Source organism: Eleginops maclovinus, chromosome 16 (assembly GCF_036324505.1).
Source record: "Eleginops maclovinus isolate JMC-PN-2008 ecotype Puerto Natales chromosome 16, JC_Emac_rtc_rv5, whole genome shotgun sequence".
Taxonomy (NCBI): domain Eukaryota; kingdom Metazoa; phylum Chordata; class Actinopteri; order Perciformes; family Eleginopidae; genus Eleginops; species Eleginops maclovinus.
In genome coordinates, this window is record NC_086364.1 from 20330253 (window position 1) to 20401529 (window position 71277).

Below are 71277 nucleotides of genomic sequence, written 5' to 3' on the forward strand. Positions count from 1 at the left end.
TGGTTGTCCAATGTTTGATACCCAAGCTATAAATGAGGAAGTGCCAAGTCTGTAAGTCAACTCAAATGTGTAAGGATCATCACACCAATAAGAGCTTGTAATAAGAACTACTTCTATGTCGGGTTGACATTTGATGAATGACATAAGATACTGGTCAAGAAAGCCATGTCGGGGCGTGGCATATACACTGTGTGTGTGTGTGTGGTTGTGTGTGTGTGTGCGTGTATGTTTTTAAGAAGTGGGGGTGGGAGTTAAGGATCCATTTGGGCCGTAAATGGGAAGCTAATCCAATTGGAGCACGAACAGGCCAGCTGGCAGGCACAGCACACACACACATACACACACACACACACACACACACACACACACACACACACACACACACACACACACACACAAACACACACACAGCTGGTAACTGGCCTGTGCCTTGGAGTCAGACGGTCACCACAGTGACCCACGGATCAATGACGCTGCAGACAACCAATCTATTGGCTGTATCACAAGAGGGGGGTAGACGGGAGGAAGAATGGAGGGAGGGAGGCAGGCAGGAAGGGGGTGAATAGGGCTTCCCTCTCTGAAACTATGACCAGTCACAGATGGCAAACAATCGGTCAGCCAGTCACTTTTCAACAGGCTGCAAAGACAAGAGAGAAAGAGTAGAGGATGGAAGTGCCTGCCTAGCAAGATTGGGGGATGGATGAGTAAAGAAAGAAAGACGGAAAGGGGGAGGACAGCGAAATGGTGTTGTTGACAGCCAAAACTTTGAGTCCCAGCATCAACAGCTAAGTACATTTAAGCAAAGGATGGGAAGTCTGCTTATTTGCAGTCTGGAGGAGAGTAATACGCAAGATAGCCGCCCTCTCATATCTGTTGGCTAAATATGAGGCTACTACCAGCAGGTGGTTAGTTTAGCCTAGCTTAGTCCAAAGAGTGGGAAGAGGAACAACAGCTATGTACAAAAGGAAACACCTATTAACATGTTCTATCACATTTGCTTACACACACAAAACCCAAAAGGCAAAGTGAAGAGCTACTTACTAAGGTCTATTTGCTGTCTGTTGCCAAGGAAATATAGCTAAATATGTAAGTTCAATTAGGGGTATTTACTGACATATTTTGCGTGGTAGAACTAAAGTGAATACCTATTTAGCTTGTGTTTACCACAAACCTAATTTCGGCAGCTCACCATAAACCCATTGACTAGACGAGATGAGCGAACCCTAAATATGCTAAATACTAACTCATTTAGGGGTTTTATGACTCAATCCTGCAGCATTTGGTCTAAGTAAGTTGAGCTAACTGGCTTTTTCCTGTGATCCTGTCAATTTGCAATTAAACTCCTCGCCAAAGAGTGAATCAAGGTTTTTTCAAATTGTCAAACTAGTCCTTTAAACATCTTAGCTGTAAGACAAAAGAGTAAAAATCCCAACATTGCTGCATTAATCTTTATGTCACGTGACTCAGACTTTTACATTTACACACACTCATGTACAAAGACGCAGTGAAGCAAGAGTCAAACTTCTGTAAGTGACAACCCAAGTACATTTCCAACATGACATAAGTCTCATCATCTTCCTCTTCTCTCTCTCGATCCACATCTTTACTCCACTTAGATCCCATTTGCTGGTTTTATCTCTGACTCTCATCTTGCCCTCAATGTTTCCCAGCCCTCGTCTGATGTCCACATTTCCAGGCCTTCGCTTTTAACCTCACTCAAGGCTAATTGCAGCTAATGTTTTTTGTATTGAGTTGCAGCCTAGCAGTCTATAGTAGCAATAAGACTAAAGGTCCAACCCTTCCTGGATATGTGTGTGTGTGTGTGTGTGTGTGTGTGTGTGTGTGTGTGTGTGTGTGTGTGTGTGTGTGTGTGTGTGTGTGTGTGTGTGTGTGTGTGTGTGTGTGTGTGTGTGTGTGTGTGTGTGTGTGTGTGTGTGGATAATAGGTAGAGTGTTCATGTCAACCCCCTTTGGCCGGCTTTAGGGTTAGCCATTGCAACAGGCCTTTCATGGTTCCTGTCCCCTCCCCCACGCCCAAAAAAGCCCTTGTTTTTAGTCATATATCCCGAATTTCATGGCCAGAAAATATCAGAATGATTAGAATGAATCAAGAAGAATGATAAGAGCTCTTATCAAAAGAATGATAAGAGCAACAGAAACCGAAATAAGATGGAATGACATAAATGTAGATATAGAAAGAGGATAGGAGGAGTTTGTGGTTGTGAATTAGTCAATGATGGCCTTCTTAGGTTAACAGAAACTTGTGGCATCTTTAGTCATTAAGAGGAACAGGAAGTCATGGTGGGAGGTAACGAGAGGGAGTGGCAACGCTGCAACACAGACTGTTTCTTTTGTGGTGCTGCAGGCGGGTGACTGGTTACCATATTTGAAGAGAGAAAACCCTGAGCTAATGACGTCACATGAGGGTGTCACAAGGGTTCCAATTCACTGGTAAACATTGAGGCTACACAAGTGTTTGAAAATCACAAAGTCAGACGGTCAGAAAACACACACATATGCACTCTCTCATATCATATCAGTATAAAGTTTACCACTGAGTTCTAAATCATAACCGAAAGCTATCTTTGTGCATGAGTAAACATGTCATCAAAGATAGCATTCGGTTATGATTAGCTTAATTTAGAGTTCTTTGACCCTCGAACCACAAATACACATTTAAACACACGTGCAACTGCGTTACTGATTGACTCGTCACCTGGCAATGCTAATGCCTGAATTCAGCAGGCAAAAGGCAAAAAGTCAATTGGGATCAACTGTCGTTTATTTGTGTGCGGCTGTGACTCAGGGAGGGAAATGGGCCTCTACCAATCGGAGGGTTAAAAAAAGTGTATGTAAGTCACTTTGGACATAAGTATCTGCTAAATGACATAAAATGTTTTGTAAAATAATCTTGTCAGAGTTAGACAAGAAGATTGATATCACATTTTGAGTCTGTATGCTAAATTTGAAGCTACAGTTAGCAGGCAATTAGCTTAGCTTAGCATTAAAGAAACAGGTAGCCCGGCTCTGTCCAAATGCCACAATATCCACCTATAAGCACCTCTAAACCTTAACACTGACTCACTGCAAACCTGTTAGTTCTCATTCTTGTCTCAGAACAACATGTAACAAGCTGCAACATGTTCATGTGTCACCTTTTGAATTTAAAGTCAGCTGTAGACTATTGGTTTTGGAGAGCTAAATTGCTTCTTTTGGGTTTTGTTTCTTAAAACAAGTTGGCAAACCAGTGCTATCAATCTTCTTGTCTAACTTTTGGCAAGAAAGTGACTCAACTTATTTCATTCAACTATTCTACTTTTTACTTTTGGGCAATTTTATGCATTTACTTGATAGTAATAGTGAAAAGAGACAGGAACTGTAAGGGAACATTGTGAAGCAAATCCAGCAAGCCTGACTTCTTGTCCCTAAAAGCTTTTTTTTAAAGACACTGGTCACAGAGTTATTACTTTAATAAAGGACAAATTATTTCAAAAAGTCGATAAACCATTAAATCCCAAACAGATAGATGTCGTTGGAAGGGAAGCCCAGATGCAGTGCTTTACCAAAAACAGCTGTTTGTTTGTGCAGAGGCCTAAGCTAGTCACAAATATAAGCATAAAGCTACATTTTTAAGGACAGTTAAACCACTGACATGATGTTATGTTACTGACTGACCCCTCGGCCTCCATACAAAAAAAAGATCAACAAGCATTGAAAAGCTAAACAATTCACCTGGCTGAAAACAGACCTTTGTACCCATTGACTCTGGCCCCACCAGTGGCTGCACACTCAAGCTGCGTAACATCACTTTTGCAGGGACATACATAAAGGTGTTTTTGCAAAAAGGGCACAGAGATTTTACAACTAAATTACAGTAATTTCCAGACGCTCCCTTAGCTCTCTGTGACTCTTAATGACAGCTTTAAACCCAGAGCTTCCACTTGTTGCTCCCGTTAAAGTGTCACTTAGTTTGATGAGTGGTCTATTTAGACAACCGGTACTCAATATACAAAAACACAGTGAGTATAAACGCCTGTCTTGATGGAAGATCCTCAGGAAAATTCATTAGGTGGCTCTTCTGCGTGAAGACCTTGGCAGTAAAGGTGCTGGTTCAGAGAGCGTGGATTTCACTGGCCAGCGAGGTGTAAACACACTCTGTTTTGACACATGAGAGGAGTCTTCCTGGGACAGTATTCCAAGCACTCGGATATAAATTCCCTCTGAAGAGTGTTGACAACACATCACTTAACCGGATACCTTTCACTTACTGGCAGTAAGCTGTACACATGTAAATAACATGACAAAGTCCTGCTTACCAAGGCTGACTGACAGCTGATTTAACACATTAGAAACACACATTTGATCTTCATTAGGACTGTCACAATATCAGATTTTTGTTAATAATATATCATTGTGTCATTTATAGATCATTTTTAATTTTGCTCTTTATTCAGGAGGGAAGGTGTATGGACATGTGTTTTCACCTAAGTCAAATTAGGCAGGGCTGAAACAATGACTCACTCAATGTGGAAACGTATAGAGACTTGTATTCTGTCAGTTTGAAAAACCCTGAGGCACTCCCTTTTTAGGCCAGATGAAATATTTCCCAGCCAATCCCTGTTTGTGCTACGTGGAAACAATCCTCTGGGCTTTTTTTCTGTTCAAATCTCTGTTGACACCTGTAGGACGCACCTTTAATTTAATTACCTCATCATAGATCTACAACTTTATAGCTATAAGGAAACACATATGCATAACTAGACAAGACAATGAGTCGGACAGGGATAAAGTAAGTTTGAGATTTGACCCTTAACAATGAGATTTAAAGCCTGTAAATCAATAAGTTGGCCCAGTAGACCGTTGAACACTTTAAACCTGCTTCTTTTAATCTATAAAACATTCAATGTTGCCTGCAAAAAACTCAACAGAAGGTCTTTTAAAGTAAGAAAATCGGACACATGGATGATTTGACAGGGGCATGATTGTTGCTTTTTATTAAATGTTTAAAAATGTTTGTAGAAAATGGTGTGAAATAGGCAAAATTAACCCTTGACAATCGGCACAGTTTATGGGGAAGTTACACAAGCCATCGTCACATTTCCACATTATTGCCTTTCCGCGTTTTGCTTCACACTGAGATCGCTGTGGCTGATTTAAAGGGGGACATATGAACCACGTGAAGGCGACAACAATGTCCATTTAAAGCCACCTCAACAGCATGAATGAGGAGGAGGAGGAGGAGGAGGAGGAGGAAGCGAATACGGAACAAAAAATAAAAAATAGGAGTTGTTGCAACTGAGAGAGGGGAAGGGGAAGTGGTACAGGAGGAAGAGAACAAGTTGCAGCTTTAAATGGCTGAAGCCCGGCCATTGTATTAACATGTACGATTGTCATTTAGGAGCACAAAATGAATAAATAAGTGTGCCAGATGTTATGTATTAAGGAGAAGATTGAGTGGGGGGAGAGAAATGATACAAGATAATTACAGCTGTAAAAAAAGGGGGAAATGAAAAGGCATAATTCATGATGATATGTTCCCATGGTGTTTGGATAATTAATAAATTGCACTAAATTAGGAATGGATATTTTACTAGCCTGCAGGCCAATGGCTAAAATCTGAGATTGTGTCACATGGGCCTCATTAGTCATGATGTGAATGGAGCAGAGGTTGAAATGTTTTAAAAGTCCACCCTTACGCTAATGCAGTAGAACAGGAAGTAGATAAAGCATGGGTGTCGGTCTCTGTTTTATTTGATAGAGGAAAATAAGAGCTGGTTAATATGATTGATTTAACTGGAGGACAGGAAGTACTAGTGGTCTTTAAAATGACATATAATGATTGAACAATGTTAAAAACAGCAATTGAGAACATCTACTTTAACTAGACATATGTATTTATTTGGTAATTTTCACATGATATTGTATCTTAATTATTTCACTCTATGTTTCACTTCTACTGCACTGCAAACTGCATTACAATCAGAGACTGCTAACACATCCCATCATTTCCTGACATGACACACCTTTTTACACGATTGAATACCAAGCAGAGAGCGAGAGCAGCCACTGGCAGGATATTAAGGAGGAGCCCTAGAACATTTAACGCCACAATGCACAAATACTTGATCAATAAGTGACTATTATCAGCAGCAGTATAGGGAAGGGGCTTACAAAGAGAGGTCTTTCCCCAGCAGTTCAGTGTGTCATGTGTTTGACCCGGTAATGCAGGGACTGTGACTCCCACACAGCATGGACAGCAACATCAGCAACCCCCTTACTCTTTGTATTGTATAAAATAATAATAAATATAAAATAGTTTTTAAAGACAGATAGGAAGAATGTGGCTGCACAGGGAGGAATCCTTGGAATTTTTTATTATCATATAACTTGGCCATATTCAAGACATATATTAAACCCTCCTGTCGTGATGGGGTCCAATCTGACCAATTTACTACTTTCATCAATCATATATATTGTGTCTTACATTTGGTTGCCTTAAGGCCTAATGATATCCCCCACTGCTGATTTAAATCAACTTTGTAACACCTATGGTGGCAAAAAAATGACCTCCATAGGAAATGAATCAGTAACCCTAAGATTATGTTCATCCTTCAGATAGTACACACCCACTAATCGACAACCATGTTCATTTTGGAATACTTTTTAGCTTCAGTTATTCAGACACTGTTTACAGCTCAAAAGGGTGTTAAACAAATGTTGGTAAGGATTCATGTTTTTGGTGTTAATGTTAGAGCAGTTAGAACAGACCGTTAAGATGTGTCACCACAGTAAGGGGGGAGAAGCGAACACGACAGGGGGATTAAGAAGATATTTCCACCCTTGTAAAAGTGTATGCATCATTTAACGTGTATATAAAACAATATATCAAGAGATTAGGGCTTTACTAGGCCTCACAGCATCAATCCCTTCCCTTTTTATTTCTCCAATCCTTTTGCTGTTATCGCCTCCCCTCTCTCTCCAGTGCACCACAGTGTGAGAGACGCGACGTGCCCTAGTGAGTGACGCTAGACCAATCAGAGGCGGCCATTCCGAAAGTTTACCTTATATGGCTTGAGCCGGGCAACTGACGCCGTATAAAGAACCCGCACCCACTGTTAACGGATTCACTCTGAGCGCCGTCACACACTTGTGCGGGATATCATTTGCCTGAAACCCGGTTCCCTTAAAGCGAAAAGCCCCCCCACCCAAAAAGGTAAGAGACAGAAACATAACTTGCATATTAATACTTTTTAAAACTTATATTTAAAGTAAGTGTGTTTGTTTTTAAAGCAAATGTTTGAAATGTCTCATTTTGAATGGGGAAAAAAATGGCAGGCACCACGAGGTCTTTGTCCTGTCATGCACCAACTGTACTGCTAATTAAACTTAAGGATTTAAAAAAGTAATATTAAAAGACATCTGTATATTGCATGGGTAAAAGTACGCAGTAGTGATCGCAACACACCGCAGAACTCGTGGTTCTCGCAGGTGCTTTATGGGTGAAGCCGGTTTTATGTTACCTTGGGAGTTAATTGGGGTTTCATTGTGTATTTGCATTTCTTTTGTATTCCTGTTGGCTGGCTTACTTTAAAATGTCCCAGCTTTGAAAAAGAGGGTTTTTGAGTTGCGGGTCGTCTGGATCCGGGCTGCTCCCTTTGTGCGCCTGATGCGGCGGGGTGTGACCTACTTTAGCATAGTAGCTTAGCCACATCATGCTATCACCGCCCTTCAGACTTACAACTGTTGCATTTTGTAAATTAAGATATAACATTTTTTCCATGGACACTTTGTCTCCACTTCCTGGGCGTGTTGCAATCCACTGATCCGTCGTAGTCATGAGGCTTACTCATAATGGAGGCCAAGAATATTGGGCCCTTCATAAAAGCATTAATTGATTAATTGATTGGTTTTATAGTCTTATTACGCAATTATTTTATGTCTTGCCAACTTGCACACGAGAAAGAGAGGAAATTGAGTGACAAATCATGCACTGTTAAAAAGGCGTGGCCTTCATGAAATGCAGTCATTCATGAGTCAACATATGAGTTCATTATTTAAACTTGAGATTTACTACCAGTTATAAAAGGTTGAGTGAAAAATGAAGACTTCACAGGACAGTCGTGTCAGATGGGCACTGAGTATGACGCAGTGACTCAAATATTTTCTGGTGGCCATTAAAACTACTTTAATTAAGCAACAATGGAAGGAGGGGGGGTGGGGGGATTTTAAACTGTAGTGAACTGGTAGGGAGTGGTCGCTCGGCCCCGGGTCTCATAATGTCGAATGTTCCTTTTTTCTTGCCGTACTCTCTGGCTCCGCGCCATGGCGCTGGTAGCCGCAAAGCTGCTCAAAACCGAGCCATGTCCTTATATGGTAATACCAGAATGCAGCGCCACTTCCTTTTGTCTGGCGCTCGGAATGTGGCGCACGGGCTCCACCTAGTGGTCAATATCGTGAACTGCAAGATAGTTGTTTGACAGGAAGTGAGTGTCAGGAAGCGGAAGTAAGACTTGTGACTGTTTTTTTCAGGAAAACTTAGGAACATTATTAATACACAAACGTTGCAATCACAGGTACACTTTTAGTTAGTTTTGGGTCTTAATACTACTGGTTTTAGTGCCATATTGCAATTCTTGATAAGTTTAGTTTTTGAGTCTTAACCGTTTTTTCTTTTTTCCTCAACAGTTCAGCCATGGAAGATGAAATCGCCGCACTGGTTGTTGACAACGGATCCGGTATGTGCAAAGCCGGATTCGCCGGAGACGACGCTCCTCGTGCTGTCTTCCCCTCCATCGTCGGTCGCCCCAGACATCAGGTGAGGCATTGAGGTCCAACAAAATAGAGGGAACATTTAGACTTTAAAGCAGTAGCACATGTGATTTATAACCAGCCAGATGACCAGTATACAAGATGATCCTTTATCAGTTCCTATAGGGGAAATTCATGAGTTGTAGTGGTAAAGACCTAAATAAGTATATAGAAGTAAACAGACATTATATTTTTTTAGATTAAATTGCATGTATTCAGTACGTGCCTTTAGTTAGACCTGTAAACTGTATGTTATCTATGTTTTAGTGCAGAATATACAATCTAACAATCTGTGATCTCTTGATTCCAGGGTGTGATGGTTGGTATGGGCCAGAAGGACAGCTATGTTGGTGATGAAGCCCAGAGCAAGAGGGGTATCCTGACCCTGAAGTACCCCATTGAGCACGGTATTGTGACCAACTGGGATGACATGGAGAAGATCTGGCATCACACCTTCTACAACGAGCTGAGAGTTGCCCCCGAGGAGCACCCCGTCCTGCTCACAGAGGCCCCCCTGAACCCCAAAGCCAACAGGGAGAAGATGACCCAGGTACACACCCTTAACTTTAGCACATACAGAATTTAGCTAACATAACTTGTACAGTATTATTAGGTATTCAACTAGTTGCCTCATTTCTTCCTGAGTTTCCCTCTCCATTCCATTCTCACCTGCTCCTTCCTCCCCCTCTCCTCCAGGACTTCTCTCCTATAAGATGAACTATCATCAACAGGTCTCTCTTGACTGTGTGCCTTTATCTGCACTTGTGTAGCTGAGTCATTAGATCAGCACTTAATAGACATCTGACATGCACAAGTGTGAAGGAATGATGACTTTCTGCACTTTGTTTCTCTACTAACTTAAATCTTAGCCTCACACTAATGCATGTAGTGAGTGCAGTGGCCACAGAAACTAAGGAACTTTATTACCGTGATTGAATATTAACATGTTCTCTTCTCATTTTATAGATCATGTTCGAGACCTTCAACACCCCCGCCATGTACGTTGCCATCCAGGCTGTGCTGTCCCTGTACGCCTCTGGTCGTACCACTGGTATCGTCATGGATTCCGGTGATGGTGTGACCCACACAGTGCCCATCTATGAGGGTTATGCCCTGCCCCACGCCATCCTGCGTCTGGATTTGGCCGGCCGCGACCTCACAGACTACCTCATGAAGATCCTGACAGAGCGTGGTTACTCCTTCACCACCACAGCTGAGAGGGAAATCGTGCGTGACATCAAGGAGAAGCTGTGCTACGTCGCCCTGGATTTCGAGCAGGAGATGGGCACCGCTGCCTCCTCCTCCTCCCTGGAGAAGAGCTATGAGCTGCCCGACGGACAGGTCATCACCATCGGTAACGAGAGGTTCCGTTGCCCAGAGGCCCTCTTCCAGCCATCCTTCCTCGGTAAGTTACCTACATAACATAACCTGCACTTCATCCTCAAAAAAAGAAATCCTTATAGTTATCCTGCAGCTTCACTTGCTGACCAGTGTTTTGATTCTGCCTTCAGGAATGGAGTCTTGCGGAATCCACGAGACCACCTACAACAGCATCATGAAGTGTGACGTCGACATCCGTAAGGACCTGTACGCCAATACCGTGCTGTCTGGAGGTACCACCATGTACCCCGGCATCGCTGACAGGATGCAGAAGGAGATCACCGCCCTGGCCCCATCCACCATGAAGATCAAGGTGAGCTGAGCCACTGCTCTTTATAGAGTCAGACTTTGCAAAAGAAATGGTGTCTAATGTGTTTCCCCTTGTCTCCCGCAGATCATTGCCCCACCAGAGCGTAAATACTCTGTCTGGATCGGAGGCTCCATCCTGGCCTCTCTGTCCACCTTCCAGCAGATGTGGATCAGCAAGCAGGAGTATGATGAGTCCGGCCCCTCCATCGTCCACCGCAAATGCTTCTAAAAAAACAGACTGTTCCTCCTTCCCCCTCCCCAACCAGACGCCCAACAACTTCAGCTCTGTGCAAAACAACCACACACACATTTCTCATACACACTCAGGCGCAGAGCCTAGACGACCAACTCATTGGCATGGCTTCAGTTATTTTGGCGCTTGACTCAGGATTTTAAACTGGAACGAAGAAGGAGACAGTAATGTTTTGGCTAGGTTAAAAAAATCACCCCAGGGTTCTGCAGTTGCATCTGGGGACTTAAAAAAAAATGTACATTTTTGTTTTTTTCTTTTGAGTCATTCCAAATGTTTGTTAACTGCATTTTCAGACACATGATTCCAAATGTTAACTGCATTGTTCAGACACGTATTCGCCTCTGTGAAGGCTGCCCAGTGGTTGGCGCATACTTAAACATGGTTGTAGTATCGCTTGTATGTAAATTATGTCTGGGTTTTTTGTACTTTCAGCCTTAAAAATATCTTGGTCCTGTTTAATTTTTTTTGTTTTTGTTATGCAAAACCCAGCCGTGACCTCTTTTTCCCCCTCATGGAGGTTTCATTCCCAGGGGTGGTGGGGTAAAGGGGTCTCGCAGTGATGGGGTAACATGGGGTGCCAGACCGGTGGGGCCAACCTGTACACTGACTAAACAATCCCAATAAAGTGCACATGTGTTCCGACATGACGTCTGACTCTTGTCTTCCATTAAATGAATTTATATCAAGGTGAACGTGACTTCCAACTCTTATTGAAGCTAAACGAACACTTGAAAGGTAAACAAGATATGGTTCTTGCAGGAAAATGCATCAGAAATGTGAAGGCTATATAAACACGGCTATTGTAGGAAAATAAGCAGACCTCTAAATGTTTCTAGTATTTGTGTTTATACGGTCATTAGTGCAGCAGTAGAAGTTCTAGCACTTTTACATTTTTAAACTAGTGAAATGGAGGATTTAAAATGGTGTTTTATAAAGATCTCACTGACACACTTGACCTTTTTGTTCCAATATGGCAGTTTTTCAGTCAAGATAAAGGCTAACCTTAATGATTGACAGTCTAAAAATCTAAGATCTTACAATAGTAAACTCCAACCCTTGCCACACATTAATTTAGTCTGTCTTGAATAAACTAAAGTCTTCCTACTATAGATTAATTTGAATCCTTCAGAAATCCTTTAAAGAAGTAAACTCCAAAATGGACAACTACCTTTAAAAAAATAAAGCATAAACATGTGAATTGTTTTCCATCAGTAGATAAGCATTGAGTAAATGCATGGTATGAAGCATTGAGTCACAATACAGTACCAAGAAATGAAATTACTAATATGAAGACATCATTACAAATAGGTATTTGAGGAAAACATACTGGGAATTCTGTAGTTAAAATCCAGTAGGTGAAGGATGAAATGCAATATGCCTAGTGCAATGTCCAAATTAAAGGGCAATATTTAGTAAAGGGGAAATAACTGAAGTTTTCTGGAGCTGCAAAAAAGTCCTGGTCTAAAGACTCTTAAAAGTTCCCTGTCTGCTACAGAAAATAACACCATGATCATTTTAATATATGTGTCAAGACTAATGAGAATGTGAGCATTTACTCAAATTTTTATAATTGTATTGCTAGTGCAATTCGAGTAAAAATATAAATAATTGAGTTAAACCCCAAATACAGAAACAGAACTGCTTGAGGAAATGCAAATACAGGCAGCAGAGATAATTATTCTAAAAGGATGTGGCTCCTGCTGTTTGTGCATATATTTCTACTGAATTTCTACAACCAGAGCTACTTCTTATCTGCTGACTTTGATCTACATCAGCCTTTTTTTTCTGTCCATCCTTGGGTATCTCATCATCTGTGATAATGCTTGTCTCCTGAGATCATGACAGCTATAAAACACATTAATCATGAGAAAAAAATGACAAATCCAAAAGTGTTTTTCTCTCTTAAGACACACAGGGTCTACCATTAATCTCTCTTGCTTTCATTTCATTTCTACACAGGCTACTTTATTGTTTTATCCACTGTGCATATACAGTATTCATTATCTGATATGTATCTATTATCCTGTGTCTGTTTCACATGGATGCACTTTATTGATGCCAAATGAAATTGTCTCCTTACAGCAACAAGGCATTGCACATGAGTATAAAATAAAATGAAGATAGACAATAAATATAAACACTAAATATGTACATATCAACAACAGTAGGTATATAATATATAATATATAATATACAGAACAACTTCAGACTATTATTTAAAAAAGTAATTGATGTTCTTTATTAGGCCTCTACAGGCTTGCTCAAAAAGACATTTCATTATACACGTTACAGTTACATAGAATTATCTTATTTTTTATCCCATCAGAGAAATAGCAACCTGATTTGGAATCCACAGCAGTTGCACAGTTTAGTCAGCAGATGGCGACAACGGTCCATTTCTATTTATTACCAAAAGCCAAAAATGAGGTGTGGGTGACACCCCATCCAGTGTCCCTTGAAGAGTTATCCAATGCTGTATTCAAAGCTGGATAACAATAGAGCTCTGTTTCACCACTGAATGACCACTGTTTATAAATGCCTCTCCTCCAAGGCAAGAAAGTAGAAGTCTTAGGGTTCTATAGCAAAAATACTGCCGTTCAAATTCAATGATTCAGACATCTACTGCACGCTCGATGGAACTATTTATTAATGAAATCAAACTTTATATACATATAGCAATTTCCATACATAAAGGTAACTCAAAGTGCTTCACAAACAAAACACGTAGACAATTTACAAATTAAAACCCAGGTTATAATAAGAATCAGACACAGCTTTGTGACCAAAAAAGGAACACTTAATACCAACGGATATATTTATATACGTATACACATAGATATAATAACAATAAATAGCGCTTTAATGATCAAGTCAAGTTATCATTTTTATTCCTCAAATAATAAACTGAAACCTATTCCCAGTGATCTGCTCTGTTGTCAGTGTGTAACACAACACATCCCTAGGTTAACTAACTGCATAGTTAATGCTGCATAAACTCCTTTCACCTCTTTGATAAGCACTAAACATTTAAGCTTTAATTCCTCCACGCAGCATGAGCACTGCCTTACATAAGACAAATACCTCAGGATTAAACCAGGAGTCTTTAGTGGTGCTAGGAATAGGTTTCAGTCTGTTTGTAATTCATAGCTTTGTGCACAAACAGGTGAGTTCAGGTTTCACTTTAATAAGACATTCATTAAAATGGATAGTTGTATGAGTATAGAGAGAGAGAGAGAGAGAGAGAGAGAGAGAGAGAGAGAGAGAGAGAGAGAGAGAGAGAGAGAGAGAGAGAGAGAGAGAGAGAGCGAGAGCCTACTTCCTTATTTGAGTCATGCTGCCTTCAAGTGTTTCTCCTACATTTGTCCTCCGAAATTGAAAGATCGCAAATAAGATTGTTTTTGTGTATTCTAATACCGTTCAGGTTAAAAATAAAATTAAAACAAACTTGTAGTAGTAGCTCTTGATATCCCATAAAAGCAGCAAAGACCTAATGTTCAGCTTGTGTGTTGTTTAGATTAGAAAAAACAAATACAACTCAATGTGTGTGATATTTCCATGCCTTTTCACTTCAGGGCGACATAAATAGAAGCCTAGGACATTTGCATTGTGTAATATATGACATCATTTTTGACATATTTCCCATTAATTCAAAAGTTTCTGGAATTTCAATTGATCAAAAATAAAAAAGGTTTCTTTCAGATGTCACAGCTAAGCTGTAGGAAACGGAACATCTCCAGCCGTACACGAATGCAGCATTCTCCAACGTTCGCTCCCGCCGGCTCGCGCAGGAAGGAAACGAACCACGGCTGTGGCTCCGCCCCCTGAGAAAAGTATAAATAAAGGTAGCTCCTCTTCCCCCTCAATACTGCCTTCAACAACCGATTCTTCAGTGTCGGAAAGAAGCAGGAACAAATCTACAAAAATGGTGAGTAATGACGAATATATATTTTGAGCATAGCTTTGTTATGGGAAGACCGACGTTTTTGTTCAAAACAACGATAATTTCATTGTTTTCGGCTCAATTCCCGCGTATTTGCGTGTGGGGTGGCTCGAGGCCAAACCGTTAAGAGGTAATTCAAATTCAATCCCTAACGGCTGCTTCGACATATGGGGTAAGAAAATGCAGTTTGATGGTAGTAACGGCATATTATCAAAACGGTTTGCCGAAAACTGTGTTCCCATCGTTGTGAGTTGGCGGACATGAGGCTGGGCATTACTCTAAGTCGGGGAGCTAGAAGACGCCATCAGATAACGACCTATCCGTGAACGTTACACAAAGGTAGGGCTTTGCAGCAGGGAGGAGAGCCCCCTCCACCTCGCCTCCCTGTTGCTCTGTTAGGGAGGGGCAGGAACACGTCACTCAGCACAGTCACCGCCTCTGGCTAGGGATTATACCATGTCCCCGCCCGAGGCACCATTTAAAAGGGACTGGTTTTTAGGACACTATTGTCCAGTGAATCGGCCATTTTGTAATTGTTCCACTCCCTACCAACCTTTTAAAACATGTTTTATAAATGTATCCCTTTAATTTCCTAATTCCTAAATATATTTGCAATAAATCACAGGTTGAAAGATTAACCAAGTTGCGCTATATGTGTCAAATTGACATATTGAAAATGTTTGTAAGGACACTATAAACTGACATTGAATGCATCAATTCAATTTTCAATATGAATTAAAAGGTCATTCTCAAGCAGCAAAAATATAATCTGCACAAAAGACTCTTTTTAATAAAATAATAACTGTTGTGTCCCTCCTCCACAGCGTGAGTGTATCTCTATGCATGTCGGCCAGGCCGGAGTCCAGATGGGCAATGCCTGCTGGGAGCTCTACTGTCTGGAGCACGGCATCCAGCCTGACGGTCAGATGCCGAGTGACAAGACCATCGGAGGAGGAGACGACTCCTTCAACACTTTCTTTAGTGAGACTGGAGCAGGCAAACATGTTCCCAGAGCCGTCTTTGTGGACCTGGAGCCCACAGTAATCGGTAAGGATACAAATATTTTTATTTAGGAGTGAAATAGTATTTTTGAAGTAGACCGGTCAGATGGGTAGATATACTTTATGAATCCCAAATTGGGAAATTATTTTTGTTGCAGCAGCAAGGCATTAAAATATCAAAATGTATAAGCATCAAAGTAAAAACAAACGGCAAATATAAACATACCTACAGTAGAAAAGACATGTATCATAAGTAATACACAATATACAAATCAGGATTATTCATACCCATCACTGTACCTGTGTTGTTCCTCAGATGAAGTCCGTACAGGAACCTACCGCCAGCTCTTCCACCCCGAGCAGCTGATCACCGGCAAGGAGGATGCTGCCAACAACTACGCCCGCGGTCACTACACCGTCGGCAAGGAGATCATCGACCTGGTGCTGGACCGGACTCGCAAACTGGTGCGCTCTTAATCTCATTACATGTTGAAAGTGAAGCCTTTAAAATACTAAATACTTTTAATTGATTCCAGAACATTTAAAACCTTTATTCTTTATTTTCCAGGCTGACCAGTGCACAGGGCTCCAGGGTTTCCTCATCTTCCACTCCTTCGGAGGAGGAACCGGCTCTGGCTTCACCTCCCTCCTGATGGAACGCCTCTCTGTCGACTACGGCAAGAAGTCCAAGCTTGAGTTTGCAGTTTACCCCGCCCCCCAAGTGTCCACCGCTGTGGTAGAGCCCTACAACTCCATCCTGACAACCCACACCACCCTGGAGCACTCTGACTGTGCCTTCATGGTTGACAACGAGGCCATCTACGACATCTGCCGCAGGAACCTGGACATCGAGCGTCCCACCTACACTAACCTCAACAGGCTGATCGGACAGATCGTCTCCTCCATCACCGCCTCCCTGCGCTTCGATGGTGCCTTGAATGTGGATCTGACCGAGTTCCAGACCAACTTGGTGCCCTATCCCCGTATCCACTTCCCTCTGGCCACCTACGCCCCAGTTATCTCCGCAGAGAAGGCCTACCACGAGCAGCTGTCGGTGGCTGACATCACCAACGCCTGTTTCGAGCCAGCCAACCAGATGGTGAAATGCGACCCCCGCCACGGCAAGTACATGGCCTGCTGCCTCCTATACCGTGGCGATGTGGTGCCTAAAGATGTCAACTCTGCCATCGCCACCATCAAAACCAAGCGCACCATCCAGTTTGTGGACTGGTGTCCCACAGGCTTCAAAGTGGGCATCAACTACCAGCCCCCCACTGTGGTTCCTGGAGGAGACCTGGCCAAGGTGCAGAGGGCCGTGTGCATGCTGAGCAACACCACCGCCATCGCAGAGGCCTGGGCTCGCCTGGACCACAAGTTCGACCTGATGTACGCCAAGAGGGCCTTCGTCCATTGGTACGTTGGAGAGGGGATGGAGGAGGGAGAGTTCTCTGAGGCAAGAGAGGATATGGCCGCCCTGGAGAAGGATTATGAGGAGGTGGGCACCGACAGCGTTGGGGAGGAGGATGAAGGAGAGGAGTACTAAGTCTCTGAAACATCTTGGCCCCTCGATCGTGAAACTTCAGCTCTTTTCAAAACAACCACACAGATTTCTCATACACAGGATTTTAAACTGGAATGATGAAGGACACTAATGTTTCGGCTAGGTTAAAAAATAAACACCCACTGTTCAGCTGTTGCTTTTGGGGATTTGTTAAAAACGTTAACTCTCAATTATCTTTTGAGTCATTCCAACTGTTGGTAAACTGTATTGTTCAGAAGGATATTGATGATGGGGTAACATGTGGGGCCAACCTGTACACTGATGAAACAATCCCAATAAACTTCACATGGGTTCCGACATGACATCTGACTCTGATTTTTATATTAAGGTGAACATGAATTCCAACTCTTATTGAAAGTTAAAGAAACGTTGACAGATATAAAAGACATTTTCTTGTAGGAAACCCTAAAATGATCAATATAATGTCTTGTCTTAAAAGTAAACTCTTAAACTGCATCAGTGGTCCACATGAACAGCTTTTTAGGCATAAAATGTGAATTTTAATCCATTAGCATATTTACATTTGGTGACAAAAACAAGGTTAGGGTTATGCATTGACCTCAAGCAATGCTGGATAACAATACAGCTCTGTTTTACCATTGAATGGCCACTGTTTAGAAAAGCGTCTCCTCCAAGACAAGAAAGTAGAAAACAAAGAATATATAGAGAAAATACTCCTGCTCAAATTCAATGATTGAGACATCTACTATACCCTTAACACGTGCCACTTTTTACTAACAAATATCAAGCCCTTTAATAATCTGTAAAAGTCATGTAACTGGTAAGGGAGATTCAGAAGAACTCTGTGTCAAGTTATTACTTTGTCAGTGTGTAACACAACCCATCCCTTGGTTAACTAACTGCATAGTTAATGCTGCATAAACTCCGGTCACCTCCTTGATAAGCACTTAACATTTAAGCTTGACTTACTCCACACAGCATGAGCAATGCCTTACATAAAACAGATACCTCAGGATTAAACCAGGAGTCTTTAGTGGTGCTAGGAATAGGTTTCAGTCTGTTTTTAATTAATAGCTTTGTGCTAAAACAGGTGAGTTCAGGTTTCACTTTATTAAGACATTCATTAAAATGAATAAGAGAGAGAGAGAGCCTGCTTCCTTGTTTGAGTCATGCTGCCTTCAGGTGCTTCTCATTCATTCGCCCTCCGAAGTTAAGAGATCAGATATAACACTGTTTCTTGTATTTTAATACCTTTCAGGTTAAAAATACAATGAAAACAAACTTGTAGGAGTAGTGTAAGCTTTCAGCTTTATATAAATGAAGTAGCAAAGAGCAAATATTTAGTTTGTGTGTTTTTTAGATTAGAAAAAACGAATTCAACCCTGTGTGTGATATGTTCATGCCTTTTCCAATTCAGGGCGAAATAAATAGAATCCTAAAATGTTTGCATGTGGTAAATATATAATATACTTTTTTAGATGATGAAACCATAATAACGGATCTTAATTCAAACGTTTCTGTACTTTCAATTGAACGCAAATGAAAAACCTTTCAGGTGACGCAGCTAAACCGTAGGAACGGAATGTTTCGAGCCGTACCTGAATGCAGCACTTGCCCAACGTTCGCTCCCGCGGAAGGACAATCGAACCGCCACTGTGGCCCCGCCCCCTAGAAACATATAAAAATTAGCTAGCTCCTTTCCTCTATTCACTACTGCCTCAGTGCCTTCAACAACCCATTCTTCAAAATCGGAAAGAAGCAGAGGAAAAAAAAACAACTTTAAAAATGGTGAGTAATGACGAAAAAATAATTATAAAAATAATAACATTAACGGTAATTTGATTGTTTTCGTTTAATATACTACTTATGTGCGTAAAGTGAGGTGGCTCGAGGCCAAACCGTTGTTGCATTTTGAATCTTAACGGTCAAAGTCGGCTGTTAAACCGTAACTTTCATTGCTTAAAACTACAGTCAAAGATACTGTATCGATATCTGGGCTAAAAAAAATATCAGTTTATTAGGAATACAAGAATATATTATAAAACGGCTTGCGGAAAACTGTGTTCCCATCTTTGTAAATTGGTGGACATGAGGCGGGGCATTGCTGTAAGCCGACGAGCTAGAAGACTCCATCCGATAACGAGCTGTCAGTGAACGTTACACAAAGGTAGGGCTTTGCAGCAGGGAGTAGAGTGCCCCCCTCCACCTCCTCCCTGTTGCTCGGTTAGGGAGGAGCAGACAGCAGAGTGAATCAGGAACACCTAACCCAGCACAGAGTCAACAGGCTAGGGATTATAACATAACCCCGCCCGAAACACAATTTCAAGGTGTAAGGGTTTTTATTATCGTATGCTCAGTAGTTACAGTGTAGTTATGGCAATGAGAAACTTAGGTCCCGGGCTCCTCCAACAATGCAACATATTATATATATAGGACATCACACAAAAAAACACAAATAGTGCAATATGAAACAGAGTAGGATAAATTAGAATAGTGCATGTTATGTTTCTAGACCAGTCTAAAAGAAGTGCAGATGAAACTAAATACATGTAGCAAAAAACAATAGCTAAATTAGGCAGTAAATGTTGAAAATGACCAAGTTAATGCAGGATTCTAAATAGAATTAAATATACAACAGAATGTAAGGTTAAATATTGTACAGTGAAATCCAATTAAGTACATTTGAGTATTTGAGACTAAGTGATAACTATTAAGATCATAAATTAAATAAATTGTGAGATGCAACCAGATAAATATTTTGGGTTATGGAGGCACTTTACAGAGCTCAGGCGTTTAGCAGTCTTATTGCCTGTGGGATGAAACTGTCCCTGAGTCTGGGGTTTAGTTCTGATGCTGCGATACCGCCTGCCAGACGGCAGCAGACAGAACACTTTGTTGCTGGGGTGATGGGGGTCTTTTATAATCCTGTGGGCTTTCTCCCTGAGCCGCTGGGAGTAGAGGTTCTCCATGGTTGGCAGCTCCGTCCTGGTGATGTGCTGTCCAGTTTTCACCACCCTCTGTAGAGCCTTATGGCTGAGGACGGTGCAACTGCCGTACCAGGCCGTGATGCAGCCGGTCAGGATACTCTCTATGCTGCACCTGTAGAAGTTGCAGAGTATCCTGGAGTCTATTTAAAAGGGACTGGGTTTTTAGGAAACTCTTGTCCAGTAACCCGGCCATATTGTAATGTCCCCCTCCCTCCCAACCTCTTTTAAGTGTATCCCTGTGATTATATCTATAGTGTAAATAGCGTTGTTAACGGGTTCATTTAATTGCGATAAATCACAGTTTTGAAAATGAATCAAGTTACGTTATATTTGTCGAATTGACAGATTGAAACTTTGTATGAAGTGATGCTGTAGTACTTGTATAAGGATATTGTGACTAACTGTTGTGTCCCTCCTCCACAGCGTGAGTGTATCTCTATGCATGTCGGCCAGGCCGGAGTCCAGATGGGCAATGCCTGCTGGGAGCTCTACTGTCTGGAGCACGGCATCCAGCCTGACGGTCAGATGCCGAGTGACAAGACCATCGGAGGAGGAGACGACTCCTTCAACACTTTCTTTAGTGAGACTGGAGCAGGCAAACATGTTCCCAGAGCCGTCTTTGTGGACCTGGAGCCCACAGTAATCGGTAAGGATACAAATATTTTTATTTAGGAGTGAAATAGTATTTTTGAAGTAGACCGGTCAGATGGGTAGATATACTTTATGAATCCCAAATTGGGAAATTATTTTGTTGCAGCAGCAAGGCATTAAAATATCAAAATGTGGAATAATGTATAAGCATCATAAAGTAAAAACAAACAGTAAATATAAACATACCTACAGTAGAAAAGACATGTATCAAAAGTAATACACAATATACAAATCAGGATTATTCTGGTTCCATACCCATCACTATACCCGTGTTGTTCCTCAGATGAAGTCCGTACAGGAACCTACCGCCAGCTCTTCCACCCAGAGCAGCTGATCACCGGCAAGGAGGACGCTGCCAACAACTACGCCCGCGGTCACTATACCGTCGGCAAGGAGATCATCGACCTGGTGCTGGACCGGACTCGCAAACTGGTGCGCTCTTGATCTCATTACATGTTGAAAGTGAAGCCTTTAAAATACTAAATACTTTAATTGATGGCAGAACATTTAAAACCTTTATTCTTTATATTCCAGGCTGACCAGTGCACAGGGCTCCAGGGTTTCCTCATCTTCCACTCCTTCGGAGGAGGAACCGGCTCTGGCTTCACCTCCCTCCTGATGGAACGCCTCTCTGTCGACTACGGCAAGAAGTCCAAGCTTGAGTTTGCAGTTTACCCCGCCCCCCAAGTGTCCACCGCTGTGGTAGAGCCCTACAACTCCATCCTGACAACCCACACCACCCTGGAGCACTCTGACTGTGCCTTCATGGTTGACAACGAGGCCATTTACGACATCTGCCGCAGGAACCTGGACATCGAGCGTCCCACCTACACCAACCTCAACAGGCTGATCGGACAGATCGTCTCCTCCATCACCGCCTCCCTGCGCTTCGATGGTGCCTTGAATGTGGATCTGACCGAGTTCCAGACCAACTTGGTGCCCTATCCCCGTATCCACTTCCCTCTGGCCACCTACGCCCCAGTTATCTCCGCAGAGAAGGCCTACCACGAGCAGCTGTCGGTGGCTGACATCACCAACGCCTGTTTCGAGCCAGCCAACCAGATGGTGAAATGCGACCCCCGCCACGGCAAGTACATGGCCTGCTGCCTCCTGTACCGTGGCGATGTGGTGCCTAAAGATGTCAACTCTGCCATCGCCACCATCAAAACCAAGCGCACCATCCAGTTTGTGGACTGGTGTCCCACAGGCTTCAAAGTGGGCATCAACTACCAGCCCCCCACTGTGGTTCCTGGAGGAGACCTGGCCAAGGTGCAGAGGGCCGTGTGCATGCTGAGCAACACCACCGCCATCGCAGAGGCCTGGGCTCGCCTGGACCACAAGTTCGACCTGATGTACGCCAAGAGGGCCTTCGTCCACTGGTACGTTGGAGAGGGGATGGAGGAGGGAGAGTTCTCTGAGGCAAGAGAGGATATGGCCGCCCTGGAGAAGGATTATGAGGAGGTGGGCACCGACAGCGTTGGGGAGGAGGAGGAAGGAGAAGAGTACTAAGTCTCTGAAACATCTTGGCCCCTCCATTTCCCAACTTCAGCTCTTTTCAAAACAACCACACACACACACACACACACACACACATTGAAACAGCAGATGTTATCCTAGTGTTTTGGCTAGGTTCCCAAAAAAAAAATCACTCCAGGGTTCAGCAGTTGCCTCTGGGGACATAAAAAAAGAAGTGAATTGTTCTGTTTTCCTTTGAGTAACGTTACTGCATTGATAAAAACCAATAAAGTTCAAACCGGTTCCGACATGACGTCTGCCTCTCGTCTTGATTGAATGACTTCATATGAAGGTGAATGTGACTTCAAACTCTTATTGAACCTCAAGGAACATTTAGATTGAAGTGTGTGTATATGTTAGTGCAGCAGTTAAAGGTCTACCAGCTTTAGATGCTTTAAACTAGTGAAACACAAAATATTAAAACAGCATTCAATCAGTGGTTGCAGAAGTACTCTGATTTTTTTAACAACTAAAAGCGTCGATATTAGATTGTGTAAATACTCAAGTTTGTTGTAAAAGTCAAATCAAAACGTACTTCAAGTAACAAAAGTAAAAAGCTGAACCGTCCCGTTCACAAAACCTTTATATGAAATGACTGGATAATGACTTGATGTCTCTTAGAGTAAAAAACGCAATATTCTTCTACATTTTTTGATTGACATTTGAAATATAAACACTATGAGTCACAATAAATCTAAAGGAGGACATTAATATGAGGAATATTTAGACGCCATTAGACAGTCATTTGGATTTATTCCAGGCGGATTTGTTCTGCCCTGTATTAGAAACCTGATTTTGAATCCACAGCAGTTGCACAGTTCAGACAGCAGATGGCGACAACGGTCCATTTCTACCGTTGTCAGGCAAAAGTGAAATAGTTCTTTTGACTTGAGATTAAAGTCAGAGGTCATAATTCTGAGATATTCACTCGTGGCTCTGGTCCTCTTCCACAGATGTGAATTTGCTTCCTTTGATGTTACAATAATTTGATTTAATGTCTACTTTTTGCAAACTTTCATTCATTTATTTATTTGTATTACTTAATGTTTGTTTTATTCTCTTTGCTTCAAAACTTGTCTTTTTGCTGGTTTTTAGTTCATTTAATATTCTGTATTTAAAGGTTTCTGTTTTTATGGGAAAACAATTTGCTTGAAAGATGCAAAATAAATAAGCCATTCTACATTAAGAGTTCTACTACCAATACTACTACTACTACTAATAATAATAATATTAATAAGAATAATAGGAATAATATCAATTAAAAAACTTAAATAAATATAAATAGCAGTAAAATAATAAAAAATAATAATTGACTAAATAATTCAACATAAATATCAGTAAAAATATGAATGAATAATTGACTAAGTAAATGAATATTAATAACAGTAAATATGGATAAATAATAATAATTAGCAAACATGAATAAAAATGATAAAGAATAAAAACAATAAAATAATCCAATAATAACAAGAGATAACTACAGATAACAAAAAGTGAACAAAAGGAAAAAATAAAATAAAAATCGCTTTACTTTTTAACTTGAATAATAACAGTAATTATAGAGCAATAATTAACTAAATAAATATTATTAGCAGTTAAACATTTTGAACAAATAATAGTAATCATTTTTGAAATAATTCTCTTAATTAATAAAAAAATGAACAGCAAAATATGGATAAACAATACAAACAATAATCATTTGTAAAAATGTATAATAATAATAACAGTAAAAATATTATTGATAAAGAATAAACACAATAAAATAATCCATTAAATAACAAGAGACAACAAAAGGAATAAATACAATTATAATAAAAGTAATAAATGCATATAATGCTTTTTTAATTCAATAATATTTTAACTCCAATACTTACTTACTTTTATTCGAGCACCATATTTAAGACAGGATCTTGACTTGAAACAGAATAGTGTACACTGTGGTATTGCATACAACACTACCTTTAGAGGGTACTTACAGTGACAAGAGACATGTCTTTGCAAATGACTACAGTATTTAATCATTTGCATGTAAATTATAAATTGGAAATCAATACGGTGTGTTTAAGAATCAACAGATTCAACATCAAAACATTATCATGTGAGAGTGGTTCAGAGATGATTCCTGAAACCTGGATATGAGTTAGCAGTGGGGCCTTCTAGGTTCCCTCGTCTTGAAGTCCATGGTTTTTTGAACGTGTTTATGATTGGATGCCGGAAATAAGTGTTTCTGTTTGATAAGATATACAATAAGTCAGTAAATACTCTCCTGGTGAATGTCTGAAGCTTTTATGTGTCATATAAAATGGCAGTTGCTAACAAGTGTATAAATAAGACGACTAGCTAAACATTAGCCGCCTTTAGCTTAGCGGTGGTGACATGAAGTCATGTGACCATGATGCAGTTCCTTTATAGCCTAACGTTAGCTTTTTACTTCTGCCAATTGCATTTATGTTTCAAATGTAATGAAAGAAAAACTCATTTTTTTTAGAGAAAATACTCCTGCTCAAATTCAATGATTGACACATCTACTATACCCTTAACAGGTGCCACTTTTTACTAACAAATATCAAGCCCTTTAATAATCTGTAAAAGTCATGTAACTGGTAAGGGAGATTCAGAGGAATTCAGTGTCAAGTTATTACTTTGTAACACAACCCATCCCTTGGTTAACTAACTGCATAGTTAATGCTGCATAAACTCCTGTCACCTCCTTGATAAGCACTTAACATTTAAGCTTGACTTACTCCACACAGCATGAGCAATGCCTTACATAAAACAGATACCTCAGGATTAAACCAGGAGTCTTTAGTGGTGCTAGGAATAGGTTTCAGTCTGTTTTTAATTAATAGCTTTGTGCTAAAACAGGTGAGTTCAGGTTTCACTTTATTAAGACATTCATTAAAATGAATAAGAGAGAGAGAGAGCCTGCTTCCTTGTTTGAGTCATGCTGCCTTCAGGTGCTTCTCATTCATTCGCCCTCCGAAGTTAAGAGATCAGATATAACAATGTTTGGTGTTAATCTTTCAGGTAAAAAAAAATACAATGAAAACAAACTTATAGGAGTAGTGTAAGCTTTCAGCTATATATAAATTAAGTAGCAAAGAGCAAATGTTTACTTTGTGTTTTGTTTCGATTAGAAAAAAACTAATTTAACTCTATATGTGTGATATTTTCATTCCAAATAAAACTCCTTTCTTTCAGGTGACGCAGTTTAACCGCAGGATTGGAATATTTCGAGCCGTGCCTGAGTACAGCACTGCCGTGTCTCACTGTGACAGGCCATTTCGAACCGCCACTGTGGCCCCGCCCCCTCAAAAATTATAAATATAGCTAGCTCCTCTCCTCTTTTCACTACTGCCTTCAACCACCCGTGCTAAAAGTCGAGCAAAAGCAGAGGAAAAAATATTTTCAAAATGGTGAGTAATGACAAAAAATAATTATAAAAATAATATTTACGGTAAATTTGATTGTTTTCGTTTAATATCCCGCTTATGTGCTAAAGTGAGGTAGGTCGAAGCCAAAACCTTGGGGCATTTTGAATCCTAACGGTCAAATCGGCTGTTAAACCGTTACTTTCATCTCTTAAAACTACAGTAAAAAAACTATCGATATATGGGCTAAAAAAATATCAGTTTATTAGGAATAGAAGAATATATTATAAAACGGCTTGCGGAAAACTGTGTTCCCATCTTTGTAAGGTAAATATATCATACTTTTTAGACGACTAAACCATCATAACGGCTCTAAATTAAAAAGTTGCTGGACTTTCAATTGAACACAAATGAAAAACCTTTATTTTAGGTGACGCAGCTAAATTGTAGGTTCGGAATATTTCGATCGGTCATGTTTCGATGGCCAGCTTTTGCTCGCGCGGGAAGAACATTTCGAACCGCCGCTGTGGCCCCGCCCCCTCAAAAATGATAGCTATAGCTAGCTCCTCTCTTTTCACTACTGCCTTCAACAACCCATTCTTCAAAGTCGGAAAAATTCCTTCAAAAATGTTGAGTAATGACAAAAAGATAATTATAAAAACTGTAACTTTCATCTCTTAAAACTACAGGGCTAAACAAATATATCAGTTTATTAGGAATAGAAGAATATATTACAAAATGGCTTTCGGAAAACTGTGTTCCCATCTTTGTAAATTGGCGGGAATTGCTGTAAACCGGCGAGCTAGAAGACTCCATCCGATAACGAGCTGTCAGTGAACGTTACACAAAGGTAGGGCTTTGCAGCAGGGAGTACAGCCCCCCCTCCACCTCCCTCCCTGTTGCTCGGTTAGGGAGGAGCAGACAGCAGAGTGAATCAGGAACACCTAACCCAGCACAGAGTCAACAGGCTAGGGATTATAACATAACCCCGCCCGAAACACAATTTCAAGGTGTAAGGGTTTTTATTATCGTATGCACAGTAGTTACAGTGTAGTTATGGCAATGAGAACTGTTGGCTCCTCCAACAATGCAACATATTATATATATAGGACATCAAACAAAAAAACACAAATAGTGCAATATGAAACAGAGTAGGATACATTAGAATAGTGCATGTTATGTTTCTAGACCAGTCTAAAAGAAGTGCAGATGAAACTAAATACATGTAGCAAAAAACAATAGCTAAATTAGGCAGTAAATGTTGAAAATGACCAAGTTAATGCAGGATTCTAAATAGAATTAAATATACAACAGAATGTAAGGTTAAATATTGTACAGTGAAATCCAATTAAGTACATTTGAGTATTTGAGACTAAGTGATAACTATTAAGATCATAAATTAAATAAATTGTGAGATGCAACCAGATAAATATTTTGGGTTATGGAGGCACTTTACAGAGCTCAGGCGTTTAGCAGTCTTATTGCCTGTGGGATGAAACTGTCCCTGAGTCTGGGTTTAGTTCTGATGCTGCGATACCGCCTGCCAGACGGCAGCAGACAGAACACTTTGTTGCTGGGGTGATGGGGGTCTTTTATAATCCTGTGGGCTTTCTCCCTGAGCCGCTGGGAGTAGAGGTTCTCCATGGTTGGCAGCTCCGTCCTGGTGATGTGCTGTCCAGTTTTCACCACCCTCTGTAGAGCCTTATGGCTGAGGACGGTGCAACTGCCGTACCAGGCCGTGATGCAGCCGGTCAGGATACTCTCTATGCTGCACCTGTAGAAGTTGCAGAGTATCCTGGAGTCTATGTAAAAGGGACTGGGTTTTTAGGAAACTCTTGTCCAGTAACCCGGCCATATTGTAATGTCCCCCCTCCCTCCCAACCTCTTTTAAATGTATCCCTGTGATTATATCTATAGTGTAAATAGCGTTGTGAACGGGTTCATTTAATTGCGATAAATCACAGTTTTGAAAATGAATCAAGTTACGTTATATTTGTCGAATTGACAGATTGAAACTTTGTATGAAGTGATGCTGTAGTACTTGTATAAGGATATTGTGACTAACTGTTGTGTCCCTCCTCCACAGCGTGAGTGTATCTCTATGCATGTCGGCCAGGCCGGAGTCCAGATGGGCAATGCCTGCTGGGAGCTCTACTGTCTGGAGCACGGCATCCAGCCTGACGGTCAGATGCCGAGTGACAAGACCATCGGAGGAGGAGACGACTCCTTCAACACTTTCTTTAGTGAGACTGGAGCAGGCAAACATGTTCCCAGAGCCGTCTTTGTGGACCTGGAGCCCACAGTAATCGGTAAGGATACAAATATTTTTATTTAGGAGTGAAATAGTATTTTTGAAGTAGACCGGTCAGATGGGTAGATATACTTTATTAATCCCAAATTGGGAAATTATTTTGTTGCAGCAGCAAGGCATTAAAATATCAAAATGTGGAATAATGTATAAGCATCATAAAGTAAAAACAAACAGTAAATATAAACATACCTACAGTAGAAAAGACATGTATCAAAAGTAATACACAATATACAAATCAGGATTATTCTGGTTCCATACCCATCACTGTACCCGTGTTGTTCCTCAGATGAAGTCCGTACAGGAACCTACCGCCAGCTCTTCCACCCAGAGCAGCTGATCACCGGCAAGGAGGACGCTGCCAACAACTACGCCCGCGGTCACTATACCGTCGGCAAGGAGATCATCGACCTGGTGCTGGACCGGACTCGCAAACTGGTGCGCTCTTGATCTCATTACATGTTGAAAGTGAAGCCTTTAAAATACTAAATACTTTAATTGATGGCAGAACATTTAAAACCTTTATTCTTTATATTCCAGGCTGACCAGTGCACAGGGCTCCAGGGTTTCCTCATCTTCCACTCCTTCGGAGGAGGAACCGGCTCTGGCTTCACCTCCCTCCTGATGGAACGCCTCTCTGTCGACTACGGCAAGAAGTCCAAGCTTGAGTTTGCAGTTTACCCCGCCCCCCAAGTGTCCACCGCTGTGGTAGAGCCCTACAACTCCATCCTGACAACCCACACCACCCTGGAGCACTCTGACTGTGCCTTCATGGTTGACAACGAGGCCATTTACGACATCTGCCGCAGGAACCTGGACATCGAGCGTCCCACCTACACCAACCTCAACAGGCTGATCGGACAGATCGTCTCCTCCATCACCGCCTCCCTGCGCTTCGATGGTGCCTTGAATGTGGATCTGACCGAGTTCCAGACCAACTTGGTGCCCTATCCCCGTATCCACTTCCCTCTGGCCACCTACGCCCCAGTTATCTCCGCAGAGAAGGCCTACCACGAGCAGCTGTCGGTGGCTGACATCACCAACGCCTGTTTCGAGCCAGCCAACCAGATGGTGAAATGCGACCCCCGCCACGGCAAGTACATGGCCTGCTGCCTCCTGTACCGTGGCGATGTGGTGCCTAAAGATGTCAACTCTGCCATCGCCACCATCAAAACCAAGCGCACCATCCAGTTTGTGGACTGGTGTCCCACAGGCTTCAAAGTGGGCATCAACTACCAGCCCCCCACTGTGGTTCCTGGAGGAGACCTGGCCAAGGTGCAGAGGGCCGTGTGCATGCTGAGCAACACCACCGCCATCGCAGAGGCCTGGGCTCGCCTGGACCACAAGTTCGACCTGATGTACGCCAAGAGGGCCTTCGTCCACTGGTACGTTGGAGAGGGGATGGAGGAGGGAGAGTTCTCTGAGGCAAGAGAGGATATGGCCGCCCTGGAGAAGGATTATGAGGAGGTGGGCACCGACAGCGTTGGGGAGGAGGAGGAAGGAGAAGAGTACTAAGTCTCTGAAACATCTTGGCCCCTCCATTTCCCAACTTCAGCTCTTTTCAAACAACCACACACACACACACACACACACACACACACACACACATTGAAACAACAGATGTTATCCTAGTGTTTTGGCTAGGTTCCACAAAAAAAAATCACTCCAGGGTTCAGCAGTTGCCTCTGGGGACATAAAAAAAGAAGTGAATTGTTCTGTTTTCCTTTGAGTAACGTTACTGCATTGATAAAAACCAATAAAGTTCAAACCGGTTCCGACATGACGTCTGCCTCTCGTCTTGATTGAATGACTTCATATGAAGGTGAATGTGACTTCAAACTCTTATTGAACCTCAAGGAACATTTAGATTGAAGTGTGTGTATATGTTAGTGCAGCAGTTAAAGGTCTACCAGCTTTAGATGCTTTAAACTAGTGAAACACAAAATATTAAAACAGCATTCAATCAGTGGTTGCAGAAGTACTCTGATTTTTTTAACAACTAAAAGCGTCGATATTAGATTGTGTAAATACTCAAGTTTGTTGTAAAAGTCAAATCAAAACGTACTTCAAGTAACAAAAGTAAAAAGCTGAACCGTCCCGTTCACAAAACCTTTATATGAAATGACTGGATAATGACTTGATGTCTCTTAGAGTAAAAAATGCAATATTCTTCTACATTTTTTGATTGACATTTGAAATATAAACACTATGAGTCACAATAAATCTAAAGGAGGACATTAATATGGAATATTTAGACGCCATTAGACAGTCATTTGGATTTATTCCAGGCGGATTTGTTCTGCCCTGTATTAGAAACCTGATTTTGAATCCACAGCAGTTGCACAGTTCAGACAGCAGATGGCGACAACGGTCCATTTCTACCGTTGTCAGGCAAAAGTGAAATAGTTCTTTTGACTTGAGATTAAAGTCAGAGGTCATAATTCTGAGATATTCACTCGTGGCTCTGGTCCTCTTCCACAGATGTGAATTTGCTTCCTTTGATGTTACAATAATTTGATTTAATAGTATCATTAGGCCATTTTTTTTAGGTCAGGGAACGTGGAAACAGTGCCAGAGACATTGAAAATGAATGACATCAATCAGAATTCAAATCCAAAATCCTTTATACATCCCATATTGAGGGAATGTACTAACACATATAGAAGTAGCAGCATTATTAAAATAAGTAGATAAGTAAAAGTAATACATCAGCTGTCAATATAATCAGAAGTAATAAAGTAGATGAAGCTGCCTTTAAAGAAAGCATGTTTTAAATATTGGGGAAAGATCCTCTGCTGATGCGCTGAAATCTACAACCATTTGCATATCACAGAGGAAAGAGGATAGGATGGGTGGTGCTGCTCCCCCCTCCATTTTAATATCCTGTTTCTGTGTGACACCTCAGTGTGCAGTGATAGGACTTACAGTATATAATAATAACTAGTACATTTTTACAGTACCAAACTTAAGCCTTATTTTCACAGTCATTGTTTCACTCCACTACATGTTATAGACCAATGTTTAGTTTTTGCAAACTTTCATTCAGTTATTTATTTGTATTACTTAATGTTTGTTTTATTCTCTTTGCTTCAAAACTTGTCTTTTTGCTGGTTTTTAGTTCATTTAATATTCTGTATTTAAAGGTTTCTGTTTTTATGGGAAAACAATTTGCTTGAAAGATGCAAAATAAATAAGCCATTCTACATTAAGACCTCTACTACCATACTACTACTACTACTACTACCAATACTAATAATATTAATAATAATTAAAAAACTAAATAAAAAATAATAAAAAGTTACTAATAATTTACTAAATAATACATAGCAGTAAAAAAATGTTAATTAATAATTACAATAATTTATTAAGATAATTAATAATAATAACAGTACAAATATTTAATAATAAATAATTATAATTTACTGAATAAATGAATATTAATAACAGTAAATATGGATAAATAATAATAATTAGCAAACATGAATAAAAATGATAAAGAATAAAAACAATAAAATAATCCAATAATAACAAGAGATAACTACAGATAACAAAAAGTGAACAAAAGGAAAAAATAAAATAAAAATCGCTTTACTTTTTAACTTGAATAATAACAGTAATTATAGAGCAATAATTAACTAAATAAATATTATTAGCAGTTAAACATTTTGAACAAATAATAGTAATCATTTTTGAAATAATTCTCTTAATTAATAAAAAAATGAACAGCAAAATATGGATAAACAATACAAACAATAATCATTTGTAAAAATGTATAATAATAATAACAGTAAAAATATTATTGATAAAGAATAAACACAATAAAATAATCCATTAAATAACAAGAGACAACAAAAGGAATAAATACAATTATAATAAAAGTAATAAATGCATAAAATGCTTTTTTTAATTCAATAATATTTTAACTCCAATACTTACTTTTATTCGAGCACCATATTTAAGACAGGATCTTGACTTGAAACAGAATATTGTACACTGTAGTATTGCTGTCTGGGTACTTCTTCACCTCTGATGAATTCATGTATGCAAACATTAAGTCAGGGCTACACACACACACACACACACACATTGAGGATCAAGTGTGTTTGCTGTTGGGGGAATTTATTCCATCTCCCCTTAGCCCCCCCGCCTGTGATTCTGCTGAGACTGCTTCCCTCTGATATCCTTTTATTGCCACGCCAGCAAAACACTCACTGGCAGGGAAGCTTGGCCTGTGTGTGTGTGTGTGTGTGTGTGTGTGTGTGTGTGTGTGTATAGAGTAGCCATAGGTCTTTTTCCCTGTGCTTGTCGAGGTTGTTTTTGTGCAGGTGTGTGAGCTCTGCAGGTGTGTGTGAAGGAGGGGACACAGAGCAGGGGGGGGGGCAATTTGTTCAGAAAAGGAGGCCTCCTGTGTTCCTGCGCTTACAGCTTTCTCTTATACTGAAAAATGTTGTTGCATTCTTATTTTCAATGAACTTAAAGGCTGTTATAAAGGACACAACAACATATAAAAGGATAAGAATATTGTCATCCAAAAAGTCATCTTTGCATATCGTGTCCTATCCTATCCTATCGTTTTATCTCTTGTTTTATCTGATCGATTGAAACATCCCATACCATACCGTACCGTACCGTACTGTATTGTACCGTATCGTACCTTACCGTACCTTACCGTAGGCCTACTGTATTGTATCGTACTGTACTTTATCGTACCGTACTGTATCTTACCGTATTGTAAAGTATCGTACCGTACTTTATCATACCATACTGTATCGTACAGTATTGTACCTCATCGTACCATACTGTACTTTATCGTACTGTACTTTATCTTACCATACTGTATCGTACAGTACTGTACCTCATCGTACCATACTGTACTTTATCGTACTGTACTTTATCGTACTGTACTTTATCTTACCGTACTGTATCGTATCTTATCGTACAGTACTGTATCGTACCATACTGTACTTTATCGTACTGTACTGTATCGTACCATAGTGTATCGCACTGTACTGTATCGTACCGTACTTTATCGTACCATAGTGTATCGCACTGTACTGTATTGTACCGTATCGTACCGTACTGTACTTTATCGTACCGTACTGTACTGTATCGTACCATACTGTATCGTACAGTATTGTAACGTATTGTACCATACTGTATCGTACCGTACTTTATCGTACCATAGTGTATCGCACTGTACCGTATCGTACCGTACTGTACTTTATCGTACCGTACTGTATCGTACAGTATTGTAACATACTGTATCGTACCGTACTTTATCGTACCATAGTGTATCGCACTGTACTGTACCTCATCGTACCGTACTGTACCGTACCGTACTGTATCGTACCGTATTGTACCGTACCATATCGTACCGTACTGTACCGTACCGTACTGTATCGTACCGTACTGTACCGTACCATACTGTATCGTACAGTATTGTACCTCATCGTACCGTACTGTACCGTACCATACTGTATAGTACCGTATTGTACCGTACCATATCGTACCGTACTGTATCGTACCATATCGTATCATTGTATCGCGTCGTTCGTATTCCTAATCATATTGTTTCATATCATATTGAATCCCATCATATCGTATCATTTGTTTCGTATCGTGTCTTTTTGTACCATATTGTTCCATAAGGCATACATTTTTAATCTCCTAGGAGAAAATCAGCCTTCACTGCTGTCGATATACATTTAAAGTTCAAAGACATACATGCAAAAACAGGATTTATCGTCTTGCACTATTGTGTATCTTTTTATATGAATTACATCGTATGCTGGAGATTAGACTTACGATTGTCGTTGCCATGCAGCTATTATGCATATGACAAATACATCCTATGTGAATCCTTTTGAATACAGCTGTGGAGCTTTGCAGCTCCATCTGTCCTGTCACTGAGCCCCCCACCCCCTCTTGCATGCAGTAGCCCCCTCCTCCAGCAGGGGGTGCCTGTCTGGCCTGTAATCTGGGTGAAAGGCAAAGAGAAACCACTGCTGACAGAAGGAGGCCAGAGCAGAATAATTGATCATGTTCAAATACAGCAGCTCCTGTTTCTGTGAGCTCTCCCACAGATTTGCATTTCAACCCCCCAACACATGCAAACACACACACACACACACACACACACACACACACACACACACACACACACACACACACACACACACTCAGTGGAGTCTGATTGACAGCAGATGGAAAGTTCTGATTGTGTCAGTGACTGACTTCTTGCTTTTTATGTTCATTTACATTTTTTGTATTTCATATTTTATCTTAATTGAACTTGTTATGTTTGTATAAATATCTTTATTTGATTGTTTTATTGCACATTATATTATACTTACACATAATACTTAGTTATATTGTAGAATAATATATTTAAAATACTTATTTACTTTTACTTAGGAAACATTTTGAAGACGTTATTTCTAAGGCAGTATTTTCTGACTTTTTAGTCAGTCCACTCTTCCTGAACAAGATGGTAAATGTTCCCAGAACCATGATTAGGAATGCATGTTTTGTAGAAACCGAAAACTTGATTGAAAAATAAAAATAAGAGAGAGCGAGAAAGACATCTTCTATTTCTATTTTCTTCTTGAGGTTTCTGGTCTCTGACACATCACCGCTGTATTTTACTCAGCAGGAGTTTGCTCTGATGCATCAGTGTTTCCTTCAGCTGTGGTGAAGGTTGGGTGGTGTTTCTTGAGAAAACCCCCAAGATGTCTTTGCTCAAACTGCACCGAAAATGCACAGTTGAAAACCTCCCTCCCCCCCTCCTTTCGAGCCTCCCCTACCCAGGCCATCCACCATCCATCCCCCCAAGCTTGGTTAGAAGCGGTGGCAGATGGGAAGCACTTTGCATTGACTTCCATGCATGTCATTTTTTTGGGTTCCATTTTCCAGAAATAAGGGTGTTTATTTTGATGGGATTGAAATAGAATTCAAACTGTAGCTTTTTGGCCCTGGAGTTGTTTGGCAGGGTGAGAAAACGTCAATTTACTCAAATAAAGAAGATGTTTGAATCATCGCTCATATGTAAGAGAACTTGTGCTGGGTTCAGTGCTGCTGAACGGCTATAGCTCTAATTTGTGGGAGGTACATACAGTACATGATCATATACATATAGACACTGCGACATCCAATAATCCAAACTAGGGCGGTGTATTAAAAAGAGTCTGGCACTACGATACATATCAAGGATCAATGGTGAGAATTCATTATACCGCAATATTTAGCAGAAGTGTTAGCAAGGTGAGTTTATCAATTTAATTAAAGGACAGCTGTCAATATATGAAGAAAACACCACCATCAAATCTGAGAAATTAAAAGAGTTCTTTATGCAATAAGAACAATGGTATTTGTGTTTTGATTCAACTTATTACCCTGCAACATACAACACTACCTTTAGAGGGTACTTACAGTGACAAGAGACATGTCTTTGCAAATGACTACAGTATTTAATCATTTGCATGTAAATTATAAATTGGAAATCAATACGGTGTGTTTAAGAATCAACAGATTCAACATCAAAACATTATCATGTGAGAGTGGTTCAGAGATGATTCCTGAAACCTGGATATGAGTTAGCAGTGGGGCCTTCTAGGTTCCCTCGTCTTGAAGTCCATGGTTTTTTGAACGTGTTTATGATTGGATGCCGGAAATAAGTGTTTCTGTTTGATAAGATATACAATAAGTCAGTAAATACTCCCCTGGTGAATATCTGAAGCTTTTATGTGTCATATAAAATGGCAGTTGCTAACAAGTGTATAAATAAGATGACTAGCTAAACATTAGCCGCCTTTAGCTTAGCGGTGGTGACATGAAGTCATGTGACCATGATGCAGTTCCTTTATAGCCTAACGTTAGCTTTTACTTCTGCCAATTGTATTTATGTTTCAAATGTAATGAAAGTGAGGTAAATATCCTGCTGAAAGAAACGAAAAATGTGTGTTTGATCTTGTTTTCTGGAATATTCAAAAAACCAATGGTAAAATCCCATTGACTTTTTATCAAGGGAGCCATTGTGATGCTGACTTCGGGTTCATAAAAAAGTCACCACTGCACCACTTCATTGGCCTACTGTATGAATAATTGCCTACTCCCCTAAAACAGCTCATTTTATTGTAGCTACCAGTGCAACCAAAAACGAATCAACGACCAAACCATGAAATTAAATCTATTTACGGTGACAAATAATAATCATGTGACAGTTTACTCTCGGAAATCAACGTGAGAAAGGCCAGGGGGCCAGATAACACCAACCCCCGGGTGCTCAAGTTGTGCACCGGACAGTTAGCAGGAGCTTTTCAGCACCTCTTCAGTCTCTCTTTGAAGCTGATGAAGGTGCCTGAGATCTGGAAGACTTCCTGCATTGTCCTGGTGCCCAAGAAAACACGCCCCAGCACTCCAGGAGGCTACAGGCCTGTAGCTCTGACTTCTCATGTCATGAAGATCTTTGAGAGACTGATCCTGCAGCATCTCAAACCCCTTGTGTGTGACTCCCTGGACGGTCTACAGTTTGCGTACCAGGCCAACATCGGTGTAGAGGATGCCCTCTCTACATGCAGCGCAGAGCCAGCTCACACCTGGAGAAGCCGCACAGCTCACTAAGAATCCTGTTCTTCGACTTCTCCAGCGCCTTCAACACCATCCAGCCACACCTGCTCACTGAGAAGCTGTCACTGATGCAGGTGGATCACAGCTTGGTGGTCTGGATTACTGACTACCTCACCAGCAGACCTCAGTATTTCAGATTGCAGGGCAGCGTTTCTGATGCGCTGGTGAGCAAAACTGGAGCCCCCCAAGGAACTGTGCTGTCACCATTCCTGTTCACCCTCTACACCTCTGACTCTCACTTCAACTCCTGCTCATGCCACCTACAGAAGTTCTCCGATGACTCGTCCATCGCCAGCTGCATCACAGATGACAACGAGGGAGAGTACAGGGCCCTGATGGAGAACTTCGTAGGCTGGTTCGACAACAACCACCTCCAGCTCAACATCAGCCACACTAAGGAGCTGGTGGTGGACTTCAGGCGGAGCACGAAGAGGTCTCTAACCCCCATCACCATCAGGGGGGAGGATGTGGAGGTGGTGAACAGCTACAAGTTCCTGGGAGTGCACTTGAACAATAAACTGGACTGGAGTGACAACACTGATGCTCTCTTCAGGAAGGGACAGAGCAAGCTTCCTGAGGAGGCTCAGGTCCTTCAACGTGTGCACGAGGCTGCTGCAGACGTTCTATCAGTCTGTGGGGGCCAGTGTGCTCTTCTTTGCCGCGGTGTGCTAGGGGGGAAACACCAACAAAAGGGATGCTGACAGGCTGAACAAGCTCGTGAGGAAGGCTAGCTCTGTGGTTGGAGTTAAACTGGACAATCTGGAGGAGGTGGTTGAGGGGAGGACGAGGAGGAAACTGGACAGTATCCTGGATAACCCCTCCCACCCCCTCCACGCAGAGCTAGTGCAGATGAGGAGTACGTTCAGCCACAGACTCATCCCACCTCGGCACAGCTAAGCGCCTGGGAAACTCCTTTGTGCCTGTAGCCATCAGGCTGCACAACAAGGGGTTAACCATGTGACCCACTGACAATAACCCGGACTGCACATCAAGCCTGCACTCTTGCACTTTTGCACAATAACTTTGACCTGCACTCTCTTTCTGGACACATACTTGTGTATATTTTTTAACAATTCTTTCGTTACTTATCTGTATACACTTTTTTAGAATTTAGAATTAAAAATGTTTGTTTGAAATTTGTGTTTCATAACCCTGTGTGAACCTGTACTGTTTTTCCTCTTCGCTGTTGCTGCATAAACACTCACATTTCCACATGGGGATCAATAAAGGTACATCTTATCTTATCTTTTAAGATTGTCTTTGTGCATTGGTAATCTGACCCCTTTAACACATTCAGTCTTGAGAGCGGTGTGCATGTTGTCGTCTTCCAGCAAACACCCCCCCCCCCCCCCTCCGGTGATCCACCATAAAACCCTGCAAGCCACCGTGTGATGATTGGCAGGTACCCCATGAGAGCTGAATGTATGAATGTGTGTGTGCTTCAAGTGGGGGGTTGGTGAGTGTGTGGTGATGTCAGTCATCTATAAGACTCATGTTTATTGCATATTGTGTGTTTGTCTCTGGTTGTTTCACGCGATCAGAAAACATGACTCTGCAATTAGCTTTGGGTCACAATCAAGATTCAAAGGTTTTATTGTCATATGCAGAGAAGCTATTCTGTCAGATACTGTAAAGTGAAATAAAACACTCTTTATTGTAGTAAATAATAAACTGTGACATGCAAACAGTGGTGTTATGTTGCTGCAGCTTTAATAACAGTACAGTTTTCTTCTTCTGTGGTGAACGAGACAAGACGCAGCGCTGTGTGAGGGGTCAGTAAATGAATTTATTCCTGCTGTTCATTTGAGGAATATTGTATAAAATATGATTAACATGGTTATACATTCAGGCTTTATTAGCAGCCAAGGTAAGATGTTGTTTTTTTGTTTTGAACGGTGTGTGCTTATGCAGGGGGCATCTTTCTGTTTATTTATTAATGTATTTCTTTTCCAGAGAGGACAACCCCCACCCCCACCCCCCCCGAATAAATCAATGCTGTAAGCTCCGTCCCCTGTGGGTTAATGCAGCCACATGTCTCAGAAAGTCTGAAATCATTTACCTGATCCTTCAACTGATAGACAGAATTAACCCAATGATGATATTTGGATAGGTTTGACGTGGGCTGATAAGAGGTGAAACGACACGGGTGAAAGAAAGAAAAACTCAAAACATGAGTCAGGGATAACAAATGTCCCGCTCTGTAATCTCTGGTCGGCAGAATAAAAACAGTGTTAGTCGTCGAATGAAAAATTGACTGTGGTTTGTATTGACTCAGCAGTGTTTCAGGGTATAAATCATGTGTTTCTTTTCCCACCCACATAAAGCACAAGCTTGGAGCTTTAATTTGGCACTCCACCAAAGAAACCCAGTTGGTGTTTAGGCTATAAAAAGACTTAATCTACCATCTGCTCCTGCAGTAACGCATCACTGGGATAAGCAGAGAAACAATCACATTCATGTGGAAGAATTGGACGTAAACCACCAATTGTTCTTCTGTAGGTGGAGAGCGCAGTAATGGTGTTTTATAAGTCGTTTTTATTGGATTATTTTGCTGATGGATGTATTAAACTCACCACCATGCCAGGCTATAATAATTTAGGAAGGACCCATTGTGTTGGGAGGGTAACTAGTGCCGTACAATTACTCAATACCTGTAACACATGTAACCAATAACATAACTCATGTATCACATTATAAACGTTGTGTTAATTCTGCATGTCTTAATTAATATATTGGCGTTTCCTTCTAGTAATCCACTTTGTTTTTTAAAAATTCGGATTACCTCTTTTTATGAAACTGTATGGTACTAGGATTACCTTTTTGGTATCCTAATGACGTTATCCGGTTACTTGGATATACCTAAATTAAGGCAACATAAATTGCTTTTTAAAAAAAAGTCTCAGAATTCTTAGATAAAGTCAAAACTACATTTGAATTTTTACTTTTGGTCCCATTTTTTCCCCTCATATGGCCCTAATCCTCTTCCGTAGATTCATGACTAAGCTGTTTAATAAAAATGTATTGAATACCATCACGATGCAAGAGCAGCAGCCACCTCGAAGTGGAGATAGCCCCCCCTCGAACACCACAAGAAAAACATACGCGAGGAGATGAAGGCTGCCTCCTGCACTTGGGGTGAAAAGACAGCAACAATAGGGCCCTAATAATCTCAAGGCTTTGTCTGAATTCCCAGTCGGACAGATTTTGAAGAACAAAGGCTGGCTTGGTCCCTTCGGAGCCCAGGCCGGGACATGAGCTCTGATCTCCGCTGGTGACTCCCTCCCCTCCCTTGGGTATCGTTATGGGCGACAGGTCGCTGCTGCACTGGACCCCGGTTCGAGTCCCGCTTGGAACACATATTCCCTTCTTTCCCCCTTTAAATCTCTCTATCCATTTTAATTCACATAAAATAGCCAAAACACATTAAGATAAGAATAATACATAACAGTACAAATAATCTTTAAAAATTGTGCTGCCTCTTCTTGGTGGTACGTTTGTTTTTCCTACCGAAAACACGGAAGAGTAACCACCTAAAGCAACCGGAACACCGAGAACCAAACATCGGTCTCTTCTCTCCGCTCAAGCCGTCTAAAGCTGCTGTTTCTCGGCGTCTCTTCTACTCTCTCTCCGCTCCCTCTCTGGTTCTGCGGTCTGTCGTATCGCGCTTCCTCTCCACCTACCAAATGGGGGTTCCTTGAAACCGGCTCACTGTGAGGAGGCGGGACTGTACGGCAGGGGAGCTTGAAACCTCCGCTTTTTTTTATCAACATTTTTTTTACAAATGTAGCTCGGATTGGTTTACCTCAAAGGAAATTTCTGGATGATAAAATAAAAAAAGAAGTATGACAGCACCGTGTAAGAGGAGGGCATGTTTTTAGAGTCCCAAAGGTCAAACTACTCCTTTCTGAATTTTAGCATAATGGCAGCTTTCCTCCTCTTCTAATGCAAATCTGTGTGCGTCCCCGCTAAAACTCAACACAAGGAGACATGCAGCGCTGCTTGAACTACAGGCTGTTCATGTGCATTTGCATACCGAGAGCCTGGCTTTATTACTGGGTGAGAATAACAAATAAAACTGCCATTAAGGTGACGACAAATACATCTTAGTACTTTCCTTGGTGACATGCTAACAGACCTGTGATACATGCCAGAAGACTAGGTTATAACTCACAATTTAACTCAAATAAATAATTAAAACACAGGCCATATTCTCAATTTATAAAGATTACTGTTATTGCATGGACTTTTTCTCAGTATTCCTGGCTATGATGGATGTGCATGAACATGTCCAATAGTGCTAATCTATGTTATTGGTTTTTCACTTTTCTTTTCTTCCCGTAAGTATATAGGTTTATATGCATAATGACTGCCACATTATGGGTAGTGTTGGGTTGGCCTATGGGGAAAACAACGCCCAAATTGTGGCCTCGCAAATGAAATTGAATAATTCAATTAGCATTAATTGAAGGAGCCTTTAGAAATCGTGAGATTGCTATCTCAAGTGTTTGATGTTTGCATACAGGCCCCTCGTCTGCCTTTTGGAGGGTTTAATGGAAAGTTTATTTACTAGCTATTATCCAGTAAGAAAGGGTACACTGAGGCCCACACAACGTTAAAACCAGTGTAATATATTAACGGTAACAACACCCCCAGACTTCTAAATCTTCGAGCGTCTATTATAATTAGCGTGGAAATCGGTGAGGGGGGGTCGCCTTGAAACTGCCCCCCACCCCCCCCTGCAAAAAAAAGAAACCCACCGCTTGTTTTGATCACTCAGTCTTGAAGGGAGAGGGGACCTTGAAACAGCTCAACCTCCTTGCTCCATAATTGGTTTTATAGTGCTGGCGAGCGGCCAGGTTGTTTTTTTAACACGGAGGACTTTGATTGACACTTCTCGCAGCCAAACAGAACGCAGCTGTGTGAAACGTTCTGTGCTGGTCCTTGGTTGGTTGGTAGCCAGGAGAGGGGCGGGGTTTGTAAAAACAATGCTGTGTTTCATTGCTGAAGAGTTTACGGACGCGTCAGGGGCTCCCCCCCCTCCCCAGTTATAGCACAGTTTACCTTCGGACGAGCCTGTAATGGACTACTCCAGTTCTCCCAGCAACCTGGACGGATTTTAAGAAAGCATTTTTTAGCTCCACATTCAAGTAAGCGCGCGGCATGTTTTTTTTCCTGTTTGGGTTCCCTTTTTTCTCATAGACCAACCGAGTTTTGAGGGTATTAAACACATTTTGAGCTGTAAATGTAAGTGAAAAGGGCGCGGAGGGGTGCTAACGACATTTTGGATTTTTTAGGAGCTGTTGTTGGTGTTAAAATGCTACTTTTGTTGGCATTTCCGCCGAAAAAGTTGTGTGTGTGTTAGTTAAAGGAACCGTGAAAAAGTTTGAAACGTGGCTGAAATGCAGCCGTGCTCCTCTGCCGCCGAGCCGCATGGGTCACCGCGGAGGAAGGGTTACAATTGAATTTAACCTCCCCAGTGTGTTTCAGAGGCGCTTTTACAGGCAATATTTGTGTCTGGTGAAGCTATTATTCACTCAAAGAGAAATAAAGCTTTATTGTTTCTGAACCAGCCTATTCTTCAGATCCCGCCCGCCTGCATATCACGAGTCTCCGCTGTTTGCTTGAAACCTTTAAGGCTAAGTTGTTGTTTTAAACTTAAATTCCCGAATTTTAAAACGTTTTAGTGTGTATTTAAGAGGGTTTATGTACGGAAAAGGCACCAAATTGTCTTAGGAAAATGTCCCAGTAGCTTGTTGTTGTTCTTCCTAAAGTAACTTTTATTCTAGTGTTGCGTTTTTTAAATACACAAATATCGATGTTTGCGAATATTAAGTCTTACCTGTTTTGTTAAATTTATAAAATCGACTGTTAACAGTTTTAAAACGCCTTGGGTCGATTGAGATTTTTAACTGAAAAAAGCAGTCTCGTTATGATATCAAACACACATTTATATCTGAATGGCAGTTTGTAATCCTACATATTTAAGATCCAGAAGGTAGCTTCTTTGAACCGAAGTGTTTTGGGTTTGATTTCTTTCCATGAGCAGCTCCCATGTCCAAAAAAGCCCGGACTACATTCTCCTCTCTGGGCAACAAAACACCGCTGATTAATGATGCAGGCTTTTTGCAACCTTATTTATTTTTAACCCGTTTGAAATTTATATTTGATGCGCCCTTTCAGTATTTATGGTGTATTGGTTTACAGGGCGACTCGACCCATAGCTTGCATTGCTGATTTACGGCTTCGGAAACAGCTGGGTAATCGGAAAAAGGCAGAATAGGTTGTTCAAAATTTGACCGTATCCGTTTCGGCTTGTTTTCATGGCCCGAGCAGAGCAGCTGGGCTCCGGCGTCTCCTGGCTGTGTTTCCCCGGGAAGAGGAGCTCCGGGTCGGCTCGTTGTGCAGCGCAGAGAGGGTGGGGTGCTGCTGCTACTCCAACATTAGATCATAATATTGTAGATTTAAGTTAAATATGCATTAAGATCTGCAGTTCAGAGGCATCAGGAGCAACTCGTACGCGTTTTCTGTCGATCAGCTTTCTCTACGTTTAGTTTTTTAAGTGGTTTTCCAAACTGCGTCATTGCACATATGGACCGCCTGTAGGCTGGGAACAGGAGAAAACCTAAAACAGTTTATTTAACAATATAAATGAAGGAAATGTTTTCTTGTATTTGTTTTTTTTAGGAGAGCAGAATGGCTGAAAAGGAGCCAGAATCGCCTGGAAAACTAAAGACATTATTATAGGGTTTTTTTGGGAATACGGGGCCTATCCGAACGGACTATTTCTTTCACAACTTTCCCCACTGTGGATAATGGATGGCAGAGATTTTGGACCCCCCCGATCCGTCCACGTACCGCCTCCGTTGTTGGCGGGTCTGGCCATGGAGTCTCACCGACTCGGAGCAGCAGCTGCAGCCGGGAGGATCCCTCCCTCTCCCGGCCACCCACCGCCTCTCCACTCGGGAAAATTCATGCCATCGGCCATTAACGTACATCCACACCACAGTGAGTATACGATGTTTGACTGCTCCGTAAACGCCTCGAAAAACACATCCATCAGATGATCTAACTGAAATAACGCTTCGCAAAAATGCCCAGCTTGTGCGGTCATCTACTGGAAATGTAACCAGATGTAGATTTCATAAGGAGGTGTGGCTGTTTATAAAGCCGTGGCAAGTTTCTGATGTCCAAGTATTGTTTCTGAATCCATAAGAGTAATATTACCTGGGGACCTAACCAAAAAAGAGACCCTCTTGCCTGTAAATGTGAACTTGAAATAACGCTGGGCATAAAACGTCCCTGCACAGCTCTTCTCTGATTCAGAATACTTTATTGACCATCACATTAACAAATAATGGAAATGTGTTTTTCGGCACTTGCAAATAAGACAACACTGTACAACATACGATTCATACACAGAAAATAGAGAAAAGGCACCTTAAAGTGTCTGTCATAATAAAAGTGCACAGTGGTTTGTTCTTCCACTTGCTTGGGTCCGTTAAAATAAATAATTTACTATACATTAAAATTAGGTGATGGTGTTGGTCATAGAGGCTTAACAATGGGGGGAAGGGAGGGCTCGTGTGGTCATTGCTCCTGTGGAAATGTAACCAGATGTAGATTTCATAAGGAGGTGTGGCTGTTTATAAAGCTGTGGCAAGTTTCTGATGCTAAAGTATTGGATCTGGATCCTCAGCCTTTTTGCATTAGGGGAATATTTACCTGGCAACCCACCGCTGAGTGTGTTTTAAAAACTCGTGTGGTGTGGGTGTTGTTGCAGCAGTATGCGGGTCAGGGTGCAATGGCCTTGAATTGCATGTGGACCATTACACCATCATTGCTGTGGGAGCAGATGCAGTCTATATGTGTGTGTACTGCGGAGAGTGGGGGTGGCAAAGTTGCGACCCCCTCTTACCCTGTTAGTGGGAACATTTCCTGGAGTGTTTGTGAGAGGTAAAAATGGCTTTGGTCCAGCCTCCTGTTTTTGGAGTAAAAGCCACTCTCACGGAACATTTGGCTGCTGCTTTTTACCTGCGTTTGTGTCCTTGCTGTTGCTTTAAGTGCACTAGGGGAATCTGAGTGAGTGAAAGGGATCGAGTGTGTGCTTAAACAAGTGTGTTGGCTGCAGAATCTGGATTGGGGTTGATGTGTTTGGCCATTAAGATAAGATTTGACTTTGTTGATCCTAGCTTGGGAAATGTTTTCGCCACAGCAGCATGGTAAAACAAGGCGTTGCTCATAATGGAAAAGAGTAGATAAGAGTATAATAATAAAACAAATATAAACATAGGGTGTTACATAAAGAGTGCAAGGAACAGCATATTACATTACATATAAAAGGAACATTGTGAACGCACTACAGATGGTTTTAAAGACAAGGTGTGCCATGATTCAGCTCCTTAAAGCAAACCCTCTGTGTTTGTTTACATCACTTAGGTGTGTGTGCGTGTGCACGCGCGTGCGCTCTTCTGTCAATGGATCATCTGTAAATGTTATTCCCGACTGAGCTTCCCTTTTTTTCCTTTCACTGCCACGCACAGCGATGTCTGCTCATCCTATCAGTAATGGAAGCCTTGAAATAACATCGTGCCAAAAAAATGTGCGGATGCAAATCTTCCATGTTTGCGTATGGTTTTGTGGTCAGTCAAAGGGAAAGTCAGAGCACTGTAATCTAGGTTCAAACTGTGTGTGTGTGTGTGTGTGTGTGTGTGTGTGTGTGTGTGTGTGTGTGTGTGTGTGTGTGTGTGTTGGAAACTAGTTCTGCTGGAAAGTCTGACAAAATGCTCTCATCGGGTTTCTTACATTAAGTGGTGTAAAGTTACTAAGTATATTTTTTCTCAAATACTGTACTTAAGTACAGTTTTGAAGGACTAGTACTTAGTATTTAAATGTGTTGCTTCTTTACTTCGATTCCACTTCAGAGGTAAATCGTGTACTTTTACTACATTATGTAATACCTTTAGCTCTGCCTTTACTTAAGTACTTCTCCCACCTCTGCATAATGATCCAGCTGCATCCAATAACAGATCGTGTGTGTGTGTGTGTGTGTGTGTGTGTGTGTGTGTGTGTGTGTGTGTGTGTGTGTGTGTGTGTGTGTGTGTGTGTGTGTGTGTGTGTGTGTGTGTGTGTGTGTGTGTGTGTGTGTGTGTGTGTGTGTGTGTGTGTGTGTGTTGTCCTCCTGGTGTAGCGTGGGTTCAATGCAGCACTTGTCACTTTTGGAGCATCCTATATGCTCCCGGGGCCGGGCTCTGATGAAGCGTTAATTTGACACACCGACAGGGCCCACACACTCACCTCGCACATGAAAAAAACTGCCAGAGATTAAATCAACTCGCAGCGGGGGAGCGGTGGCATGATTGATGGATGCGTAACGGCAAAAATGTGCGAGTTTGTAGCAGATAATTGAACTGATTTTGGTTGAAATATTTGCAGGTTTAAGCAAATAGCATTCCTGCAAAACGTCTTTCCAGCCGTGTGTGTTTTTCCTTCATTCTCCCTCCTGTGGATTTGAAACGAGCTGAAAATGACTTGCGGTGTTCGGTTTTGCTCATGTGTAACAACTTGATGTGAAGCCAAAGGGAGGGGGGTTAAGTGAAGTGGAATTGACCCAAACCACCTTTCCAGCCCAGATTGGTAGCTTTAAACACTCCTCTTTTCAAACGGGATGCATTTGATTCTGCCCACACACTGACCTTCTCACTCTCGGACTCTCATCTCCCACAGCCTCCACCCACTGGAGCTCCGACTGTACGATGCAGGTCATTTAGCTTTATGGCACTCCTCAAAATCCAATCCCCACACATTACATTAACCAATTGAGATCTCAGTCCCGCGCTTATAATAACCCCGCACGGCCCGTTACATGATAATGACCCACTAATTGCAAATGTTCGTAATGTTCCCGTTTTATTTGCAATAAACAGCGGGTCTCAGGGATCCGCTGGCAAACAGAGGAGCTGCAACTGTTTTTGTCTTATATCAAAGGTGTCATTTATACTGGGGACACTGGGAACATGCCCTCACTTCTTATGGAAATGGCACATTTATTCCCCACCACATAAAATGCTCTGAAAATAGCTTGCACGACGAATTTTACATACTCAAGAACCTTTCACTTCTGGTGGGTGTATTTCTTGGGAGCCAAGTGGTGCAGTTTGGACATATGACATATTTAATACCAGAAAACTTTGAATAGAGAAGAGTAAAGCAGTTGTTGCTCCCGCTCTGCAGCGTAACGTAAATACTGCACTAGTTGTCAACAAAAAAAAGCTGTGAAGATTCCCCCTTAGCGTACTGGCTCTTAAATGACCCAAAGTCATGCATGCACTGATCTGAAACTTGAACAAATTCTTAAGAGTTTCTTCTTGTGCATGTTTTACGTACTTCCTCTGAGAACCCGGGAATGCTGTTGGGTCAGGTTTGTGATGACCTGGTCTTTAGGTGTGTTAGAGGAGCCCTTTAATATTTGATTTTGTGCCTCTGCTGTGACATGTTCAAAAAGCTCTTTATGTTTCTGCTGCAGCACCTCTTTTCACCCTCTGTCTGAAACCAGAGCCCAGTCTGCTGTGATTGGTTAGCTGGCCAGCTCTGTTGTGATTGGTCAACCAGTTAGCGATGTACCGCCCGTTAGCCTATGTTGCATAGCTAGCCAATAGAAGAGTTAGTGTTAGATAGGGATGTCAATGTGGGAGAGAAACTCCCTCTGCAGGGAACTTTGTGAGTTTAGCCTTTGCAGACCATTAACATGCATTAAAACCTGTATAACACACTACAGGAAAGGGATATTGCTAACAAATAGCTAGCCTACGTTACTAGTAGATTGCTAACGCCGATGGTTTACATGTGTTTCAGGGAATTCGAGTCATGTTGTTTTTGGCTGACCTCCTGATTGCAGGGTTGGCTGCTTCTAGCTGTGCCAACACACCCCCTTATTTCCCAGGAGTCTCCATTATTTTTCTGTTACTTCTAATGGGATTTCCACCTGACTTAACTGAGTGTCTTCTCTGTTTCCACATCTTAAAGGTTCCCAGTGTGTGTGTGTGTGTGTGTTGGTATTAAATGCCTGGTGAGGCTGCAAGGTTTGTTGACATTTGTGCAGCTTGTTCACTCTATAAATACATCATTTTCCATGAGCAGAACTGCAGCACATATCCCTGTTCATTCACACAGGTTTTCTATCTAAACACGATGGGGTCTGAGTCACTGTTTATAGACCTAGAAATGCTGTAAATGGTCCTCTGTCTCGAGGAGGTTTGCCCAGCCTCCACCACCAGATTGAGGCCATCTGTCCTCCCTCTGGCATCCGACAGCAGCCGAGGTGGGACCTGCTGTAATGTGATGGGGCTTGAGAGACTCTGCTAGTACTGTTAAATAGACCTTTAACAATTAGTGATCTATAGAAGAAGAATCCCTTTACTAATTTGAGCTTCTTTAGAGAGATCTTTCACGCAACCATGGCAGAAAATGCTGTTTCATCCTCTTAATTTGGAGACGTCCCGCTTATCTATGTTTTTACAGCATAACTCTCTGAATATCTTAAGTTGTTTATTGGTACTGGACATTTATTCATGTATTACAGTAAATCATTAATCTAGGAGATAAAATGCAGGTTAATCAATAATGAAAACAGTCGTTGCAGCCAGTATGTTAAAGGTTGCTGATTGTTTTACTGTGAAGGGCATGCAATATGAATCTGGATTCTGCACGTGGTGTTACATGTGACGGGAGAGCCCAGTCTGCTCTGATTGGTCAACTGGCCAGCTCTGTTGTGATTGGTCAACCCCTTTTTAGATGTCCCGCCCCTTAGCCCATCAAGTACAATGTGTTGGAGCAAATAGCAGCACAAGTGATGCATAGTGATGTCAGTATGTCACGGAAGTAAGCAAAGGAGTACAATGGAGGCGTTTCACACAGGCGGAGGGGACTTTGGAATTTTAGACCATTTACATGCATCAAAACCTAGGTAACACACTTCAGGAAAGAGAGAACTTAGAAAAATATAGTATTGTTTAGACCTAAAAGTGCAGGAAGGAATAGAAATAAAATGGCTAAAGAGTAGTGAACGTAATACTTATTTCCCGCCAAAGAGCCAGTGGTTTTGTCCAGTATTGGATCAGCTGACCCCTGATTACCTTCTTCTTCTAAAACACAACATTGATGCAGCTTTGGGAACCGTGTTCCTCCATGTGCATGAGAAGCTTTTACCCCAGGTGGTGTGAGCAGTAGAAACTGTAGGAGCATGAATAAACTGGGTGTAGTTTGAGTGTCTGCGGTGTTAAATCAACCAACCATTGTTGTAGAGATAATTACTTCAACTGTACGTACCACGCCATGCAGGAACAGATGCAGGTTTGATGGGGGAAGAAAGGTCGTTGAGGGCGGCGTCCCTCATCGGGGAAGACTTAAGGTATAACACGTCTGAACCAGCAACCTTTCCTCTCTTTTGTCTTTCTCTCACACACACATTTTTTAGTGTTCACTTGGGAGTAGCAGAAGATGGGAGTGAGACGTGGAGGCAAATGTAGGTGGCGTGCCAAGAAGGGAAGTCAATAAATGAGGATGAAGACAGCTCAAGACAAATGGAGAAGGAGAACTAAGTGGGCACAATCCCTAAAGGTGGATAGAAGCAGGGTTTTTTTCCCAGGGATAGGAGCTGTGTGTGTGTGTGTGTGTGTGTGTGTGTGTGTGTGTGTGTGTGTGTGTGTGTGTGTGTGTGTGTGTGTGTGTGTGTGTGTGTGTGTGTGTGTGTGTGTGTGTGTGTGTGTGTGTGTGTGTGTGTGTGTGTGTGTGTGTGTGTGTGTGTGTGTGTGTGTGTGTGTGTGTGTGTGTGTGTGTGTGTGTGTGTGTGTGTGTGTGTGTGTGTGTGTGTGTGTGTGTGTGTGTGTGTGTGTGTGTGTGTGTGTGTGTGTGTGTGTGTGTGTGTGTGTGTGTGTGTGTGTGTGTGTGTGTGTGTGTGTGTGGATGAGAGGATTGAGTTCTTGTGTATGAGAATGGGAGCATGTGATTGTGCTTAGTGCAGTTAGAGCCTGGGTTTCCCCCTGAGACGCTCTGCAGAGGGAAGAGATTTATCCTGACCACAATAACACACTCGTACACGGCTAGATAAATGTGGTAGCCCTTCAGATTTTCAGACACACACACACACACACACACACACACACACACACACACACACACACACACACACACACACACACACACACACACACACACACACACACACACACACACTTCTGCGCGAGTGTAAGCATAATTCATGAAGCTCGCAGGGCAGGGCAGCGTTGTCTTGGCCTTTTAACGATTTGTCTTCCACGCCACTTTGCTAGTGTGTCTGCGTGCGTTAAAATTAATGTGGTGAGTGTGTGTTTATACGTATTCAACACACAGACTCCTAAATGTGTGTGTGTAGATGTGGCTCGGACATGTCCCCTCTCAGATTAATTGAATCCTTCAAGAGAGAAAACGGGCCCCTTAAGAGAAAGCACACGGCACCGCGGCCCCGCTACAATAAACCTGTCGGAGGTAGACAAACGACACGCGCGCACACACATGCATGTGACGCACACACACAGCTGTCAAACGCAGGACTGATAGGCCGGTCTGTTTATGTGTGTGTGTGTGTGAGAAAACGAGCGTGCCGTGGCATGTCGACATACCCGAAGCATTAGCTAAGTCGTTCACTCTGCCAGAAACCCTCCCTTTAAGTCAAACAACAGCCTCTGACATACACACACACACACCCACACCCACACCCACACACACACACACAGACTCTGCGTTATGTGTCAGTCTCTACCTGTCCCATTACATAAGCTTTATAATATCCCTCCCGGGCAGAACACATAGTTAGGATTTAAAATGTGCAGCGACACGTTAGAGGAGCACACGGCCGGTTTGACATGAGAGGGTAAACTCCAATCTGACCGTTTAATGTGAAGTGCTGTTAGTCAGTGGATCAGCCTGAATGTTTTAACACCTGCCTTTTTGTTTTGAAAGCACTCCAATGATTTATCGATACAACAGTAGCTTCGAAATTTGAATAACTGGCACAACTGATTTTTAATGTGCACCGACATCCCAGGGAGAGTCTCCGTTAACCGATTTCTGCCCAAAGACTATATATTTTAATGCTAGTTAGTAGGGGTGGGAATCACCAGGGTCCCCACTATATATGATACTATCGCGATACTACGATATGCTAAGTATTGCGATATGGCGCATTTCTGTATCGATTATTTCCCCCACCCCTAATAACCAGTAACAAAAAGAAACCAGCAGTAAAACAGAATACATTCTAAAAAAAATTGAAATACTGAGAATTATTATTTTAAAAAATCAAAATTTTATATAATATAAATATAGATTACTGGCGTCCGTGTATCGATACATAAACGCAAAGAATGTTGATTCTGAACGGTTTAAATTCTTTAAATCTGGTATGTCCGCACTTTGCTCAACTACCTTACAGTAAAACTTAGAATTTTTAAGATAACTTGAAGAATCAAAGTCAAAGTCTGGGTTTTTTGTAATAAAAAATGAGAGGAAAAAGGGTCTGTTTACTCCACTTATTATGAAACTGTAGACCCCAAAGACTTGACTGGGCTCCTTTGGGTCTCTGGGAACATGTTGTGATAAATGTTGACATGGATTTATTTATTCATTTCCGGTAAAGAGCATTTTTTAAACCACATGAGAAATATATATCTTTCATGTGAGCTTTGTGTTTTCTCTACTTGCATGACTTTGATATTCAACTTGTCATGAGTCCAAATAAATCCAATATTTGTTTAGCTGCATGTAGATTCTGAAATGCAGCCCCCTTCTCACACTGGCCAATGTTTAATGTTCAGGCACATGTTGGGTTGTAGTTTTTCATAAAGATATGGAGGATGCTGTTCTACCAAAAGGAACTCCCTTCTCGGCTTTAAAGCTTTGAATGACTTTGTAAATGTCTTCAAATCTGTGGTTTGTCGTTGAACTGATCCAACAAAGGAGGTGTTAGCTGAAGGCACAAATTGGTTTGTCCTACTCCTATCCCAGAGATGTGCTGTCAACATCCATCACATGTCTTGAACCCACGCCTGTCAGTCAGTGGCGCAGTTGGTTTGTCTTAATGCCTCTTAAGTTTATGGTGAACATTAAACCAGAAGTCGACCAACCTTGACCAACCTTGAGCGTCGAGTGCCAGCATTTGTTCCTGAATGTATGTGCATGTGTGTGTTTCACTGCAACTGTTCATGCCATTCTGTCTGAGTGTGACTGTGTGTGTGTGTGTGTGTGTGTGTGTGTGTGTGTGTGTGTGTGTGTGTGTGTGTGTGTGTGTGTGTGTGTGTGTGTGTGTGTGTGTGTGTGTGTGTGTGTGTGTGTGTGTGTGTGTGTGTGTGTGTGTGTGTGTGTGTGTGTGTGTGTCTTTGTGTATGTTCTGCGCCTGTTGCGAGCGTGTTTCCATTTGCTGGTTTAGAGGAGTGTGTCAAAACAACACCTGCCATCTTCACAGGAAATTTCTGAGCAACAGCACGGCACAGCGAGACTCAAACACACACGAGAGGTGTGTTACCATCCAAATGTTGGCATTAGTTAAACATGAGAAATCAGCAAAAAGAAAAGGGTAATAACTTTGAGTTTTCTATCGTTTGGTTGAGGTGAATAAATTGAGCTTTTTATTAGCAGACTGCTCTGGTGTTGCTTGAATTCATTGAGATAGCTCCTTCAGTTGCAGGTTCCTGGTTTTGACTTGCAGAAATAAGGTCTATTTATCTTTTTATTTAATGGTTTTGCATAATTCAAAAATACACTCGCATAAATGGTTCAGGAAGAGACAACCTATTGGGAAAATCCAAAATCTCAACCTAAATAATATTAAAAGTCCCAATATCCTATAAAACAAGATAAATATACAAACATTTCTGAAATTCAATAAGTGGTAATAGTTAGCATTTAAGCCCATGCTGGTTCTCTTGTGTTAAACTCAAAGGTTATTTAAATGGTATTTTTTTGGGTTAGATGCTTGAAATAAGGTCTGTTGTTAACACAAGCATAAGATACTTCACGATTTTGTACGTTTACCTCCGGAGATTACATCAGAAAGGGGTGTTTATGTGGAGATTATCCTGCTGAACAAAAGTATCATAAATGTGTGTTTGCCACAGAGCTTATTTTCTGCAATAAACACCGTTGGATTTTTGTCGGGTAATCTCTTGCAATGCTAACTTTAAGGTCGGCCTTCAAAAATATATCATCTCCACATAACTCTACCGAGCAGAGCCATTGATAATGTTAGAGGTCACATTATAAAAAAGGCTTCTAATAAAGTCCAGGAGGCGGGAGGCTGTTCCTCAGGCAGGTAATTACTGTCCATAATAGGCGCCATGCTCTATACTTAGTCACACACGTTACACCATTAACAGACCATGACATGCCTTGTTTCCGTCTTGCATTTGCATTGACATCTTACGGAAAAGTCCAACTGGTTCCTGAACTTTAAAGCCCTGTTGATAATAAGCAAAACATGTACCTGTGTTCCAGCACATGCAAATATAATCATGCCGTAGTCCGGATTCAAAACTCAAAATGTACAATAACTTCTGTAACTGAATAATACAATGAGAACATTTACATTACCGTTCAATTCAACATGCGGAAAGCCCACTTGGAAAAGGGTCAGAGGTGGGAAACATGTTAACTGAAACGTTTTGGATCGTTTGCTGGTGGCACAGCAAATTTAATATTTGTATTCCAAGAAACTGTTATAGAAATATGATTCTGCACCACGTGTGTGATTACATCAACTGTATGCATCTATATGTGGCATGGGCGGTAATTTTTTAACTGAAACTCGTCGCAGTATTTTTTCCTTACTGAATTTAGACATGTCCTAATGAGAACTCGAGACATTTCTAAGTGAAGTTGCGAAACTGAGTTCACAAACATCACAGTTTCCTCTAAATAAGTCATAAGGCAGAAAAAAACCTAAGGACTCGTCCGTTATGAAATCAACAACACACACTCTTCAGACCACAAACGCCTCATTCATAAAGACAGATACAAGTTTCCAGACATGTATGCCAAACCCACACACCCTTTGACCCTATATGTGGGAGTGTGTGTCCTTTTCTGCTTTGCACTCAGGATTAATGGTTACCAGTGTCAGCGCGCTGTTTAGCTGTGAAGGAGGCGAACAGCGCGGCACAGTGTTATTGTTTGAAGGTTTTTCTGGCAGGAAATAAAAACCAGAGATCAATAGAGATTCCCCCTCCAGCTAACCCTGCTCTGAGCACCACTGGTGGATAACACAGTGTTTGTGTGTGTGTGTGTGTGTGTGTGTGTGTGTGTGTGTGTGTGTGTGTGTGTTTGTGGCCGACATTTATACCCATGATTTCTCTCTCATATTTTCAAGGCTTTTGTACATGATCCAGTTGTGTGTGTGATTTTTCCTGCCATATCTCCGCTATGATCTGGAGATACATTTTGTACGGGAATCTGAAAATGGAGACGTGTTTGGGAGTCATAGATCGAGTTTCTTGGCAACTTCTTTATCCCAATATGGCAAACTAACTGTCGTGTGTGTGTGTTGGGTGGGAAAGTGGTGAGGAAGGAAGGGGCTGAGAGGAAAGAGGGAGGGACGTTATGAAAGAGTAACTGCAAAACATTTAAAGAAACATTTCCCTCTCAGCTACCATTTGGATGTTGTTTTTGGAACGAGGAGATCAAATATTTTCCTTCGGGCCTACCCTCCCTCCTCTTCCTCCCTCACACTCCTCAGGAAGGGAAAAGGGAATTTGGGATCATGTTTTTTTTCCAGAGCACTGGCATGAATCGTAACTGTGGACTGAGTGTAGCTTAGTGTGTGTGAGTGTGTGTGTTTACTCTTTGCACACATGGGTAAAGGGCCTGTAGGCGGCTGTGAATCTGAGATTGATCTATGGTCTAGTCAACCAAAGTGTGTGTGTGTGTGTGTGTGTGTGTGTGTGTGTGTGTGTGTGTGTGTGTGTGTGTGTGTGTGTGTGTGTGTGTGTGTGTGTGTGTGTGTGTGTGTGTGTGTGTGTGTGTGTGTGTGTGTGTGTGTGTGTGTGTGTGTGTGTGTGTGTGTGTGTGTCGAAATGCTATCAAGGCTTTAGCATCCTTTACAGTAGGGCTGCACGGTTTATCAAAAATGTTATATTGAAACTGCAACAAGTCCAGTGCAACATTCAATTCGGCTAACGGGGCGGGACATCTCTAAGCGGTTGACCAATCACAACAGAGCTGGCTAGCTAACCAATCAGAGCAGACTGGGCTCTGGTTTCAGACGGGGTGAAAAGAGGTGCCCCAGCACAGGCAGTATGAGAAACATAAAGAGCTTTCTGAACATTAAAGCATGGAGACATGTCCCAGAGACAGAAAATACAAATATGAAGCTGAAAATGAGCAGAATATTCCCTCAAGGATTGGGAATCGTTTCACAATTGAAAAATCAGCCAAAAATAATTGCAATTAGTATTTTTTTCCCCAAATCTTGCAGCCCTACTGGACAGGTGTGAATGTGTTCTTAGTGTTCATTAATGGGGAATACATTTTTTTTTCCTGCCCCACACACACACCTGGTTACAATTAGAAATGGAATTTTAAGTGAGAATAATTAGTTAGGTGTGCACGTATCCTGTCACACACACACACACACACACACACACACACACACACACACACACACACACACACACACACACACAGAAGGGGTAATGGTCTCACATTAGACTGATAAAAATAACTTTTCCCAGGTCATCATAAAAACTAAAGCCAGGTAATGTTCTGTTTTATAATTCTATAACATCAGCATCACTGTTTGCTCTCTACAGCTGCATCACATCTTTATCAAAGGTCCCCTATTATGCAAATGCACTTTCTGCTGTCTTTTCTACATAAATATGTGTCCCCGGTGTGTAAGGAGACTCACACAGTGTCAGAAACCCTCTCTCTTTTCCTCCTTACCCACATCCAGATTTGCTGCCGATATGACGTCATATCAGCATTGTGGGCTGGCTTTTCATTGAACTCCTGGCAACGTCCCGCCCACTTGAAACGTCCCCACCTATCGTCCGCAATATACAGTCGCGAGCTGAATCCCCTCCGCAGCACCTCTGCGTGTCTGTGCAGGATGTCTGCAGGAGGGACTCAGAGTTGTTGTATATAATACACATGATGTCTCTGAGAAGTGTTTCAGAAATAATGCTTGATGGTTCGTAACATAATTTGGCGTTTAGCTGAGTTTCTCCTTTAGAAACTTCTCTCTTCAGACGGAGAGAGATTATGACGTGGCAAAGGGGCGTGGCCAGCTTCAGGTCAGCTCAGATTTAAAGCGACAGTCACAGAATCAGCACTTCAGGAACAGGGCTGAAACAGAGGGATAGCAGACATGCTAAAATCAGTGATCTGTTTGGTATTTTGAGCAAAACACGTCAGACATGTTTTTTATATATATTTGAGACCTATAATATGTGCCATTAAAAAGCATAATAGGAGACCTTTAACTTGCCAAACACCCCCTGCTGCTCCACCGGTGTTGGCTGTAACATTAAACCTCACTGACTTTTGTCACCAGTAGCAACAGGTGTCCACAAAAGAAGTATAATCCTTTCAGTTTAAAATTCCCCAAATGAGATGCATGGTTCTCCTTTTACAGCGAGGATGCCAAAAACAGAGGAGAGCGGAGTCAGTAGTGAAATCAGCTCAGTGTGTGTGAGTCTCCACTCTGATGAATAATATACGCATTATGAGACGAAACACATCGTACGTTTTCTGTCTTAGCTGCTTCAGCATTCAAGAAAAGGTGTGTGTGTGTGTGTGTGTGTGTGTGTGTGTGTGTGTGTGTGTGTGTGTGTGTGTGTGTGTGTGTGTGTGTGTGTGTGTGTGTGTGTGTGTGTGTGTGTGTGTGTGTGTGTGTGTGTGTGTGTGTGTGTGTGTGTGTGTGTGTGCGTGCGCAGAGTTGATGTACTGTGACTAACTGAAGGTTAATCACAGGCTGTGTGTGTGTGTATGGGGGGGGGGTGGTGGTTGTGCATGTTTGCATATCTGTGTATTCCCAGTAATCGGCGTGATTGTGTGGTTTCTTATGTATGTGCCTCTGTGATCCTGTGTGTGTGTTTAGTTTGTGTGTGTATGAAGCTCCTGCCGTGTCTCTGACTCAAAGGGCATTCGCTGCAAACCCACACAAAACTGTTTGCACATGTCAGTGATCATGCAGTACACACACACACACACACAGACACACACACTCACACACTCACACAAACATGTGCAAACAGGGAAAGTCTTGGGTAAATCTTATGTGTGAGCTAGGAGTGTGAAAACATCCACCTTCACTGTATCTTTTCAGAAACACACGTGTGTGTGTGTGTGTGTGTGTGTGTGTGTGTGTGTCGGTGTGTGTGATTAATTGGAAAGCTGCATTTGCCATTGATTTGAAATGCAGTGTGTGTGTGTGCACAGGCGCTGACAGACCGTGGTTTTAATGTACTGATTTAGATGCAGTGGAAACTCTGCGAGCACAGCATGTCTCACAGATTCCCACAGGACTAATTCACACACACACACACACACACACACACACACTCACACACACACTCACGCCCCTTCCCCCTAACCAATATACAGACGGCAGCCTTTTCCCTACACACATGGTTAGTTTTTTCAGGGTAGTGGCTGTGCAGTGCGTTCAGTAATGGTTGAAGGGTGTGTGTTTGTGTGTTCGGGGGGGGGGGGTTGGAGGACGGTTCAAAGGTTCAAAGTTTTTTAATGGTCACACATGCAGGCAGAGGGAGCGGTCCAATAAAAAAAAAACAATCGATGGCGGCATCGTGCTGAGATATGAGATGTTTCACGAGGATTCGTTCTGTCGATAGTGCAGTGACGGAGCTGGGTTTAATGGGGAAGTGTGTGTGTGTGACGTCACTGTGTATGTGTACATACACCACTGGAATGAACGGGTGTGTGTGTGCTTGTATTGCAGCCAGGTTTCTAGCATTTTAGTTTTATCTTAGTCAAGTGTTTTCATCTAAATCAATGAAAAGTGTTTGTCTTCAGATTTTATTGATTAGTTTAGCCAAGCCTTGTTGTTGATGTTTTAAACTCTAGTAAAACAACTTGACTGCTGAGTAGAAGAAAAAAACACGGTCATACTTTGTATCTTCTTTAGTTTTTATCGCCATTTTAAAGTCTCTTTTTCGTAGACATTATTGTATGTTGACAGAGCCACTGTGTGTTTAATGATGTCAGCTTCCTCTGAGTCATGGGGAAAAACCTTGTCAATGAACATATTCAGTCATCGTTTTTCTTGACTCGTTGACATCATTAAAAGTCCAGTGCACAAGCCGCAGCAGTCTGAGTAAATATTGGATTTTGACGTTGGTTTCCTGCCGTTGTCACATTCACGGCAGTGATACAAAAAAATGTGGATCGAAAACAAGAAGCAGTTTAAAGATAAGCGCTGCGGTAAAACAGTGAAAACATTTAGTATGTTTTGATGCGTGTCTTCAGGCTGACGAGGTCATTGCTTTGTGACGAATCAGAGAATTCCTTTTTTCAATCAGCTGGCAGAAAAAGGCCGTCATGATGTGCTTTTCTTCAGCTTACATCAGCCTACGACAGGTCATTCATCAGTGCTGACGTAGACCTCCTTTTCGTTTCCCAGGCGATGCCTTCTCTGCAGGCTCCAGTCCTTTCCTGTCTGGTTACCACGGCCCCTCCCACCTGACCTCCGACCCCGGGTACAGATCGGCCAATCCCAGCAGTCTGCAGATGGCTCAGCTGTGGGCATCACACGCTCATGAAGGTAAACCACTGAGGATGCACCTATTGCAAAAAACATTCAGCTGAAACCAATGTTTAGAAATGATGTTTTTCTGTTTAATTATTATTATTTAAACCCTTTTGTGCCACGCAAACCAATACATCATTATTATTAATTGAGAAAATATGACCTGCCTTTCAGGCTTTCATTACACTCACTTCAAAATGAGCCCAAATTCCCCAGAAATACTTTAACAAAAAAAATGTTTTAGCCTACAATTACTTCCTCAATTAGAAAAATAACCAACAGTCGGGTTGTTTTGAACCTCGTTGACTGTCATAATGTTACCCCAATCATGATGATTAATTCAGTTTAATAGCTTTTAGTGTAGTCTATGCAGAACTGAAAACATAGGCATCACATGTCTCATTTTCTGCTGATGTGTCGAGGAGAGGAATGATAGAAATCCCCAACTAGAGCTGCACAATTAGGAAAGAATAACCAACTGTGATCTCTATATTGCGATTCATTGTGCAGCCTGGTCGTGTGCATTCATCTCATCCCAGCAAAACATCCGCTCATGAGTGTCCCTGCCGATGTGTCTATAAGAAAAAACCTGCCCATGCTAGTCCCGTGTATCGCATTAATCACATGCCCTCTACAACTAGGCCTCTCTTTTTTCCCGGTGGCTACGGTTGTTGAAGACGCCTCATATTCTAACGACATCTTCCTCACAGTTCGCTCTCGTCCAAAGCCCAGGAGACTCCCTTTCTTCTGTCTCTCGATGCGAACACCGCTGGGATCTTGTTCCATTTCTTTCTCTTTGCTCCGAGCCGTGTCCTATATGCATCTAGTTTCCTCCGTCCTCCACCTGTCTGGTACCTTCGCCTGCCACGCGTTAACTGTAATCTATCTTCCTCTCTCTTGTTCTTTTTTGTCCAATATGCACTCTGTCTCCATCTGGAGCTCTCCTGCCCCACTTTCCCACTACATCTCTCCCCTGACCCACCATATGAACACAGCTACAGACACTCTCAGGTTTATATCTGCGAGTTTGGTCCTCTCTACGGACCGCTCTGTCTCTTCTGAAGACTTGCTCTGCAGGTGATTGAATCTCTCCTCATTCCCTCGTGTCCTTCTGCGTCTCCTTATCAAATCTCACTGGAGTAGAAGGTCAGATAGGAGGGAGTGTGTATCCCGCACTGCATTTCGGTTAGGTAAAGGGAGAAGGACGAATGGTTTCTATTTAGGGCTCTGACCGCACGGCTGACACGGATCCACTTCTTCCCAAATGCAGCACATCAAATTCTGGATGATTTTTCTCTCCATTTTGCTGTGTTCGTTTCACATGTTTAAAGGGTAATAATATGAAGAGTTACTTCCTGGACATTTAGCTGGTTCCCTGGCAACTGCTCAGAGCCAAAAATAGTCTGGCACGTCTCTGTAAACCACCGTAACATGGGGAATTTGTTCCGTTACACTTTGGTTTCTGTGCAGATTAAACACTCAAGATGTGAAGTGTGAAGGAGGGAGCTTAAGGCCACATCCACAAGAACATCCAACTATACGAACAAGGCCCCAAACCTGAATCACATGACCATTCACATGCAGTGTCACTCAGGTGCCGATGTAAACAGGGAGATGGTCTACTCTGCGGTTAGATGCTTATTTGCAGAAAATACAACGACAGGAAGTAAAAACCGGAGATTTCTTTGAACAGGGACACCAGCTGATTGGTTGAGCAGCTAACCAGTCAGAGCAGACTGGGCTCTGGTTTCAGACAGGGTGAAAAGAGGTGCTGCAGCACAGACAGTATGGCATATATTATAGGTCTCAAATATATATAAAAGTAGAGGCACAAAATACAAATATGAACCTGAAAATGAGCAGAAGATGTCCCCTTTTGAGTCACTCTCTGGCCCCAGTGCCAGCAAACACACACACTTTATATCCCTCATACGAAGGGAGGGGAGGAAATATTGATGTACATTCTGTGCTCGACTTAAAGCTCATCCTGAATCGAGTCTGAGGTATCTGCAGCTCAAGAGGCTAAAGCTCTTGCTGGCTAACGGATCCTCAGAAGGCTCTGATTCAGAGAGAGATGTTTCACAGCCTGAGAGAGACTCCTAACACCTGGAGGCCAGACCTGACCGCTACAGTTACTGAAAGCTGGAGATGTTTCCGTGCCGCGGTTAAGAGGAAGACTCTGGATGTGTCCTGGATCAATGCTAGCTGTGGTTGCAATAAACTTATCACGCATGTCCTGTCACATCACGCCTCTTATGTTTCAGCCCGCCTCCTCAAGGCTTCTCCATTTCTGCCTCGGAGACGGGTTGGTATTTCGGCTCTGCGGCCCGGCGGCGTCTTTGATATTTCTTGGACTGGTCTGAGTGTGGGAGCTGGGAATGTCTCGCTCCCCTCTGTGGTGACACCTACCAGCCAGGATCAGAGTTTCAGTCCTGACACACAGATCCAGACCTACACCCGGCGCGAGGCTTTGTCTATATTAAGACCCGTCTCTGAGAGCAGCAGCTGACTGTGGGGCAGACTCCCGCCCAACATTACACAACATTACATCACATCTATCTGATGCCATGGGGTCAGATTGACACGACGTTGACGGCAAACTGACTTTTTAGCTTCAGAGTCCAGGTTTTAGTCTTGGTGTTTGGATATTTCATGTTGTGATTCAAAGCCAATTTGGCCTGTTAACAGCTTGCATGTGACTCTGCTGCTCCAGATGTTACATAATAAAATGACTTTCTGAAGGAAGACTCGGAGAGCAAGGTATTGTGAGATCTTATGGTTTGTGTTAACTCTAACGTATTGACCTCTTCTGTTTCTCTTCAGTGTCTTCAGGCTACCCTCACTTACCCAGCAGTATGTACTCCAGCCCTTACCACCTCTCCCTGGGACACCTGGACCCCCCCTCCCTCCCCCAGCACCATCTCTACGACTCACACAAAGGTCAGTTGTGTTCATGGAGACAACTGCTTCAGTTAGTGTCCAGATTCTCTCATAATCCTGATCTATCTCGATGTATCTTTAGACTCATGTTCCTCTCGTGTGTTTTCAGATGGGTTTTACCTGCCGGCCTCATTGAGCCAGTTGCCTCTCCACCCTCCGCCTGCTCCTCCCAGTGCCCCATCCAGCTCCACCCCCCCTCAGAGGACGTCCCGGGACGGGGGGAGGGACCGGCCTTACCGTGGGGAGAAGGAAGAGAACGAGAACGGGAACGAGAGCGGGAACGTGAGCGGGAACGGTCGAGGGAGGATCAGAGGCCTCACAGTGTGGTAGACCTGACGCAGGATGGGAGGAACGAGGAGGACCGCAGGGGGAGGAGCGGCGAGCGGGAGAAAGAGAGGGAGATGGAGAGAGACTCATGGCCCTTCCATCATCACCCTCACCCCCACCAGCAGAAAACTCCCTCAACAGAGCCCCGATCCAGACCATCACCCCCTCGTCACTCCTTCCCTCCTGGCGGGGGTCGGGAAGACTCGAATAATTCAGACCGACAAAAGAGGAGCGACTATGGCCACCATCATCCTCCTCCTCCCCCGCGACTCACCCCTCCGCCCAGCCTCACCACTCCACACACAGAGAGACTCAGCGGGTGAGTGCGCCGACATATGTGCCTTCTGTGGAGGTTTACGACGAGCGGGTCGGTCCCATCCAAATCGCCTCTCAGGCCCGGGACAACAAACAGAAGGAGAGGGAGAGAGAAAGGGAGAGAGAAAGGGAGAGAGAAGGAGAGGAAGGGAGAGGGAAAGGGAGAGGGAGAGCTACAGGTTTCCTGAGAGGAGCCTACCGGATCACCCCCGACTCTCCCAATCGGGCGATTCAGGCAATCAAAGAGAGGAGGGGTCGGTCATTTGTTCCAATGGATCGATTGGAAAACGAGGCCAGGAAGCATCTTACTCTTCCGGCCAATCACGGTTCAGCCCGGACGTCTCCAAACAGCCAATTAGATTGGGCGGAGAGCGGGCAGGGGCGGAGCCTAAGTGGAATACCATTAGCCCGTTAGCTAATTACGCTACGAGTCACATGGCTGCGCTGGCAGCCCAACACGGACACACACTCCCCTCCCCCGCACACACACAGATGTCCACGACCCACCGGGGAGGAAACACCCCACACTCCCCTCAAACTCACCCCTCCCAACGACCGGGTGAGGAGGGGGGTCAGAGACGCTACCTGGACCCATCAGCGCTCTACAGACCTGGTGTGTCGTTGGCAGGAGAGCGAGGCGGGGGGCCGGGGCCGGACCCCACTGAGGTTTCAGCCATGCAGAGTCTGATTAAATACAGCGGGAACTTTGCTGCTGAGGGGCCCGGGGCCTCCAGGCAGACAGGGGAGGGACGAGGGCCCTTTGGGGGTCTGGCTAACGTGGGATCAGAAGGTGACAGAGAGCGAGAGAGGGAGAAAGATAGAGACAGAGAGAGGGAGAGGGTTTCGGTGGGGTCAATGAGGGTCCCGCCCCCCCTGAAGAGGGAGCAGGAGAGGCCGGACAGCGCCCGCTCGTTTGGTCGGGAGGCTGAGGGGGAGGTACGCCACCCTCCCGTGGGCATCGCGGTGGCCGTGGCCCGGCAGAGAGACAGCAGCAGCTCCAGCAAACAGAGCAGCGGAAACTCCGACTCCCAGAGAGCACTGCTGCAGAATGCTATCAAAGGTAATGTCTAAATCTGACTGATCTTGGCCTGGTGAGAAGATCAGCTCTCAATCTGTTTTTAACACTTTAATTCAACATTTTTGGGTCTGGGACTTTGCGATACAGAGTCGGACATTTTTCAATGTTTTATGATGTTTTATTGACCAAACTAAACACCAAACAGCCACTGCACTCGTACAGCTACTAGGATTAGACCAACAACTATTTATTTTTGCACAAATGACAGATACTGCCTTTTCTTAGTCTCTAATATATGACATAACCAGCTTTTTATCTGCTTTGTATAATGTTTAAATGAATAAATGTGGGTTTGAGACTTGAATAACAACATGCCCTTGGACTTTTAGGTACAGAATAATCTATATTGAAAATAATCATTTGTTTTAAGTCAACCACTTACCCTAAAGTCTTGAATTATTGAAGTGCAGAAACTACTTTGCGGTCATTGCTTCGTTCATCTTCATTGGATAGTTTAAGATGCTCGCCGCAGTGACCATAGCTCTGTCTCACAAGTCATTTTACATCCAATAGTTTCTGGCAAGTTAAACCAAGTGTACTCAAGTCATTTGAAACATTATCCTGATGTATTTCCTCCTCCTGCTTTCTGCTCCTCCTCTCCGAAACCGCTCTGCAGGGAGCGTAGATCCCCTCGGCTAAATGAACCAAGAGCAAATGATTCCTCATTTTGCTGCATGAATAATGGAGGATTCATTTTCTTTTCGGATCAAAGTCATGTTTCCTCAACCCCCTTGCCCGAATTACTAATGATGTCATGGGTTGTGTTTCATTGAAAGGCTCTTTGGCCAGTCTGTAGGCTCTGCGCTGCATAGCAATGCCTCTGTACGTCAAGGTCATTCAGCTACACTTCTCCCTCTCCATCTTCCTCCTGTTTCTCTCCCTCTTTTCATTTGCTTGAATGTCTCTCTACTTCCCCACCCTTTCCCCTTGTCCCACCTCAGGCCCCCTTGCTCTCTCAACTCTTTTCTTCAGCTCTCTGCATTAAACCTGCTATTACAGAGCGCTGCTAAAAGCTACAAACAAGCCTTGAATTACAATAAGACCATGGGTGCGTTGCTAAGCAATGGATCACTCTTGAGACTGACGGACCGTGTGTGTGTGTGTGTGTGTGTGTGGCGTGTCCCCTTGAGATGTTTGTGTATTTGCATGCGTGCGTCAGGGTGGGCGTTTATTCATTTCCTTGCTCGAGCAGAGTGATTGGTTTAATAGCAGAGAAGAGCTCTAAGTAAACAGCGGAGGATTTATGCAGAAAACACACAACGATGGATGAACGAGTGGAGGGATGGAGGAGGAGGAGGAGGAGGAGGAGGAGAAGAAGGATAGGCTGACCGATCGATAGGGTGATAGACGGGAGGAGAGGGAGGTATGTCAGGAAGTAAAATAGAGGAGCGTGAGATGGAGGAGCAGCGATAGGAGGAAGAAGGGGGGCGTAGCAGCGCTAATCACTAGCTTTCCGATAGCATGTGGGACAGGCTCCCTGTAACCTTGGAAACAGTCTTGAAACCTCTTCCCGCGGATTATGTCAGGGATTGTTAAAGTCCCTCGTCCCTCTACATGCCTCACACACACACACTGACACGCACATGCACACATTCACTGACACGCACATGCTTTCAGAGCAGAACTGAAGGGTTCAGCACACTCGTATAAAACCTCTCTGCTGCTCGGGGACCTTCAGTCAGCTTCGATGAGACGGAAGAGGGTTAGCGAGAAAGAATAGGAGAGCCTCATGTTTATTCGGTGCTGCTCGGCTGAGTGCTTTCCCTGCTTCTTTTTTTAACACTCCATCTCTGTCTTTTGCCATCGGGCCTCGTAGTAAGCAGGATGGGTTTAAATAGGACAGTTATTCTGCTCATTTTCAGGCTCAGCTGGCTGGCTCTGTTGTGATTGGTCAACCGCTTAGAGATGTCCGGCCCCTTAGCTTTCCACATACAATGTGCTGGAGCGCTAGCCAACAGAAGCACAAGTTTTACATAATGATGTCATTATGATACGGAAGTAAACAAAGGAGTCCAATGGAGGAGTTTTAGGCGGGGGGGCAAAAACTCCCTCTTGTGTGAACTTTGGGATTTTTGCCTTTGCAGACCATTAACATAAAAAGAGTAAAAACACACTACAGGAAAGGGAAAACCCCCAAACATGTAAGAACTGTGTGTGTGTGTGTGTGTGTGTGTGTGTGTGTGTGTGTGTGTGTGTGTGTGTGTGTGTGTGTGTGTGTGTGTGTGTGTGTGTGTGTGTGTGTGTGTGTGTGTGTGTGTGTGTGTGTGTGTGTGTGTGTGTGTGTGTGTGTGTGTGTGTGTGTGTGTGTGTGTGTGTGTGTGTGTGTGTGTGTGTGTGTGTGTGTCGAGGGAGTAGTGACATGTTCACACGTCTCCTGTGGCACCAGACTAATAACTGAGAAGAGCTGACACCCAGAGGGAGAGCTGTGTGTGTGTGTGTTCAGGATATGTGCACACGCGCGGTGTGTTCATGCATCGTATTTTTAGTTTCTCCTCCCGTTTTGACATGCTGTGTGGTGTCACCGTTATAGAGCCAGAGTCACCTTGTCCTCCCCTCTGCTGTCACACTCTCCTCTTTCACTCTCTCCACATTATTGTTTCCTCTTGCCTCCCAACCACGCACTGTATCGTCTTTTACAGCTTATAACCTATTTTATAAATGTATGTTGCACCCCAGCACTCTTTATTTTTGCTTAAGTAGATATAAGATATATAAATAACTTACTTTACACTGTAATTATGGGCTGTTTAGGTCATAGTTTTCAAGGTAGCTACAACAAGGGTTTACCTGTTTAATGTTACCCTGCTACTAAACAAAGAAACTAGCAAACATCAGATCCATACTAGTTTACTATGATCTATTTGAAATAACTGAGCCAGAAAAGACATTTCTCTGACTTTTTAAGTGACTCTAAAAATAATATTAAACAAAATAACAGCTACTAAAAACAGCTTCATAATGAATGAATACAATAACAATGCTTTGGTGCTAATAATGAAGTTACTTTCATCATTTAAAATGTAAATCCCTTTCCAAATTGTTTTCATACAACTCATTAGGAACTAGCTCCACCTTTTTTCCACCGGAGCTGCATATATGTTATATTTGGAGTCAGGGTTTAAACACTCAACTAACAAACCTCTCTATCTGTGAACGCATTGCAGATGAGGAGCGAGGGGAGGACCGCAGTCGTCACCACGATGACCGGATGCTGGCCGGCCGACTGGAGCGTGAGCAGGAGAAAGTGCTCAGGTGAGCGGCTTCATGCAAACTAAAATGGTTGTAAATAGTAAAAGTGTAAAATAAATCTGTTTGTTCATTAAATGTACTTAAAAACCCTATCTTGCCTTATTCCAGAGAGTCCAAGGAGCTCGCAGAGTTCACTCAGATGCACCCCCCCATGTCGAGTGGTCTGACGCCCAGTATGATGACACCCAGCCTCATGACCTCCAACCTCATGGTGACGGGAGGGGCTGCTCTGGCTGGGGCAGGACGATGGCCTCCTGACCCGTCGACCCTCACCTCTCACCCCTGGATGCCCCGACCCGGAGCTCCCCCGGTCTGGCTCTCCAGCTCCCCGTACAGTAAGTGGACGGAGACACTTGCTAACCAGAACATGTTTTTAGATGATCCCAAAATTTGACTTAATGTTCTTTGTGACATGTTTTTGTACTGATCCAAGTCCAGCATGTATTTAGTGATTTCAAAAACTGACAGCTTATAGGCAAGGAAAGTATTTCTACAGCACAACGCTATTTAAAAAAACATAGTAGAAATGAATGCTTTTGTGTTAGTCATTTTAATATAGGTTGTTTGACTATTTGTTGGAAAAAACAAGCACCCGCATGCATGACAAATGTTAAAGTCAAGGGATGAATGCCCTTCATGAGGCTGCCACTTCATGTGGTCACTGAGGTAGACTGACAGATGTGGACAAGTGCAGACGCCGCACGCCACACAAAGCATTAATACAGTACCAGCGACTCTTTTGCCCTTTTCAGCAAGAATCTACTTCTTACTCTCTTGTCAGCAGAGTTATCCAACCTTGAGCTTAAGATTTAAATCGGGTCAACACAAGAACGTGGCGTGCTTGCAAAATTCGACATGCGCCTGTGTAGCCTTTAGTGATTGGCTGCAGCAGAAAAAGGAGGTGTTGTCTGATCATCCAGTAACAGCCTCCAGGGGTCAAGTTCCTCAGACATTCCTGATCTTTGCAGGACATTCCTGCTCCGCCAACGCTCGCTGTCCAGAAATAAAAGCATTGAGACACAAACACACTTGGATAGTTTTACTGTACACATAACATCTGAGTAATATGGAAACAAACATCTGTTGCTCCCTAAGGGGGAGTTATGTCTAGACACAAAGGCCAAAAAAAACAATATCTCTTAATTCAGTGTTTGTGTGCTCAGTGTTGTTATGTCTTCGGTATAAATACTGGGTGAGGAATGGTGCTGAGGCAATGTTGGTTTTAGATTAGCTGGGAAAATGTTTTTTTTCTCCCCTTTTTTAAGTGAACTTTTCAAACGTTTTCTTCCCTTTCAGGCCTCGGTCCATCCTCTCTTCACCAGACTCTCCCCCCCGGTTACCCCTCCTCTTTGCAAGGTTCAATGCCTCCTCCATACCAGTTTGCCCGGGACCCTCAATCTGGACAGCTAATAGTCATCCCCACTGAACACATGCAACACTACGGTACAAAAGCCATTATCCCTTTGTGCATATGAAATCTAAAGTATGAGGACATAATGTTGATTTTATGTCGATTTATCACTTTTAGATTAACTATTTATTGTGTTACAGCATAACATGTTTTTGTTTTTTTTCATTTTGAAACCGATGTCAGTGTTGGTAATTAATGTTAACAAGTGAGACCATTTCCAACCAGTTTTGAAAGCCTTTATATCTTTTTGTGTGCAAAAGGTTTTGCTCTTCGCTGCTTTACAGCTAAATTAGGAGGTCGTTGGGATGAAACATGAGTATTATATTCTATAAAGTGAAAAAGAAAATAAATGTTTGATTAAAAATGTAATATATCCACATATTGAGTCAGCTGTAACATTAATCAATGAATAATTAAGAGTGGGTTGAAAACTAGTTGGCAAGCAAGACGAACAGTCCCAATAAATAGCTTAAACTGTTAGCTAACAGTAAACAGTTGGACAAAGTCAGTTTAAAGTAAAATGTTAGAAAATATTAGCTGAAACGTAACAGTTGAAACAGTTAAAATATTTTGCCAAAAGTTAACGATAAAACATTTTTAGTTAAAACAGGTCAATAAACATTTAGCTAACAATAAACTGTTAAAATAGTAAGCATAAAGTTAACATTTGAAACGGTTAGCTAAATAGTAGGCTCAAAGTAGGCTAAAAGAAAACAGTCAGCTAAAAGTTAACAGTTGGACAAAGTCAGTTTATAGTAAAATGTTAGAAAAGATTAGCTGAAAGTAAACAGTTGAAACAGTTAGCTAAACAGTTAAAATTGTTAGCTAAACAGTTAGCTTAACAGTTAAAATAGTTAGCTAAAAATAAACAGTTGAAACAGTTGGCTAAACAGTTAGCTTAACAGTTAAAATAGTTAGCTAATAGTTAACAGTTGAAACAGTTGGCTAAACAGTTAAAATAGTTAGCTAATAGTTAACAGTTGAAACAGTTAGCTAAACAGTTAAAATAGTTAGCTAATAGTTAACAGTTGAAACAGTTAGCTAAACAGTTAAAATAGTTAGCTAATAGTTAACAGTTGAAACAGTTGGCTAAACAGTTAGCTTAACAGTTAAAATAGTTAGCTAATAGTTAACAGTTGAAACAGTTAGCTAAACAGTTAGCTTAACAGTTAAAATAGTTAGCTAATAGTTAACAGTTGAAACAGTTAGCTTAACGGTTAAAATAGTTAGCTAAACATAAACAGTTGGCTTAAGTAACCAGGTGAAACAGTTAGCTAAATGTAAACAGGTGAAACAGTTATCGAAACATTTGGCTAATAGTTAACAGTTAAAACAGTTAGCTAAAAGTAAACAGCTACAACAGTTAGCTAAAAATATACAGTTGAAAAAGTTGGCTAAACATTTAACAGTTAAAATAGTTAGCTAATAGTTAACAGTTAAAACAGTTAGCTAAAAGTAAACAGTTGAAACAGTTAGCGAAACAGTTCGTAATTGGTTAAATAAACGGTTGAAATGGTTAGCTAAAAGTAATGAATAAATAGTTTAAACACCAGTGCTGTTGGTGACAAGGGAACATCTCACAAAAGATCTGGGGCAATAGAAAGTGTATGTTTGTCCTTCTATAAGGATACCCCTTGTGGTTGTGGAAGACAACCACCATCATTTCTTCATCCTTAATATGATAAATGTGATGACATAGAAGGCTTCTTTAACTTTTCCCCCACCATGGCTGTGCAGGAGGTGATGTTCTGGATCGTGGAGCCCAGGTGTGGCCAGGTGTTTACGGTACCGGCAGCTCCCTGCAACATGCTGCCCAGCTGCAGCTGCTCTCCCAGCAGCAGATGCTCCGGCAACAGGAGCTGCTGATGATCCAGCAGCACACAGCGCAGGTCCTGGAGCTGCAGAGGAACGCACAGCTAGTTGTAAGTAGACTTTGTGTCGTGAAATGGTATCAACAACCATACATAATTCAATATGCAAAGCCATTTACACACCTGTCCATGTAGACATCCATCTCCATATTCAAACACAAACATAAAAGCAGTCCTGCAGCTGAGAGTTTTATGTGCATATATATCCTTACAAACACACATCACATAAATAATAAAAATGCATATATCCTGGCTGTGTAGAGGAACAGTGAGCTACAAGTGAGGCAGAAATGTATTGCATATACACATAAACCCAGATTTTATGACTCGGTGAAGAGTTACATCAATTCTTAAAGGATAAGGATATTCTGTAAGACCAAAACCAACAATGCCTCCACATATCTCTATACTCTACTTCCGCTTCTGTCAAGTCAACTCTGTTATTTCTCAGAGATGATGTTCACCTCAACACATTTAAGCAAGTGGTGTAAGAACAAGTAAAAGTAGAAATACTGCAGTTTAAAATCTATCAAAAGTACAAAAGTATTTGCATTAAAATATACTTCAAGTACTTGTTTTTTTGATGGTTTTAAGGTTTGAGCTACTTTGAATTACTTTATATGCATCTACTTGATATATTGACCTATAATTGAAAATATAAAGTAGAATTTTAGATTCAATAAAAGCCTCTCAGCGTCTCACGTCACTCCAGGAAGTGTATACAATGTAAACACACACTGATATTGATAAGTGAGTGACTTGCCCTGTGTTTCAGGAGCGATTTAAGGCCAGCGAGCACCGGCCAGAGATGGAAGACAAAGCAGACAAGCGTCACGGCGACCACAAACACCGACGCTGCTCCATATCTTCCCCGTCTCCCTCACCTATCCTGCATCCTCGCAAACCTCCCCCACACTCTCGCTCGCCCACCCCGTCCACGTCCTCCGTCACCCCTCTCCCTCCCCTCCCCTCACCAGTTACCGCCCTGAAGTCAGAGGAAGGCGGGCAGAGAGTTTTGTCCCATCCGCCGATGCCCCTGCCTCACACGCCTTCTCCACGATCAGCCTCTCCTCCTCCATCCTCGCCACGGCGGCCTAAACTGGAGGAGGGGGAGTTGGGACGGAGGGCGCAGAGGGAGGGACAGAAGCCGGGCTCTGCTTCCTTTCAAGGCATCTACTCTGGTGAGTGTGGAGGCAGCTGACAATGGCACACACCTGTGGAGAGAGCTGTGCATTTATTAGTTACTCTAATTTCTGTATTTCTGCTTTACTGTTACAGAGCTCCCTCCAGGTTACCCTTACCAGTCCATCACCGCCCCATTTGGCTCAACTTTCCCCCCCTATCACATCCCAGCACCCACAGGGGCAATAACAGAAGTCGTCTCACCCCACCGCTCCCGATCTCCGTCCTCTGCTGCCCCTTTGCCCTCAGCCCACCTCCACCCGAGGCTGCAGGACACAGACATTAAGCCCCAGAAACAGACCGGATCTTTTCTGAAGCAGGAACCCGGCGTGGAGCAACCTCCGCTCGACACAAGGCCCGAACCTCTGGGTGCTCACCATCGAAGCTGCAACCCTGTTCCCCCCAGAGAGGAAGCCCGGGAAACACAGGAGCTTCAGACGCTAAT

The 71277-nt window shown here is 42.5% G+C and overlaps 5 protein-coding genes across 5 annotated transcripts in view; all 5 read left to right on the plus strand.

The window, feature by feature from the left end:
• The first annotated feature begins 7004 nt into the window (after positions 1–7004).
• On the plus strand, positions 7005–11396 carry actb2 (actin, beta 2). Its single transcript, XM_063903244.1, has 6 exons — positions 7005–7212; positions 8685–8814; positions 9118–9357; positions 9774–10212; positions 10319–10500; positions 10582–11396. The coding sequence occupies exons 2-6, from the start codon at positions 8692–8694 to the stop codon at positions 10723–10725; spliced, it is 1128 nt and encodes a 375-aa protein (XP_063759314.1). The 5' UTR covers positions 7005–7212; positions 8685–8691; the 3' UTR covers positions 10726–11396.
• Positions 11397–14442: 3046 nt separating this feature from the next.
• LOC134877649 (tubulin alpha chain) lies at positions 14443–17553 on the plus strand. Its single transcript, XM_063903235.1, has 4 exons — positions 14443–14674; positions 15514–15736; positions 16007–16155; positions 16259–17553. Exons 1-4 carry the CDS (start codon positions 14672–14674, stop codon positions 17231–17233), a joined length of 1350 nt encoding a protein of 449 aa, XP_063759305.1. The 5' UTR covers positions 14443–14671; the 3' UTR covers positions 17234–17553.
• Positions 17554–18848: 1295 nt separating this feature from the next.
• On the plus strand, positions 18849–22618 carry LOC134877650 (tubulin alpha chain-like). Its single transcript, XM_063903236.1, has 4 exons — positions 18849–19000; positions 20623–20845; positions 21134–21282; positions 21385–22618. The coding sequence occupies exons 1-4, from the start codon at positions 18998–19000 to the stop codon at positions 22357–22359; spliced, it is 1350 nt and encodes a 449-aa protein (XP_063759306.1). The 5' UTR covers positions 18849–18997; the 3' UTR covers positions 22360–22618.
• Positions 22619–25761: 3143 nt separating this feature from the next.
• On the plus strand, positions 25762–29827 carry LOC134877651 (tubulin alpha chain-like). The gene is made up of 4 exons (XM_063903237.1): positions 25762–25781; positions 27823–28045; positions 28334–28482; positions 28585–29827. Exons 1-4 carry the CDS (start codon positions 25779–25781, stop codon positions 29557–29559), a joined length of 1350 nt encoding a protein of 449 aa, XP_063759307.1. The 5' UTR covers positions 25762–25778; the 3' UTR covers positions 29560–29827.
• An 11850-nt stretch (positions 29828–41677) lies between these two features.
• The window catches only part of tnrc18 (trinucleotide repeat containing 18), a 55493-nt gene continuing 25893 nt past the window's right edge, over positions 41678–71277 (plus strand). The window contains 14 exon segments of the mRNA XM_063903197.1: positions 41678–41816; positions 43354–43674; positions 58334–58474; positions 61283–61399; positions 61509–61639; positions 61642–61966; positions 61969–62162; positions 62165–63101; positions 66284–66371; positions 66477–66703; positions 67665–67811; positions 69517–69701; positions 70426–70831; positions 70929–71277. The exon segment at positions 70929–71277 is cut by the window's right edge and continues 587 nt beyond it. Of these exon segments, the coding sequence (XP_063759267.1) occupies positions 43482–43674; positions 58334–58474; positions 61283–61399; positions 61509–61639; positions 61642–61966; positions 61969–62162; positions 62165–63101; positions 66284–66371; positions 66477–66703; positions 67665–67811; positions 69517–69701; positions 70426–70831; positions 70929–71277 (3440 nt within the window). The 5' untranslated portion in view covers positions 41678–41816; positions 43354–43481.

What these genes read in the sequence shown, in the direction of transcription:
- actb2 (XM_063903244.1), top strand. Translation starts at nt 8,692, where the DNA reads ATGGAAGATGAAATCGCCGCACTGGTTGTTGACAACGGATCCGGTATG. An exon ending in ACAGGGAGAAGATGACCCAG is followed by an intron (nt 9,358 to 9,773) that starts GTACACACCCTT and finishes CTCATTTTATAG; the next exon opens with ATCATGTTCGAGACCTTCAA. An exon ending in CTTCCAGCCATCCTTCCTCG is followed by an intron (nt 10,213 to 10,318) that starts GTAAGTTACCTA and finishes TTCTGCCTTCAG; the next exon opens with GAATGGAGTCTTGCGGAATC.
- LOC134877649 (XM_063903235.1), top strand. An exon ending in CCTGGAGCCCACAGTAATCG is followed by an intron (nt 15,737 to 16,006) that starts GTAAGGATACAA and finishes GTTGTTCCTCAG; the next exon opens with ATGAAGTCCGTACAGGAACC. An exon ending in TGGACCGGACTCGCAAACTG is followed by an intron (nt 16,156 to 16,258) that starts GTGCGCTCTTAA and finishes TTTATTTTCCAG; the next exon opens with GCTGACCAGTGCACAGGGCT.
- LOC134877650 (XM_063903236.1), top strand. An exon ending in CCTGGAGCCCACAGTAATCG is followed by an intron (nt 20,846 to 21,133) that starts GTAAGGATACAA and finishes GTTGTTCCTCAG; the next exon opens with ATGAAGTCCGTACAGGAACC. An exon ending in TGGACCGGACTCGCAAACTG is followed by an intron (nt 21,283 to 21,384) that starts GTGCGCTCTTGA and finishes TTTATATTCCAG; the next exon opens with GCTGACCAGTGCACAGGGCT.
- LOC134877651 (XM_063903237.1), top strand. An exon ending in CCTGGAGCCCACAGTAATCG is followed by an intron (nt 28,046 to 28,333) that starts GTAAGGATACAA and finishes GTTGTTCCTCAG; the next exon opens with ATGAAGTCCGTACAGGAACC. An exon ending in TGGACCGGACTCGCAAACTG is followed by an intron (nt 28,483 to 28,584) that starts GTGCGCTCTTGA and finishes TTTATATTCCAG; the next exon opens with GCTGACCAGTGCACAGGGCT.